The sequence below is a fragment of the Nicotiana tabacum genome, chromosome 18 (assembly GCF_000715075.1).
Source record: "Nicotiana tabacum cultivar K326 chromosome 18, ASM71507v2, whole genome shotgun sequence".
In the NCBI taxonomy this organism is placed as follows: Eukaryota; Viridiplantae; Streptophyta; class Magnoliopsida; order Solanales; family Solanaceae; genus Nicotiana; species Nicotiana tabacum.
Genome location: NC_134097.1, coordinates 99,910,370 through 99,982,458, shown reverse-complemented (window position 1 = coordinate 99,982,458; position 72,089 = coordinate 99,910,370). Strand labels below are relative to the sequence as shown.

Here is a 72,089-nt window from a genome sequence, read left to right as displayed (position 1 = left end):
GGGGTAACTCCCTACATGTTGGTTTATGGTACCGAGGCCGTCATCCCAGCCGAGGTAGAGATTCCTTCTTTAAGAGTCATGCGGGAAGCCGAACTCAGCGATGCAGAGCGGATAAGGAGCCGCTATGAGCAATTGGCCCTTATAGATGGAAAGAGGATGAACGCAGTGTGTCACAGCCAACTTTATCAGAACAGAATGTCTAGAGCTTTCAACAAAAAGGTCAAATCAAGGCAATTTACACCGGGTCAGTTGGTGCTGAAGAAGATCTTCCCACATCAAAATTAAGCTAAAGGAAAATTTTCTCCCAACTGGCAAGGTCCGTACATGGTTCACAGGGTGCTGACAAGGGGAGCACTCATACTTGCAGAAATGGATGGAGAAATCTGGCCAAAACCAATTAATTCAGACGCAGTCAAGAGATACTATGCTTAAATTATTTACATTTCCTCATATGATGTAATTGAATTACACTTGACCTGATTCCCATTTAAGAAGGGATACGTAGGCAGCCTTATGAGTTCGGTCATATCATAATAAAAATTTTATTTTCCCCAAGATCAGAAACTGGGGTAGAATTTTGAGGAGGGTCCTCAAAATTCCGAAGCAAGTCCAGCCTACGCCAACATGTGTCAGACGGTCAGTAATCAGTTAAGAAATCGGGGGATTCTCAAAATTCTGAAGAAGTTTCAGCAAGATCCATTATCCGCAAACAACCGAAGGATCATCTACTAAACTGGGGCAGAAGTTTGAGGATGGCCCTCAAAATTCCAACACAAGAGAGTTGCAATGCCTTTGAGACGTGTTACAGTCACCAGTTCATCTAAATGTATCAATAAATTTCTGAAATAACTCTATTTTATCAACAATTGCATATTTTTTGAAAACTCTATTTCCATAACAGTCAGGTGTTACCCAGGGGAACTCGAAAGGGTTTCCAGGATGGAGCAAAGCAAGGCCAGCGAACAAAAGCACGAACCAACCTCCTCCCACAAAACTTACAATTTTTCTTTGAAAGCAGGCACATTTAACGTAACGATAGCACTCATAAACATATATACACAAAGCAAATTCACTATCCATCGGCCATCAGACACTGAATGTATCTCTAGCTAAGACATACACTACTCTTATTTGCTACTCGCTCCTTGCATGAGGCTAATCCTTGCCTCCATACTTGCATGAGGCTAATCCTTGCCTCCCTACTTGCATGAGGCTAATCTCTGCCTCCATACTTGCATAAGGCTAATCCTTGCCTCCATATCTGCATGAGGCTAATCCTTGCTTCCATATTTGCATGAGGCTAATCCCGCACGAGGCTAATCCTTGCTCCATATTTGTATGACTTGCATGAGGCTAATCTCTGCCTCCATACTTGCATGAGGCTAATCCCTGCCTCCACACTTGCATGAGGCTAATCCTTGCCTCCATACCTGCATGAGGCTAATCCTTGCCTCCCTACCTGCATGCGGCTAATCCTTGCCTCCCTACCTGCATGAGGATAATCCATGCCACCATATTTGCATTAGGCTAATCCTTGCTTCCACATCTGCACGAGGCTAATCTTTGCCTCTATATTTGCATGAGGCTAATCCCTGCCTCCACACTTGCATGAGGCTAATCCTTTCCTCCATACTTGTATGAGGCTAATCCTTGCCTCCATACTTGCATGAGGCTAATCCTTGCCTCCCTACCTGCATGAGGCTAATCCTAACCTCCCTATCTGCATGAGGCTAATCCCTGCCTCCATACTTACATGAGGCTAATCCTTGCCTCCCTACTTGCATGAGGATAATCCCTACCTCCCTACTTGCATGAGGCTAATCATTGCCTCCATATTTGCATGAGGCTAATCCTTGCCTCCCCATATGCATGGGACTAAGCAATGTCCCTCTTTGCACAAATATTGCTCTATTTTAGTACTATTTATTTGCTTTTTAATCGGGCTAAGCTCTGCCCTCCATTTCACAAGACTAAGCCTTGTCTTGTTAACATCATGACTATTGCATATCATGGGCTGAAATATCGCTAATCTATCCAAAGGCGTCATAGTCTAAAATGCATCATCCTCATAGCCGGAAGACACTATGCCATGGCCTGAGGATCCCTCAGATTTGCATATCATTATTCAAAGGCGTCATGGTTCGGAGGCACCATTTGTCATGGCCCGAGAACGTCATTTCATGGCCTGCGAATCTCTCATCAAGAAATTCATGGCCCAGGACATCATGGTCAGAGGACGTCATCCCTAACCATCCGAAGACAATATTCATAGTCCAACGAGAACTTGCATCATGTTTAAATTTACGCACACTATACACTTGCATTACTTTTATTTGCAGGTAGCCCGGCGAGCGATGGCTATCCCAGGAGGAGAGATCCCGCTCTGGTTCTCCCAGTCATATCAAACCTAACCTCTTCTGTAAACCGTTCACTCATCCAGTCCTAGACATTGCATCCGTTATTGTAATGACTTCACCGGTATACTTTGTCGATGACTCTGGAACTACATATGGCCTGATTCCTGTAAAACTAGGGATATGTAAGCAGCTCAGAAACCAAGATGCGGCCTGAATCTCTCTAACCGTTTCGCTCGATCAAAATTGGCCATTATATCTTTACCCGACAAACTCTTTCATCCTTTCCGGGTAAAGAGGGGCAGCTGTTGATACCTAATTTTTCCTAAAATATTTTAAATTTGCATATATAGCTTCAAAATCATGCATTAGTATTAATTGATATTTTTCCATAATTTTCCTATATTTTTATTAATTTATCCATCATTTTATTTTCCAATAAATAATTACAAAATTGCATCACAAATGATTTCAAAAGTGTTTCTTGATTTAATTTATTACTTATGGTCCTATTAAGACCAAATTATTCCATAATTAGCCAAATTGGCATCTTTTGGCTATAATTGCAATAACTTTACAATTATAGTTCAAGCATATAATTTTGTACTATTTTTTACCAGAAATTAGTCATTTGTATTTTAAAATACTAAATAATTATTTAAACTATTTTCTATGCATGAGATTCATTTTTATAATTATTAGTTATTTTACAAACTATTTTAATTAATTTAAATTGGGTATTTAACAAATAACCCATCCTATTTTAATTTTAGCCTAATTAAACTAGCCCCAAACCTCAATTAAATCAGTCCAATACCCCAAAGCCCAATTCCTAAATCTACTCGGCCTAGACTTGATTTAATCTTGGTCGTTGATCAATTTTTATCAACGGCCCAGATTCACTCTTTCCTAAATTAACCTAAGACCATACCCCCCCCAAACCCTCATTCTCTCCTCACTCTCCCCGTCACACCCTCTCATTCTCTCTCAAACTCTCTTTGCTAAACCATGGCTCCTACTCGCCGACCGTTGGCTTGCCGGTATTAATAGTGGTTCTCTACCACCCCCTAGCCACTATGGCTCCTCCATGCCCGGATTCTTGCTATCTCTGAGGTCCTCAAGGGACCAGTGGTTGTTCTGTCCCCCCCCTCCCCCCCGGGCCTGTGCTCACCGTTTCTCAGGCTACCTTGGCCCGTCTAAGTAAGATCTTTCTATTTTCCGGCTGGATCTATGGCTTCTAAGCCGGAATATCTCTATATCTAGGTTATCTCTCTCTGAATCCCTAATTTCATATCTTGACTCTTTAGATCTGTAACAGATCGCAGAGTATTTTGAATTATTTTACTGTTTTCCATGAGAATCTTTTCGATTTTTTTTCAAAACGTCTCTTCATCTTCATAGCTAGGTTTTCTTAACCCTCTTCAAAATGATTTTTTCTCTGATTTTAAGTGTTATTCTACATTTTTACTGTGTTTAAACAATTTATTTAAGTTTTACCTTTTACATGACTAACTATGTTAAGAACCCTAATTTTTTGGTTTTAATCTTGGGTTCTAAGACTGTCTTTGCTTATTTGCTCGTCTGATTTGTGCATATGTCTGTTTCTCATGCATATGTTCTGAGTCTCTGTGATTTTTACCCCCTTTATGCTTATTAAGGTTTCTGATTTTGCTTCTCCCGCCTATATTATGTTTACTTTGTTTATTGACAGAAATTTGTGATAATTTCCCCTAATTAGTACTATTTCTAGTTGAATCCCTAATTTTCTGTGATTGATACCCTTTACTGATTTCCTATGGTAATATTCTTTATTAATTTCTGATCTTTAGTTTACTTTTTGCCTTATTACATGGCTGACTATACTGTTAATTGATCCTTATATTATTTCCTTAATTAGAACCTTATGAACCTAGCCCTAATTGTTTACTCTGTGCCTACTATGTTTGAATTATTTCCTTGTCTATTATGCTCCAGTTACATATTGATTTCTTTCCTTATTTGCTACATGTTTTTACCATTTGAATTGTTTCCCTTAATTAAGGGAGTACTTGTACTGATTTTGCTCTAATTGGTTCTGAGTTCCATAATTACTATACAATTGTGATTCTTACCTTATTTTACCTAGTTTCAAACTACTATATATATGCTCTCTCATTAACAGTTAACACAGACGAACACATTAGTTCAAACTCTCTCACACTCAAAACTTTTCTGCTCTCTTTCTTTGGTTACTTGCTATTATTCTGAGTTAGCAGGATAATTATTGTGCTATCCTATTCTTCACTTTGTGTTTGCTATCTCTTTACTGGTATGTTCTGATTTCAATTCAAGTCCCAAAACCAATATGTTTCTTTTACTGCTTCAGTTTATCATGTTTTTAATTTGTTTCTATCTATGGTTCTGATGTTCAACATGTAATTGACATGTTTACATTACTGCTTCATCTAGAGTGCTAGTCTAACCCTTTTATGGCATTTCAGAACATGTTCTACTCCCCTGGTAGTTTGTCTCAATGTGACTCTACCCTGTTTTGAATGCTTGTCTACTTGCTATCCAGTTTTGATATGCATTTACTTTGCAAACTAATCTGTTACTTTAAATGTTTGATTCTATGATTGGTTCTGAAATTCATACTGTGTCGGTACCACTAGCTATCCTCTATCCCATAAACCCCCACAAGAACTGCTATGATCCTGTATACTATGTGCTCTATGTGTCCCCAATACCCATCACCCCTGTGTGAATGACTGTTATTTGAGTGTTGTTGAATCTGTCTTGGCTATATGTTTGATTACACAACTCTTGTCAAAACTATTTTTACTGAAAAAATCTCCTGTTTTATAAAACTATTTCAACTGAGTCTTTTTCAAATACTGCTTTCCTATTAAAACCTTTTCAAAACTATGTCAAGCACTCTCACTCTACTCCTAGGTCCTTAAGTTCTGCCTCTCCAGTATGTGACTGCTTTGGGATTCCTGTGAGATCCCCCTGAACTCTGATGCACTGGAGCTGGCTCTTCCACACTGTACTTACTCAGTTCTGGTTATGAAATCTGGGTGGGAGCACTACCCCGGATCCTTGAGGTCCTTAGAGAACTCTGACGCACCAGGACATGAAAAGGCTATGAAACACTTGGGCATGTGAGGTTATGAAATCTTGGCCTGCTTCAGGCTCCCTATAGTGTAACTTCTTATTTTTCCTTATCTATTTATGTAATTTATTCAGTTGGTTTGTAATAATTATTGTAAACGAATATAGGGGTTGGCTAGTGAAAAGGGGAGGGTAGCTATACATGTTATCGAAGGGTAGAAAACATGCTTTAGGTTTATATTTTCTGTATGTGCATTAGAATTCATGTTTAGGACCAATACATGCAAAGCATATCATGCATTAGATACCGTGCTACTAGGTTTCATGTATACTGTTTTCAGCATCTCACTTTGACATTCTTGTTATCACTTAGAAATCCTGTTTCTAGGATAAACGACACTAAATAAACTGTTGCTCCTGCACACTTGAAATCATGCTCTACGATGTTGTAACCTTCTATGCATTTAGAAATCCTGTTTTAGGAAAGTTTGCAATCATGCTATGCATTTAGAAATCTTGCTTTAGGAATCCTACAGATAAATCACTTTGTGTGCATATTAGATACCCTGTTTTAGGATATCGTTCACACCTGCTCAGACTATACCCAGTTAAACTACTGATGCATGAAAAGGGATATAAACAGTCTCACCCTATTTTTAAACAAATTGGTAGTGATCCTGTATTTTGTGACACCTAGAACGTCATGATTAGGTAAAACAATTTATAACAGTTTTCTTTAATAATTCTGGTAACAACTGTGCACTGTCCCACGCCTAGGCAAGCCTTAGGTAACCAATTCTTATAAGTCTAAAAACTGCCTCTTAGTGTTCAATAGGCTTAAAATCAGTAGGCAAACTGATGGGGCCCCTGGTTCTGAGTTATAAACCAATCTGCATATATCTTATGTTCTGATACTCACCTAGACATCATATTTTAGGATCATGTCTAATAATGTTGCCCTTGTTTGTGTTTGAGTCGTGTTGTTTACATGCATTATCTGTGGAGGTGACCCTGAGCCTTTTATATGCTATTTCATGCTTTTATTTGTTGAAGTCCTATGTGTTCTTGCTTGTCGCCTTAATATTTTCTCCTTTAAACCTTAGGGGTCTGTCTAGAACTGCCATAGGTAGAGGTCCTAATCTCCCCCGGGACCATTAAGAAAGGACGGATAACAGCACGCAATAGAGATCACTAACCAACACTCGCTTTAATAATCACTAAGAGGTGGGAAAGGTAGCTATGGATATGATGACTACGCGCTAATGTCACGTGTATCCCCTCATTGAAGAGTGTTTACCGTAAATTGCGTGGGGTAATCCTATAGGCTAACCAACCTAGGACCCCTCCTTCCCAAAAAATTCCTTTGCTTAAAATTTTCCTATGTGTATACAATTTGTTTAAGCTTTTCCTTTGTCTCATTATTTGAGTCATGTAATGTCCAAACCTGCTCTTATTTGTAATTATGTGTTTTAAACTATTTATTTGTTAATGGACTAGTTCATAAGTATAAGATCCGCCGGGACCCACCTTTGTGGACCAAGAGGGGTGCCTAACACCTTCCCCTCAAGGTTATTTCGAGCCCTTACCCTAAATCTCTAGTAATGCAAACCAATCCAAGAGTTAATCGCTCTGGGTGCCCTAACGCACCATAATCCGTTAGGTGGCGACTCTTCAAAACCCAAATTCCCAAAAGGAAATGAGTTATTACCCCCATTATTGTCGAAACCGGAACTTTTCTCTGCGGAGGGAAAAAGGGGGGCGCGACAGCAGACATCCTATGAACTGTATTTGAAAGAAAAACTATTGTATGTAATATTAATGCAATACTAGACATTGATGAAAGCAATCAAGAGAGCTCGCCTATATAATGATGTGTGTGTGTGTGTGTATATATATATATATATATGTATACAATTAACCGAAAAAATAGAAGTCAAGGCTTAATGAAAATTTAAAATGGCAAAATAATATTTCGAGTTTAGGAATAAACAACTTGTAGTAGCAATGAGCATGTATATGGTCAGGTAAAAGTTTACCTACGAGGTAAGAATTTAATGAAGTCTTCGAGTGTCAGGTTCAAGCTTAAGATTTGGCTTTATGCCTAAGTGGGGGGAGGGGGGTTAGAACAAGAAAGTTACCTTAAAGGTGATGGTTGGAAAAAAGAAGAAGAAGAGGAATGTTAGGACCCCAATTTAACTCCGTAGGATGTCGTGATGACACGTAGTCTCTACGACTAGGTAAGCCTAATAGATAATAATAATTGGTAGCAATAATTATCAAAATACTAAGGCAAAGCTGAATAACTGATATAACCTTCCGAAAATAGAATCTCATCAATACACTCCCCCAAAACCCGTGGAACTTAGTCATAAGCTCTACAGAGTACAACTAGAGTGACTACTACATCACTGTTTGAAAGAAAATACAACAGTAAATTAAAATAAGAGAAGGGGACTCCGAGGCCTGTGGGCGCCCAACAAGTATGCCTTGAAGTCCCCATCGCAACTCGAGAACAGCTCACTAATGACCAGTACACTCGGAGGTACTTGGATTTGCACAAAAATATGCAGAAACATAGTATGAGTATGCCACAACGGTATCCAGTAAATATCAAGTCTAACCTCAGTAGAGTATTGGCGAGACCAGGTCAAGACACTTACTATGATATAAATAAATAGTATAAAAATGTTATAAAGATAAATAATGGAAAGCGGAGTAATAACGATATGAACCAAGATAATAGCATGAACTAATACCAGAATTTAAACATAGAAATAGCATAAAAGAAGCAACTAAATAGAACTACAATGATCGTATACGGACAACAACTGCTAGAACAATAAAGAATGAAACAACAAGAAATGTTCCCATCAAAACTCTTTGCAACATGAAATAAATAGCAAGAATCATAACGAGGTACCGCCTTGTGTATAGCAAAATCACAACCGAGGTACCGCCCCGTATAATCAAGAATTACAAGCGAGTTACCGCTTTGTATTCACATTACACAATCTCAATCACAATTTTTCCATATACCGCCACGCGAGCCTTATATTTTGAAATAGATTTTGAATATAGTTTTTTTCCGAAATAGATACATACACTTTAGCCCACCTTATGACACTGCATGGCTTCACGTAGTTCTCTTACAAGCAACACACATATAAGTTCCACCTTATACCGTCGCATGGACATCAATACCAAACCTTAAACCGCTGCATGCGCATCAATATCACATTACAATAATAACTCGCACCACAAGTGCCCATATATCACAATTTGCCAACAATCCACAATATCAATGTTCCACGACAATAGCCCACGGCTCCACCACAACGGGTACAAGAATATCAACAACAACAATAAATGTAAAATTCGCAAAAAGGAAGATGTTTCAACAATAACAATTCCGCCTCAACATGATAATGACTTTCATAACTTCTACACCAATAACCAACAGTGAGAGAAAATGTATAACCACGATGTTAAATAAGAATAACTCACAATGGAAGAGATAATGTGTAGCAATGACTTCAAATAATAAAAATCAATAATAAAAGAGATAACATGAACAACAACTTCAAATAATGGTAATCAACAATGAAAGAGGTAACATTAATAATAAATTTATTTAATGATAATCAACAATAAAAGAGATAAAATGTATAATGACTTCAAATAATGATAATCAACAATGAAGAGATATCATGTAACAATAAAAGAAGCAACAAGTTCAACTGAAGGATGAGAGCAATTTATCAATTAGGAGGTAGAACAAGTATTAACGAATCATCTAAGGCATGTAAGGATAGACTAACACAAGTAAGAATAGATTGACTAGGAGAACTTAGAACATGATATGGCATTTTAATTAAAGCATGAAAATAGTCTAAGTAGCCTAAATCGATCAAATGCCACGTACAACCCGTGTACCCACTCGTCACCTTGAGTACATAGATTTTACTTAGCACAAATGAATCAAATCAATACCAATCCTAAGGGGTAGTTCCCCCACACAAAGTTATGCAAGACACTTACCTCAACTAGGCCAATTCAACACTCGAAAATAGCTTTTTCCTTAAAATTCATCTCCACATGGCTCAAATCTAGCCAAAATCGACTTAATATCATCAAATAATTCTAGAAAAATCAATTGCAATGGATAAAGCTAAAAACTTTATATTTTTACCAAAAGTCAATAGAAGTTAACCTGAGGCTCGCCCGATCAATACCCGGGTCCAATAGTAGATTCCGTCTACCCATGACCCCACGCGTTCATATATGTGATTAGTTTCAAAATCCGAGTCCTAATCGACTCTCAAAACTCAATTTCTTATTTTTCAAAAACTTGACAAAGTTTCACAAATTTTCACTTTGATTCACATGATTTTGATGTTAGAATTTAAGATATGTTGATGGAATTTGATTAGAAATAGACTAGTATCACTTACCCAAAATTTGTAGGTGAAAATCTATAATGACCTGACCAGTCGTTTTGAGCATTTGCACTTCACTCGGTAGTTTGAGGACACAAGTAGCTCCGTATGATGCATTATTACTTGTGTGAATCATCGGTTTTGGTTTTCAGGTTATTCGAAATGGATTTGGAAGAATGAACTTCATGATTGAAGCTTTAAGTTGGAAGAGTTGACCAAGTTTGACTTTTTAGTATTTGACCTCGGATTAGAATTTTGATGGTTCCGTTAGGTCCAGATGGTGATTTTGGACTCAGGCGTATGCCCAGATTTGCATTTGGATGTTTCTAGAAGGTTTCTGCTCAAATTGGCGAAAATTAAAAATTTGAAGGTTTGGAAAGTTCATAAGTTTGACCGAGAGTTGACTTTAAGAATATTGGGTTCGGATTGTGATTCCAAAAATTGGGACAACTTCGTTATGTCATTTGAGACTTGTGTGCAAAATTTGAGTTCATTCCTTGTTGATTTGATATGTTTCGGCGTGAGTTGTGGAAGTTAAAAGTTCAAAGTTCATTTAAGTTCAAATTGAGGCGTGATTCGTCGTTTCGATGCTGTTATGTGTTATTTGAGGCCTTGATTAGGTCTGTGTTATATTATGAGACTTGTTGGTATATTTAGATGGGGTCTCGAGTGGCCTGGGTGAGTTACGGACATGTCTCGAACCATTTTCCATTCATATGTTGTGGCTGGCAGCTGCTAGTTCTCATGTTGCACACATGCGATGGATTTTGTGCAGGTGAGACGGCCACAGAAGCAGAGATGTGATCTCACTTGTGGTAAGGGTCTGAGTTTGGAGTCATCGCAGATACGGAGCTTGAGGCGCATCTGCAGTCACGCAGAAGCAGGATTTTGAAGCACACCTACGAGTGCGTAGAAGCAGGTGAAGTCCCGCAGGTGCGGAAGGCTGGTCTTCAGAGAGGCTTCACAAAAGCGAAATTTTTTTCGCAGAAGCGGAGGTCGAAGATGCGACAATGTGATCGCATATGCGGAATTTGCTGGGCAGAAGCTATAAAATCGAGGCTATTGGTTCTTTTATCATATTTGGAGCTATGGAACTCGAATTGAAGCGAGTTTTGAGGTGATTTTAACCACGCGGATTGGGGTAAGTGTTCTCTACTCGATTTTGATTATATTTCATGAATCTATCCATATTCTTTGGCAATTGGTTGATGATTCCAAAAGAGAAAATTGGGTTTTTTTTGACTAAAACTTCATAGAGCGAATTCTTGAGTTTTGAACATCGATTCGAAGTTGCATTTGATTACTACTTTCAACCTAAGGCTAAGTTTGTTACTTATTGAGTATATGGGGTCGGTTGTACTCATAGTACACTTCTACACCTTGAGCGCAAATGCTGGATGCTGATATAGCTGCGTACGGGGGGAGCTGGACCTGAAGATGTACCTGCGTTCTATTCATAACTGCCACTTGATCTTGGTAGCTTTAGTATCTCAGATCTGTTCATGTATATTTCAAACATATGGTGTATTTTATTTCGAACTAGCTTTGTAAACTCTATATCTTAGAAGCTCATGATTTGTATTACCAGTTTTTGGGGAGTTGTATAAAAATCCAGCCATCTCTCTTGACTCACATCAGTACTATTATATTATGTTATAGTTGTTAATTGGCTTACCTAGCGGGTTGGGTTAGGTGCTATCATGACTAGTTGAATTTTGTGTTCTGACAAGTTGGTATTAGAGCTCTAGGTTCATAGGTTCTACAAGTCATGAGCAAGTGTCTAGTAGAGTCTTGCAGATTGGTAAGATGACGTCCATACCTATCTTCGAGAGGCTATAGGACATTTAGGATAAACTTCCCATCTTTTTTTCCTTATCGTGCGATATTGATTCAGCTTGAAGTGTAACTTTTTGAATTCCTTCCACGCATTCATATGCGCATGTGAGTGCTCGGTATCAGCTGTGTATCGACGGTTTGTGATTCCATGGATGATGTGCGAGATGTGATTTCTGTGTGCTGATGATGGGCCAGTCTAGAGGACTTGAGGCTGGGTTTTTACTATAGCTTGAGTACGGGGATTTCAGTTGTGTGAGCACGTGCTTTGGACTATAAGTGCGGTAGTATCCTTATTAGCAGAATTTATGGCTCGATGAGTAGTCGAATGGCTATATGATGAGTATGAATTGACTAGGGGATGTGTCAGATGGATTGAATGTGACGAGAAAGGTTTGCTTGAGATGTAAAAAGGACTATTGGGTGCTTGATTTCTGTCTTGATGTGACGTATAGTCTCGATTTATGAGTGTATTGGAGGATCTTTCATGTTATTTAACTGTTGAACGAATTAGGTTTTCATGCCTTGTTGGTGAGTTCAGACTCAGGAAGATTAAGTAGGTGCATAGTAGTTGTGGCTGTGAAAAGGTATAAAGAGATTTTAGTTTGGAGCTAAGTAGGTGGGCTATAACTTACGAGGCAATCTGCAGATATGTGATTTTTCTGATGTTGTATGGAGGCTTTATTTTCTAGCAGTGGGTTATATCTATGCGATTTGAGTTTGGATCGATTGTAATAGTTGACCTGACTGTCACGAGGAGTAATGTGAGCTTAAGTGAATGATTTGAAGTATTATGTGGTTTATGTGACATGATTTTATGAAGGAGTTGGTTGAATCTCACTGCAGTATTATGGCTATAATAAAATATGGGCATTGTGTGTTACAGAGTGTTTTGATCTATGGCCTTGAGCCAAGTGGGGGAGTCTGCGACTGACGATTTGATTGCGTGATTATAGGGTATTGTTTTTTGTTGTGAAACAACTGGGTATGCTTTATTCATATGTACATCAATCTGAACAACATCCGAAACGAGAAAAAAAGGTAAAGAAAGTGAAATTGAAGGCAACATCAAGTTAGACAAATTCGATAGTCCTCTAGCGACATTTCCTCATTCAATTTGTCATCATCCCAGTTTGTTGGTCCATGCAATAAAGAACACTCATCCGCTACATTGTCAAGCTGATCCAACAACAAACATCCAATACTCAAATGGATGCCAAATTTTTATACAATTTTTATACAATATGTCTTTTGTATATTTTAATTTGTATCTGATTTATAAATAGTAAAAATAAATTTCATACAACTAATTATATATTATACAACTTATCTGCAACTTTCATACATTATTTCTATCTAGTTATATACAACTACAATATCATACAACTTATTTATCCTATTGAATCATAGCCACACAAATGAGACATGGAGTAATAAACTGCAAGATTGAGATAGGAAGACCATCATAATCCAATCAAAAGAAGAAATTTTTCTGAAAAAAATAGAAATGAAATGCATATAAAGATGAAAGAAAGAACCTGTGGGTGAAGAGCATTCCAACACCGAAGCAGCCAATACAGAGAAAGATGGCCAAATTTCGAGAAGCAACGCCTTTTAAAGCTGATTCTGCTCTTTTGCTTTTCCAATTCATTGTACTCTTCATTGCTTAACCAACTCAATAGAGCTAATTCAATGAGCAATATCCATTTAGACTCTCAACTCAACCCAATTAGTACAGGTTTTCTCTTACAAAACAAGATGTAAGAAGAGAACTGACTAACAAATTTTTTTATGGATCCTTGAATTGTCTCTTTTGCCAGTTTTATTGGAAAGATTTCTGTACTATTAACTGAGAATGGGCAGTAGAGGTGAATTAGAAGAATAAGGTATTTATAGTTTTGTGGAATTTGAGGAATACAAGACCCACATAAGCGTTCCCGACTTCTTCCATACCCACTTCCTTTTTTCTTTTCATTTTTATCATTTATTTATGTTTCTCTTTTCTTTTGTCCTTGACCGTAGTATGTCCTTCGTATGCCTTTGTCGGTGGGAGGGACGATGAACGTTACTAATACAAAAGCCAGCTTCAACTTGGTGCCTTGGTGGCCAATTGGATGATTGAAAAAACTTGCACAATAACAGTGGCTACTAACTAATAGTAAGAGTTAAATGTGAAAAACACATTCGATATATTTATTGATATGATACTAATATTATGTACATAAGATTTTTCTCACTACTCAATTTTTTTCGCTTTGAGTGTGTTGGTATTATTTATAATGCAAAGTCAAAAATTCTTTTTGAACATCCATTTACAACCAATAGCCATGAGTCTTTTTATTTTTCAATCTATTTCCAGGTGACTTCTTGCATGAAGCCTTAAAGCCAAGTGTTGAATGACTTTGACAAATGGCTATACAAATCTACCATGTGGCTTCATGCATGGAAAACTAGGTACACTTGTCAAATGGACTAATATATTTGGACAAGTGTTAAAAGACTCTCCACACTTGTCATACATGCAACTTCCCTAATTGCCTATAAATAAGATGATCATTAGCCATCATATTCACTCAATTCTTAACCAATAATTCATCTTGCTAATCATCACTTTCTTCCTACAACATTTTAATTTCTGTAACAACTACAGAAAAACCTTCATCTTCTCTTCTTTCTGGGCAACTATTTTGTGCAAATTCTAAACTTCCAGCCACGAGTGCACGTGTTTGGAGGTGCTATGGAACCTTGGGGAGCGATCGATCTTAACGATTTGTACCCAGTCGGGTGAAAATCGCTTTCAAGGTAGTGGCTTGCCATGACACATTATTTTTGATAAGTTGTTCTTCTTTCCTTCTTGTTCTTAGTCAATATTATCTACTCATTTTCCTTACAGAGTGAACTTCCATCATCAATTGAGATAGTCTATTCCATTGATAGTTTTATTGCACCTCCTTGTCATATTTGATTTGGTGGGTGCTTAATTTAAATGTACCCATCTATTTATATATAATAGGAGAGGTAAAGAAATATTATGATGACAAGTGGCATAGCATTAAACTGACACATCATATTCATCACGTAGCCATCCAGCCACCACTTCCACTAATAAGGACACTGCCGAACATATAAATTCAAAAGCACGCGCTCACACAATCAACACCTTAATGCTCAAGCTACATGCAAAGTCCGGCCCTAAGTCCTCCAGACTGACCCAACATCAACACACAGAAATCACATCTTGCCTCTCGTTCAGGGAATAACAAGCTGTCGATGCACAACTGATACCGAGCGCTCATGCGCGCATACGAACGCATGGAAGGAATTTTAAGAGTTACATTTCAAGCTGAATCAATGTCGCACGATAAGAATTCAAGAATGTGGGATTTTCTAAAGGTTCTGCAGCCTCTCGAAGATAAGTACAGATGTCTCCGTACCGATCCGTAAAACTCTACTAAATCTGCTCATGACTCGTGAGACCTATGTAACCTAGGCTTTGATACCAACTTGTTATGACCTAAAACTAACTCTGTCATGATGTCACCAAACGTGGTACTAGGCAAGCCAACACACTACCAAAACCAATAAGGTCCAAGCGCTATAACAAGCCACCTCATGACATAAATCAATCAGGTCCTCGGCCTCATAACAAGCCATCTCGTGGCATAAATCAATCAGGCCCGCAACCTCACAAAAATCATAAATCAATAGCAACATTCTGCGGCGTGTAACCCAATCCCATAATATCCTCACAACACAGCCCATCGGCCTCACTCAGTCAGAAATCTCTCAAGCCACTCGGGCTATCAGTAAAACAGGGTGTTCAGCCCAAAATATTATTTTATGCATCAAATCGGAGTAATAAAGACTAAGTTATGAAATCAGTAAACACACCATGACTGAACATAGATCTTAAATCAAAACAGTGAGAGGAGAATAAGAAAAAGGCCCTAAGGGTCCAAACAGCTCTGACACAAGGCCCAAATATGGCATTCAACCCAATTTATAGGAATTTTTTTCTAAAACACATAAGTATCATATAATTTAAGTCAAATACGCAACTTTATAGTTGCTACGAGATGGACCAAGTCACAATCCCCAACGGTGCACGCCCACACGCCCGTCACCTAGCATGTGCGTCACGTCAAAATAGTAAAGCAATGTGAAATTCGGGGTTTCATACCCTCAGGACTAGATTTACAATTATTACTTACCTCAAACAAGCCAATTCCAATACCGAGCAAGCCAAACGATGCTCCAAAAATGCCATCTCGCGTGTTCAGACCTCTGAATGGCTTGAAACTAACCAAAAATAACTCAAATACATCAAACAATGCCAAAACAACCAATCCCAATTGAAAAAGGCCGAATCTTTAATCAAAAGCCCAAAATCGACCAAAAAGCCCAACTCAGGCCCGCATCTCGGAACCCGATAAAACTTATAAAATCCAACAACCCATTAAATTATGAGTCCAACCATACTAGTTTCGTCCAATTCCAACTCTGAATCGATGTTCAAAGCTTAAAAATTCACTTTATGAAACTTTAGGCAAAACCCCCCAAATTTCACTTTGAAATTATTAATCAAATGCCAAAAATGAAGATGGATTCATGAAATCTAACCAAAACCGAGTAGAGAACACTTACCCCAATAAATATGGTGAAAACTGCCTCCAAAATCACGCAAATCCGAGCTTCCCAACTCAAAAATATGACCAAATGAACAAACTCTTATTTTATACATTTTTCTGCCAGCTATTCTGTCTCAATTCTTGTGCCAAATGATCTCGAAACTCGATTTTAATGCCTCCAATGGATTCTTTGTGAAATTTTAGTCAAGTTAGTCTCTAAAATCACTCCATTTGACCTTACATTAAAGGAGATATATTGGTTTCAATATTTGAAAATAGTGCAGATTTTTAAATACGAATTCAGTGGCAATTTCGTAATTAATCTGAAAAATTTGGTAACCCAATTCTTAGTAAAATGATCATAAAATCCTCATACGATGTACAAATTCGATGATTCTTTTTGCTATATCTCCTTAATTACGATACGGATCTAATGCTTCAATAATAACAGAAATCGGAGCTCATTTTCTTAGTGTAGTACCATTTATGCTTGAAAAACGACGTCGAAACATCAAAAACGAGCGCAACACAATCCAAACCTGTCCGAAACTCACCCGAGCCCTTCGGGACCCTGTTCGAACATACCAACAAGTCTCATATCATAACACAGACATACTTAATATCTCAAAATACACATAACAACATCGAAACGACGAATTACACCTCAATTCAAAATCAATGAACTTGAAATTTCAAACTTCCACAACCGATGCTGAAACCTATCAAATCTTGTCCGATTGACCTCAAATTTTGCACGCAAGTCACATTTGACATTATGGACCTGCTCCAACTTCCGGAATCGAAATCCGACCCTGATATCAAAAAGTCCACTTCCGGTCAAACTTTCCAAAATTCCAACTTCCGCTATTTCAAGCCAAATTCTACTACGGACCTCCAAATCACAATCTGAACTAGCTCCTAAGTCTAAAATCACCCAACGGAGCTAACAGAACCATCAGAAATCCAATCCGAGGTCAAATTCTAAATAGTCAAAACTTGGTCAAAACTTTCAAATTTTAAGCTTCTAGCTGAGAATCATTCTTCCAGATCAATTCCGAATAACCTGAAATCCAAAACTGACGATTCACATAAGTCATAATACTTCCTACGGAGATACTCATGCTCTCAAACAACCGAGCGAAGTGCAATTGCTCAAATAACCGGCCGGGTCGTTACAAACAGATGGATCATATTTTGATAGCACACGAGGCTTAGGTTATTATCTTTTTATTTCCCATCTTTGGTGCATTAATAAAACACATTAATAAAAATTAAGTAAAGGGAATGGGAGAAGAACTATAACGTTTAGAGAATTTAATGTAAAAGGCTTTTTAATATAAACTAAACTAATAAAATAGAGGGAAAAAAATAAAAAAAACCAGGAAAAAAGATAAATATGAAAGCTGTCCAAATAGGGCTGCCCCTTAGTGTTTATATTTTTCATTAATGTGGTTGTTATACTTTCCTGAGCCGAAGGTCTATTGGAAACAACATCTCTATCTTCACAAGATAAGGGTAAGGTCTGCATACACACTATCTTCCCTAGACCCAACATTGTGGAATAATATTGGGTATGTTGTTGTTGTATATATATGTATAGATGGTGCCCAAACACACTCGTGATGGCGTGAATCAATGATGTTGAAGGAGAACAAGAATATGAAAGACAAGTAGCCAACCTTTGGAGTCATGAGAAAACAAAAGGCCACAAGGTCATTCATGTAAAAAGACAAATTGGATCTTACATTTCCTTCAATTTGACCCAATTTAAAGAACCTTATCATTTTAATTTTTAGCCCTTAATTAAAGAATCCTGAAAGCCACTTATCTATAAAAGAAAATCTGATTTTTTGTCTCCATCCCATCCATTTCCATCATCGCCTTCTCATACAGCATATCAATTATCAGCCAATCAGTTGGAACTGAAATTAAAAAATATATCATGTGGGAGAACATCACCGAGGGTTGTGGACCTTGTAATGAATATAAATAATTTTCCAGTCTTAAGTTCGAGCTATGTAAACCAAAATTCTAATAGGAAGTATTTTCTTCTTTAATGGACCTTATGCGGTACATAATCGAGTGGGTTTCTTATACGAGTATATTCAATATTCTTTTAGAGGATTTTGGCTACATTATCGAAGATCGAAAGTAGAAGTTGCATTTCTTTTGAAAAAAAAAATACAAGCCAACACAGTGCTTTCTATACCGTGACGACCCGACAAATTTTGTGGCCTAAAGCCAAACTTTATGAGGGGCCTTAACTTTTTAATTTTTTTTAATTATTTATTTGAAGTCTTTTTTTTTTAGTTTTTCTTAGATACAGAATTATTAATAATTTTCTTATAATCAATAACTCCTAATATGTATTTCTCAATTGACAATATAATTAATCCATTTAACCTTTCTTGTGACATTTTTGTTCTAAAGGTAAAATTTTATCAATTTTAATTTTGAAAACTTCTTTCCTTTGAAGCAACAGTAACATGAGTTATTAACATTATTCCATAAGCAATTTAGGCATTTGAGAAAGAATTATATATTTTTATTTGATTAGGTGTATCATTAAAATGTTATCTTCTAATTGTACTATTTTTCTTAATACTTTTAATTCAGAAAGTAAATCTGAACCATCAATATCGAATTGATTATTATGCTTTAAGGAACATTCAAGATTAAGGTAATATTTTTTCAAATTTTCAACATCTAGTGATCTTAGTTTTTACAGCCAAATAGAAAACCAAAAATATTTTTATATGCTTCGAATTGTTCAAATCTATTTTGAACTAAAAAAATAGTCTTGTCTATTATGTATAAAAGTAACCAACTCTAAAGGACTCTTCGAAAGATTTTGAGATTTCATTATCAACATTCGCATCAAATTGTTACTTCCTATATATCACACGTTTCTTACGAAATTCGGGTTCAATATTCATTTCAAGTGCAATTTTCTTGGTAGAATCATAACAACTGCAAATCCTTCTTCTCTATGTTTGTTAAAGAAAGAAATCAAACCTTTTCACTTTACAGAACTCTTTTTTAAACATATACATAATCTATTAGGTATAACAAAAAATCGATCCTTCACAAATATGAAGCTTAAAACGGTTGCTTTACTTGCTTTAAGGAAGGCCACTCCTGTTTCTATGTAACGAATGTAATAATATGAATATATACATGTAAGATAAGGACTATCTTACAATCTTTAAAGAATCTAATACCCACCTCCCATTGGTACCCACTTTACAGGGCAATATAGTCAACTATTTTATCAGTTGGATGAAATTTCCTGGATGGCTCGACTGTAATATCGTAAGATTACGGGGGCAAATATGTCAGTGCATCTTGTATAAATACCCCCATCGTTTCCTCTTTCTTCCTACTCCCTCTCACGAGAATCCTGTGAAATCTTCTCGTCTCACGCGAATTTGGTTCTTGCGCCACAGTTTTCTAGGGTTTCTCTCTTTTTCTGATTTAACAATCATATATTCTCTGTAAGTATTCTCAAAAGATTATCTTCTCTAATATCTGTTGTGTAATTATTTTTTGTTGAGTTTGTTTTCTGATTCGTTTGTTTCGTTGATGTAGGATTATTGGAGGTTGATATTAATTTATTCGGTGATAGACAGATTTAAACCAATTCAAAAAGTTTGATATCGTAAGTATTCTATTTATTCTTATTTAATCATTTCTCTTGTTTCTCAATTGTAAGCAATCTGTTATTTTCATTCTTTTTCTTTGTCTTTTATTTACCATAGCGATTTTTCTGGAACGATAGGCTATAATGTTGTATTTGTTAGGCCCTGCGTGTGTATTTTTAGATAGAATGGATGATTTAAATAATTTGAGATCTGCAACATTTATTTGATCCTTTTGCTGTTATAGATTTTAATATTCATGTAGAGAATATGCATATAATTGATTAAAAGAAATTGTTGGGTGGGGGTGTGTATATATGGTTTGAGTATATACTCTTAACTGGATTATTTTTTCACTTCTACATAATGAATGACTATATTTTTGATTGATACAACAGTTTTTGGTTTTTAAGGATCAACAACTGGTTCCCTTTATGGCTTGAATTTCCTTCATTTCTAATGTTTTGAAATTCCAAGTGACGCTATTATGTACTCTCTCCATTCCAGTTTATGTTGCATTTCTTTTTTAAACTGAAGACAGTTTAGGGAAGTACTTTTAAATGTTATGGCATGTTTTAAAGTCTTCTTTTCTTTTTTAAACTCCATGGCTAGTCAAACTATGCCACATAAATTGAAATGGAAGGAGTAGTGCTTTTGATAGAGGCTGTAAAAAACTAGAGATCACGATGTACATATTGCTTAAATAACTTCAATATTTCCAAGTAGACTTTCTAAAAGCTTTTGCTGAAAAAATAATATAGAGTTGGAATAAGAAATGATAATGGGCTACATAATAAGGAATGGAGTGTAGATATCAAGTTATTGATCTAACATATTAGGATTTTACTGTAGTTTTCATTCCCTCTACCCTAAGTGTCTTGTTGTGCTTGTATCAGTTCTCAATATAACTTTCCTCGTATTTCCCAAAAATCAAAATTCTGTTTTGTATTTTTTTGATTAAAAATTCTCAAACCAAGATTGATTTATTCAGGAAATATAGGGAAAGTAAAATGAAATAGAAGCCGTTACATTGTAGAAATACAGAAGGAATCAATAATTACTTATTGAAAAAATAAGTTTTCCTCTTCAGTTAAATAGATTTTGAGTAAGATTTTCTATTCAAATAGTTTTTTTGAACAAGCTGTGTTGTTTCTTTTGGCCGATGCATGGAAAACTATAAGTAAAATTCTTTCTACTTGCATTATTGGAATTATTGTGTCTATGTCATAATGAAAATAAGACGTGTGCCATGTATAAGGATGTTTATAGATTACCAAGTTTGTTAAATTTTTACTGAAGTATCAGTGGTTGCTACGAGTACTATTTGCAGCCTTTGCTGATCAGTGTCCTAATCTCAATGCGTGGTTTCTGGTTGAAGTACATGGTACACAGTGATAGGAGTTTTGCTTAACCTTGAGCTTAATTGGCAATTTTTCTCATTTATAAGTTTGCATGTCTTAGGACTTGAAAGAAAAATGTATGTAGGGTGTCATAGAAATATGTGCATACTTGCTCTCTTTTGATCCCCTCTAGTAAGTAGTTGTAAGCTGATGCAATTTCTGTAAATCCTATCTTGGCCAACTATCTCGCTCAGCAATTTTGTTCAGCTTTAAGTGCTGCTAAGCTCCAAATTATTGCTTCTTTTTCCTGTTTCTTCATCTATTATTATTGTTATTACTGTTATTAACTAGTGAACCATTTGTCATACTACTCTGCAGTTCATTGTTCATGGGGATCTATGGTTGTATTGTTGTTGACATGAAGTATCTGTCCACTTAATACGTATTGCTCCAGTAATATCATTAACGTTATCAGGTCTTAGAATTCCTTTTAGGATAGTTAATCACAAATGCTGGTTAAACTGTCCATTTAATATTGGTTGTATTGTTGTTGACATTAAGTATATGTCCGCTTAATACGTATTGCTCCAGTAATATCATTAACGTTATCTTAGAATTCCTTTTAGGATAGTTGATCACAAATGCTAGTTAAACTGTCCATTTATAAGTACATTTTGAGCCTTTAAGTTATTATCTACGTTTTTACTTTTTAATCTTGGTTAGTATTTCGTTTTGGTTTCTGATAATATTTACTCTTCTTTTCGTTTAAGCTCTTGGATATCACCAGTCTAGAATCCACTTTATCTCTAGTTCCATTTGGCATCTGACTGTATGATGTCATAAACTACAGATGAAAATCCTACTTACAGATATGCCATTTGCTTTTGTGATGTTTGGAATGCATTTGATTTTAGGTCATCTGACCCTTTCTGTCATTTTGGACTCCTTTTGTTACTTCTGTTGTTGTTTGCACTTTGCCATTGTGATTGTTTAAGTTGCTCTTATTATGTTACTTTGTTTCAATGCTATCTTAAGTTTTAGTTATCTTATTGGCAAATCCAGGTGAATGATCTAATGGAGTCGAAAGGTGGTAAAAACTCTAGTAGTAAATCCTTACCCTACGAAGCACCCCTCGGCTACAGTATTGAAGACGTTCGGCCAAACGGTGGAATCAAGAAGTTCAGATCAGCTGCTTACTCCAACGTAAGTATCTGGATTTCATTTGTTTTGGATATGAACCTTAGAAAATGAGCTTTAAGAATTCTGATCACTTGCAACTTTCTTATTTTTGTATATGTGCAGTGCGCTCGCAAACCATCCTGACATTCCTTAAGCTTCTCTCCTGCACGTGTCTCCTGACACAAAAAAGAAAAAATCCCCAAAAAAAGTTCCTTCTGTCAATTGTTTTTGTTGTTAAACCCTCACTCCTTTTCCTCAATTTCTTCCTTCTGCTGCTTTCTGCTCTTGCTCTCCTTGGCTGTGAACAATTTTCTTTAAAAGATCATTTGTTGCTGTGAACATATTTTCATCATGGAAGTGGCATTACCAGTTTCTGCCATAGGCTTTGAAGGTTATGAGAAGAGGCTTGAAATTTCTTTTTTTGAACCTGGCCTTTTCGCTGATCCTGAAGGAAAAGGACTTCGATCTCTGTCAAAAGCACAATTGGATGAGATTCTAGGACCTGCTGAGTGCACCATAGTTGATTCTCTTTCTAATGAGTGTGTTGACTCCTATGTCCTCTCTGAGTCGAGCCTTTTCATTTATTCTTACAAGATAATCATCAAGACCTGTGGTACCACAAAGTTGCTTCTCTCAATTCCTGCCATCCTGAAGTTGGCTGATACCCTTTCACTCGAAGTACAAGCTGTGAAGTATACCCGTGGGAGTTTCATTTTCCCTGGTGCTCAGTCGTTTCCTCATCGTCACTTCTCTGAAGAAGTTGCTGTTCTTGATAGCTACTTTGGAAAGCTTACTTCAGGCAGCAAAGCTGTGATTTTGGGCAGTCCTGACAAACTTCAAAAATGGCATGTTTACTCTGCCTCGGCTGGACCTACTCAGTCTATGAACCCTGTGTACACTCTTGAGATGTGCATGACTAGTTTGGATAGAGAGAAAGCTTCTATATTTTACAAGACTGAATCTAGCTTGGCAGCTCAAATGACTATTAGATCCGGCATTAGGAAGATCCTTCCCAACTCTGATATATGCGATTTCGAGTTTGATCCTTGTGGTTACTCCATGAATTCTATTGAAGGAGCTGCACTTTCTACTATTCATGTTACACCTGAAGATGGTTTTAGTTATGCTAGCTTTGAAGCAGTTGGATATGATTTTAAATTCTTGAGTCTGGGGGCACTGGTTAAGAGGGTACTGGCATGTTTCCAGCCTGATGAATTTTCTATTGCTTTGCATGCTGATGTTGATCTTGAGCTACTCGAGAATACATGCTCTCTCGATGTTAAGGGCTACTCTCTTGCTGAGTGGAGCCCAGAAGAACTTGGTAAGGGTGATTCTATTGTCTACCAGAAGTTTGCTAGGAGTTCCTTCTGTGGGTCTCCAAAATCTGTTCTGCAGGACTGCTGGAAAGAGGAAGAGAAAGAAGAAAAGGAGTGGTGTTGAGGGTCGTTTAGTTCAAGTGTTGTTTCTGGATGTTTCTGGTGTCTAGTTGTGGTGTTGCTCCTTGTTTCTCCGAATAATGGACTTCATGTCCTGGTTTTCTGTTTTTTTTTGAATCCGTGATGAAAATTGTGCTAAGTTTGGCTCTTTGGTTCTCTACTAGAAGCCCCATTGCTTGTATTTTGGATTAATACAGCATTTGATTGTTCTCAGTCCACCAACTTTAAAATTTGATTTTTTCTCTTACGTTGTCATTTTTTCTTCCTGGATTTGCAACCTACCCTGTTTTACCTTTTTTTTCTAGTGCTGGCCATTAGCTACCACAGATTTGCTGTATAAAAGAGATGTCAAGTAGTGCCTAAAGCAACTACACGCAAAGAAAAGATGTATTAAGTTGTACAACATCTAGCTTCATCCCAACACCAATACAACTGCTTAAGACCCCGATACATTTTCATGGAACTTGGATGTACTGTACACCAAGAACAGTGCACTCCTTGAATGGTTTTCTTCAGGTCATCTATGTCTAGCACACAAAGGTGATGGTTAAAGCTGCAACATACCATTATTGTGAAAGTCTGTTATTTCCCTCTATAACCTCTTTGTAAAGCTCGCATAAAATCTGTCTTTGCATGGCTAGCCTTGATACACTCCTACAAGTAAGACTAAGATCACCCAAGCTAACAGCTTTCCTATTTCCTCAACGTGTAAGTCGCACCCCACTACCTCCTAGACTTAGAACTTATATAGCAAATGCCCTCCTGGTAAGACGTAAGAGAAAGATGAGCTAGACTGCTTAATTTTTCAGCTGAACACATCTGCCGCCACTTTGGCTTTGCCTTGATGACAAAGAATGGACCCCTCCATGAAACATCTTTGGATACCTGGCTAAACCCAAGAAACTGTGTATTTCTATAGCAGTCGTGGGTCTAAGCTATTTCTAACTGCCTCGATGTATAAATTCCACCCCTTGATTAGTTTCGTATAAATAGACACAACGCAAACATTTTCTTTAATAATGTGACTTGTATTATATGACATTTACCTTCATGAGCCGGGGATCTATCAAAAATAGCCTCTCTACCTTCAAAGGTAGGGGTAAGGTCTGCGTAAATGCTATCTGATACCCTACTTTGTGGGATTACACTTACAATGGGTTTGTTGTTGTTACCTTCATGAATGTGGTTTTACTCTAAACTCAGTAAATTTAACATATCTTAGATGCTAAATATATAATTCCTCTTTTACGCACGTTTAACCATTTACTATATTCTTTTTATTCATCAGTAGCACTAAGCTTAACGCTTTAAAGGCAAATATAAAACCGATTTCAACATCCCACAATTGACCCTAAACATCCCTTCAAGCAGTCCAATTCAATATTTATATTAGTGTATAGGAATCATTTATAATGCTTATTAACCAGTGCAATTTCCCCCTTGATTACTTCCTTTAAATACACAATTTCACAAACACATACAAAGCCTCTCATATTTTTAGTTCAAACTATAGGAAAATAAGCCAGTGAGAGCAATTTGCACTTTAGATTCGCCTAATCCATTGAATAAATCAGGGACCAGAGAGTTAGATATTTGGTGCAGCCACCATCTCAATATTGTAAAAGGACAGCAAACTCGAGAATGCAAATACTCCCATAGCCACTGCTATTGAAAATACAGCCAGCTTTCGACAATACAAGGCTGCTTTGGGCTGTTTTTCTCGCATAGATTCCGACATCATAGACCCTGTGAATGCAAATATCAGTGACAACATAAATGCATGAAAGATAGCAGGCTTTCTGGTGAATATTATAGTTGGTACTAGGTTTCCATCTATTCTCTCCGATGGAAGTTGTAGAAGTGCAATAAGAGTCAGATAAGCAATTCTGAATATGGCATCTTTTGTGGCTGTGGAAAATTCATCTTTGCCACTAAATGGTCGCTTTCTCGAATCATGATCACTTGTTACGTTCATAACAACTTACTGTGAACAAGTTTTGTTAGGAATTGGTGTATTATGACTTATGCTGCCTGTTGCACTTTCATTGAGGGGAAAACTGCATTGATCTTATATATTGGGAAATCAAGAACGAAAAGTGAAAAACGCGTAAATAGGCCAGGGAGGCCCCGAGAAAAGAATGGGGTGTTTCTCGGTAATTTCTCTGTCACATCTTAAAAGTGATAACTTAATTCAACGCTTGGAAATTTCAGGGAAATTTTCCATCAAAATAGGTGTGAGCATCGGTCTGTTCGGTTCGGTTATGAATATTATTGGTTTAACATATTGGTTATCGGTTTATAAATTTGATACACCGATAAGATATCGGTTATCAGGTATTGGTTAATCTGTTATTGATCATTATCGGTTTGGTTATCGGTTTACCCGATAAGATAACTCAATTTAGAGTTAAGCAAAAAAGAAAAGACAATTCACCGGAGTTAAGCAAAAAAGAGAAGAATTCACATAAAGCATACTAAAAACTTATGCTAGGAGTAACTAGTAAAGTCTATCAAGAATGAAGATGAAGCAACTGAAGAGTGGGGTTGAGAAAGAATATGAGAGAATGCACTGAAGCCCTAGCATTTGTATATACTTAAGGATAAAGTCGTAATTTTATTAATTTTTATTGGGTTATCGGTTAACCCATTAACAAAATTGGCAAACTGAAGTCCGAACCGATAACCCAATAGTAAAAAAATTCTAAATCGTTATCGAACCGTTAACCCAATATCGATAACCCAATAAAAAATTAACGGTTCGGGTTATTGGTTTTACCCGGTATATGCCCAACCCTAAGTCAAAAGAAGTAGTACATAGTTCTATTATTGTTTGTCTTCCTATAATTATTTTGGTATCCAGAATTCACTATCCCCACCAATTATTTCAATTCCCAGTCTATCAATGGGAATAGCGGTCCATACCAACTTTTTTTTCTCTTCTCATTTCTCAAGGCTTGAACTATGATCTCTGATTAAAAATGGAGTCCATCCATCAACCCTTGGTGATAGTTCTATCCATAAACCCCTTTATTATATGACGTAGTAATTGACTTCACAAAATGTTTAAGTTTTAGTTAAAATTTTGCGCTTGGGGGTTGGGACAATATTTTCTTATAGTAGTTGAAAAACAAGTATTTGATAGTAGGAAAATATTAAAATAATTGTTAACACGTTTATTTGACGTAGAATTAAATATCACGTTAAACTTTAAAATTGAAGAACATGATGAACTTGAATTGTTCAAACTGTAAAAGTTATACTGAAATAAAATAGTGTCTTATATTATAAAATGTCTAAAGAAGAAAAAAATTACAAATAAATTGGGACGTAAGAAATACAACATTTGAAATTTACGCATTCTGAATTTATAGTTTTACAGGTAGACATGAGATATTTATTTTATAGTTTTGCGCTTAGAAGTCGCATATAAAACAACTAGTTTATGTCGATTTTTGTGCAACATTTGTGACATTTTTATAAGGAGTGTTGTTAATTGAACAAAATTAAAAACATTTTTTTTTCTTTTGTAAAAACTAGTTTTTACGCTCTAAATCTCATGAAAAAATTAAATTTGTTACAACACCACAACTTCTCATTTAGTGTATTTCCATTTCAGTTTGAATATTATGTTGATACAGTTGTTTGTGAGGTCTGGAATAAACTCGAAGGGTTCAAATGAGTTTGGTACAATTTGGAGATAAGAAAAAGGCCGAATCCACCAAATGAGCAAAAACCTCTTTCAATTAGCATTGGCTAAATGAATAAATTTATTTAAATCATTCTCTTCTCTCAAATAAGAAATGAAGTAAAAAAAACATACTCCGCTTCGCTTGTATGACACACTTTTCTTATTAGTTCGTTAAAAAAAACGACGCAGTTTTATAATTAAAAATAATTCAACTTTAAACTCTTCATTTTATCCATTTTATTCTTAATGAGAAATTTTTATAATCACATAAATATTAATGCTCCCATAAATTTTTTACCCCTAAGTTTTTAATACCATAAATTTTAAAAATATTTTTTTTCTTAAATTCCATGGCGAGTTAAATTAATTTACCTAAATTAAAACGGAGTGAGTATTAATTCTGGTAAAACTTTCCCTTCCTAATATCGTACATATCATGTCCAAAAAGTGAAAATTGGATTAATTTGATCTAAAAATTAAACCAAATTGAAAAAACGCTGACATTACTCCGACAGGGTCTCGTCAAAACTTTAAGGTTGCTCCGTTGTAAGCTAATTTCTCAACAATGGCAAAGCAGAAGGAAACTTCCGCCATTGAAATTGACGATGAGAACAGTAACCCTAATATCTCCGTCAATGGTACTCTCTCTATCTCTCTCCATTAGCTTATGCTTGAAACTTATTCAGTCTTTTCTCCAATTGCAATGAAAACTTTGGAATCGTCTTATCTTTTTAGGTCATTGAATTTTAGGTACTTTTACATGATTTTGTAGTGTTACAGCCTTTAAAATCTGCTCAAGTGCAGCATGTATTGCTATTTGGTGATTACGATAAAATGACATCTTATGCACATACTTTTTTCTCTTTGTTAAAAAGTTCGAACTCCATTGAATTTTCCTTTCTTGCAAGAAATGTTAAAAATATGTGAGAATTGAAAGTAATATTCTTGAAAGTTTATTAAAATCTTATTTTTTGAATTAGGAAAATACATGAATATTATATTCGTCAGGGTGGTCGAGCCCGGTAATGACAAGCTTTTGGGATCAAACCTAGTATGGGACACAGTGAACAAGGTCCAATTTACTTATTCAAGATTAAAAGCAAGCCAATGCAGTTCGAAATCCTGTGCGGAAGGTAGACAGTAATGACTATAGTACACCAACAAGTAAGGAAACATCATTCCAAGGAGATAGCTTCGGTTAAATTAGTACTACGGCATAATCACTCCAGTGAAGAAGCAACGTTTGAAGCTGACGATGATATGAAATTGAGAAATCCTCACCTTTTCAATCTTACATGTAGGTTGAGTTTTAATTTGTGTTCACTTTTTAATGAGATGCAGAAATTTTTATTTTGTATGTCTTGCTAAAAAACTGCAGCTTTAATGAGACTAACCAATGGTCATAATTTTACTTGGGAAAGATTCAGACAAAAGGTATAAGAAGAAAGCCATCGTACTCTAAATTGCTTTCCCGTACTTCCAGAAAGCATTATAACAGTATCTCAGTGTAGTGAAGTAAATTAGTGAGAAAAGAGAGAGTTATATGGGTACGTACCTTTGATGATCGAATCAAAAACCAAAAGGAATGTTCATTGTTGGTGATCAGAGCGAAAACCAACTTGTGACATTCATTATTGGTGATAAAGTGAAAACCAACCTAGTTATGTTTGTGATGAACACGGAAAAATCATCCCAGTTGTACTAGAAAAAATATCATCAAAGTGCTCACAATATATGTAAACGAAGGGGACTGAACTAGGCACATGATCCAAACCAGAATAAAGGTTTCTATCTCTTTACTTTTCTGCATATTCACATTCATTCTTGTTTTATCTGAAAACTAACAGTTTGTATTCTGCGGTGTTGATATATGTGAGCGTCCCATGATTAGATGGGAAGTATGGCTATACTTTTTGAATTTATGATGTCATGAGGAATCTCTCTCTCACACACAGATCAAAATTGACAAGAGCTCTACTGAATTAAATAAGAAACAGAAAAGTGCAAATACAATATATGCTGTTGAGATACAGAAGTTGCTTAAGATATTTCCAGAGAGTTGCTTAAGATATTTTCTGCCAGCTTCAACTTTTATGCATCTAGTGATTTGGCTTATCAACACATTATCTTCTGTACATTTGTTTCATTGTTTCCTCTATATAGTATAAGAGTTCATTCTCAAAAGATATACAAGCGATCACTCTCTCGCAGAGCAGCCAAATCCTCCATTTGTGAACCATCTGCCATGACAATAGTGGTTCCTCTTTTCCCAAACTTTCTTTCTGCATCCACCAAATAATATAGTTAGACAGGATTCTGAATATCGTCATAATTCCTTTCTGGTAATCTTTTGTTGATTCAAAAGGATCGTAAATCTCATATGAGCGGATGAGTAGAAATAAAATTGTTGAAGGGACTTGCTGAATTCAAAAAGTACGAGAAGATTTACGATCTTTCAAAATTTGCTCACCTGCTATACTTAGAAGATGTTCAACTGAATCAGGTAGATGGATTAGTTTTCCTCTTTCATTTGATGTACCATCCGGATGATATCCATGAATTATCACCCTTGTAGGAAGCGTCTTTGACAGGGCAGGAGCTGTGGGTATTACTGCATCCAAAATGAGGGCTTAGAATCCGTCAAGTTAATTGAATCAATGAGAATACCATAGGAACATCTGAAGCAAATTTTTGTCATATGCATGGATACAGAAAAATAAAGTTAAAAGTAGTAGTCACACCCATTCATGGTTGAAATGGAACAGAAAGAAAGGAACATTGAGAAAGGGTATAGCAGATAATAATCAACATATAATTTATCTATTGATGATTTAGCCTGTTCAGAACCAGCCCTTTTCTCATTTATGTCCATCACTTCTGATTATTCTCTATGATCCAGAATTTTGAGTCAGTGGGTTCAGAGTTCTCCTAATGTTCACATTAACCTTAAGTCAACAACAAGATAAAAGAACATAACTTGGCTTTCAGTTAAATGGTTATAAGTATCAAGATTACATCAAGTTCTGCAGAACTGATAATAGTATCTTAACCAGATAGAACTGGTATGCACATTCCACCTCTCTATGTCTTGTATCTCCAGAAGTACAAAGGATAGTATAAGAGCACTTGAGCTCCAAACCTAGCTGCTGTTTCATGATAAAGATGCAGCTAGCATAAAATAACTCCTTCTGTTTCCACATTTTATTATTTTCACATGAGTATAGAAGGCCTGAGACAAAATGGGTTCGACTAAACTCTCTGAGAATGAGCTACATTCGTACGGTCTCTTATTGGGCTGAGTTTCCTTATCAAAGAAATAGGTTATATGATATATATTTTATCTTTGGTAAATTTTGATATGAACTGCATACTTTTCTATCATCAGCGTTGATTCAAAGTGAAGGGAAAGCTTACTGTTTTCTTGTTGAACTTGTCCGGCATGATCTTCTGTTCCAGCCTCAATCACTGTGGCTTCCTGCAAGAGATCAATGAAACAACATAAAATTTATTCTTAGTGAAAAGGTTGGAAGTTTCCATTTGTCGGACTCTGCTTCTTACTTCTGCATTTGTTGCACTTTTAAATTTTGCTCATTCTGCATGTCAACTAAGAGATCATTGCAGTTGTCATTTGGAGTACGTTTTGTTTCTGTCAATGGAAAATGTCTAAGAGTGCTTAGAAACTTACCAATTGTACCTTTTTTTTTGTTCTTTCCAATTTCTTGGGGAAGTTGGGGATATTGTTTGAGTTTGCTACTTAGCATGAGATAGTTTCTTGTAAATATTTTTCCATGCTCATCATTATTAGGTCCATAACTCCGGTAAGTTTGCAAAAGAAAGCAGGTGTATTAAATTTGTCGGTAATGTTCAACAGTAATGAAAAACAAGTCAGACTTAAGTTCGTATTCAATTTAATGCATTAGGTTTTGCAAGTTAATGACAAAAAATTACCTCACTGTTTAAGTCATCTAGAAATTCTGATATGACCGGCATCTCTGCTAGCTCCTCCTTTTTCAATCCCTTCAGATGCTGATAATATAGTGCCACAAATTAAGATCAGCAATAAGGGTGACATAATTAAGTATAAAACAGAGATATAACCCAGGGAAGAGCTGAATGTTGATCTAATGGGAATGTAGTATTTTCTGATGTCTGATAGTCTAACAAGGATAGAGTGAGGTACAGGGAAAATGGATAACTCACTTTTTACTGGGAATATTATGATATTCAAGAATATTAGTAGCAACTAAATAGAAGGTACCAGAGCATGCACCTGAAGAAAATTGGAGAGAATTATCTGTCCGTCTTCTTTAAGGGGCTGAACCAGTTGCTTGAAATGATGATGACTAATACGGACAACTTGAGAAAGCCTCTTACTTCTCACTGTGAAAGGTTGAGGGATATTAAACATCACACCTATTTCCCCAAACATTTCTTGAGACCCCAACTTCGAAAGAAACTGTCAGCAGCAACATTTGAACTTTTTATCAGAAGAATTAATAGTCATATATATCCCAATTAAAAGTTGTTTGCATAGAGAATTTTATGTCGAATCATTGTAGCTCTATACTGTTAATATCTTCATAAGAGAAAAGTGAAATACGTTCGGACCTGTTCCGTTCCGTTCTTGTATGTTACAACATCCTGCAGCGGTCAGTTAATCAGTAAATTGGTAACTGTCTGGGAATACCAAGAGAGCTAATTAAAACTTGAGTAGTTGAGTGAAATGGCACATACCATGGCACCAGATACAATAATGTAGAAATCTGTTGGTATCTCATTTTGAATAATGATATCCACGTTTGGTGGAAAATACTCTGCCTTTATCTCTGAGACCTGTAGTATTAAAAGTGAAACGACATATATAGCTTAGATCTGTGGATTGCTAAAGCGCACAGTTTAAAACAAGAACAACATGATCTCTGGAAGGTAGCTAGCTTATTGAAGAATATTGATTTGAGCTTGAAGGTAGATTGCTTATTAAAGAAAAACAAAAGGGGGTGGCTTGTTGTAGTTTTGATGATTACAAAACAAGCCCTCTTCCCTGTTAATAACAGATTAAATAAATTAGCTGCACTAGGGATGAAAAAATTACCAACTGGACTATAAAATCTTCGGGGACTCCTTTGAAAAGGTAGGTATTTTGTAAGGTTGTACGAAAGAGCTGCTGTGAAATGCTAGATCTTATAGCCTTTGGCAAGTCTTCTAAAACTTGTTCTTGCTGTAGTTCTGTTGTCTTGAATTTCAGTGTCAAATGTGCTAGCATTTGCTCTTTTAGTCCTTCTGGAAGTCTATTCTTGCTCGCATATCTCAAAATCTGATTGATGGCATCCCTCTGCATACATTCACAAGTAATTTGGTTTATGGAACTATGAATGATCTTGAAAAAAATCGAGAAAATTAATGCAGGAAAATGATCGGTCCACCATGGCAAATGTTCGAACAGCATGATGAACAATAAGGTTAGTCATGTTGCCAATGAAGTAGGCAGTAAGGCCAATGTTGAGAAGCATGTAAAAGATGGTGAAAATCTTCTCTTCAGTATTCACAGCATAGAGATCACCATATCCGACTGTTGTGAGGGTTGTAATAGACCAATACATGGAGTACGTGTATCCTTGCCAGATGCTTTTTGTTTTGAAATCAGGAATATTTTTCCCAATCCAGGTATCCTCTGAATTATGATAACGTGTTGCCAGCCAGAAATAGAAACACCCTGCTGAATGTACTGAAAATAATGTCACCTGTCATGTAATACAGTACTAAGAAAATCAAAGCCATTTCAAGTAGATATATATTCATGCCTATAATATATGATCAGGTAAAACAGATGTAATGTATAGCTAAGATGACAAGTATTTACACAAATAAGTTTACAGTATCTTGTCCAGAAGTAGCTGAATCGAGTGTCCTTCTCCAGCCTGGAAGGAATTAAGGGGAAGAGATCATACATAATAGAATTTCATGGTACATTTCAGAATTGACTCCATGTTTAAGCATTGTAAGTATACCTTGAGAAGAATTCACTAACACGGCGCAAACGCCAGAGTCTTAGCAAGTTGAGGAAGCCAAAGACTGGTCCTCGGTTCATTTTTCCAGTGACGATCCGATTTATGGTTTGAAATGGTAGAGTTGAAGCTACATCCATTGGAAACCATAGATGTGTGACGTACCTTTTCAAACAGAAGAAAATACTGAAATTGTAATCTTCATAGGCAAAACTGAGAGAAAAAAAATTAATTAAAAGAAACCTAAAAGATTTGTCCAGGGCCTAGGTCCATGGCACGTATTGTCCCCTTTAGGCTAACATGCCTCACAAATTTGTCTCTTGTGCTACACTATTATCGAGTCCAAAAGTGCGCATACAATGGGAACTTGTGCTATGTCTTATATATAAAGCTCTTTCACTTTTCTCACCCATTCTTATGTGGAATTTGCCTGAAGTATTATGTGCACCCTTCTTTGTCAACCTAAGTTTTCCGGTCCTTTTATTTTACATGTCCTTGTCGACCTGCCCTCTGTCATGGAACACATATACCCCTCCGAAGGGACTCGGTTCATCGTTGAGGTTTGCCCCCACCGTACTTGAGGAATAAGTTTACAACTCTACTGCCATATGCGGACACATGTGGTGGCAAGCGGGGTTCAATTGGACGCGCTTCATTAAAAAATAATAATGTGTATATGTATAAATTAAGATTAAAGCTGTATAAATTTTGTACAGATATTTTATTTGAACCCACTTGACAACTACTATTTTACGACTTAAGTTATTTACTTCTAAGATTGAACCCACTTGCACAAATTCCTGGGTCGGCCACTGATGACATGTATTTTCAGCCTCATGGATTTATAATGGCTACACCATTATTGAGCCCAAAAACGTGTAATACTATGTGAACCTATATTATGCCTTATAAAGGTCTCTCGCTTTCCTATCTAGCTATCTCATTTCGACGTGAGATTCCCTTGAGGTGTCATGTACGCACCTTCTCTTATATCAAGAAATACAAATATAAGAATTCTCTCTTTCTTTTCTTTTTAGTTTTCTTTTTTGCATCAATAGAAGTTTCTTCCAATACAACTACACTTCTCTACTCAAGTCCCTTCAAACTTTTGCTGCACAAACAATAAGTGCCTTCTCTTAAAGCTTTCTCTGCATTGTTACCTACTAGTTTTTATTTCACGTGACATCACAAGAGTACCATTTATCAAGGCTTATCGCGATACAATCTCGTCAACATGAAGTTATTAATTAAAATGCATGTACAAAAAAATATTTCCATTTAACCCCTTGACAGCAAGTAACCACTCAGAAATGCCCCAGCCTGAAACAAAATGAACGTATATAAGGGGGTACCTGAAAGCTATTTTCTTATGTTCTTCAACGAGCAAGTAAGTGGATTTGTCCAAATATGCAACGAAGAAAGTGAGAATAATGTCAATAGCAAAGAAGGCGTCCACCACTAAATCAACTGGCAAAAGTCCTCCAGTTGCTGCCTTTTTGAATGCCAGCTCAAAGGGAGATGCCCAAGCTGAGTACACCACCAGTACCACCAGAAATGTTTGCCACAATCTGCATTTGCCGTTAGGTTATTTTTATTAAAAAGAAGAGTGAAAAATTCTCCTTTATATTTCAGGCTGAATAGTTATGATAAGATGCATGTATAGGTTTGCTTCTTTTTAATTTCCTGAGTTTTGTAGAGTGTTGTGGAATATTCTTTCTGTCACAATTTATATATTCCCTCCGCTTTAATTTATGTGACATACTCGTTTTATCAGTTCGTTCTAAAAAAAAATAATTTATATTTAAAAGCATTTTAACTTTAAACTCGCAATCTTGATATATGTCTTAAGAGTATATATAATGGTCCTCTATTTTCTTTTGTTGGTTTTCTATTCCCCTGTTCAAGTCTCTATTCTCATTGAGTCCTTGCATGTCAAGTCTTTCCCCCTATGTATTAGTGATAGAATTTAGCAATTCTTTCCTTTGTGAAACCAACATCGTCTTTTCCAATTGTGATATATCAAGTAAAATGAGGTAGTTCCGACATCTTCATTTTTCAGGGGCCTGGACATGATAAAAAGAATCCCTTTAATTTATTTTCGTTTTCCATACTTTGCTACGTCTAAGGGGCTGACAATAAACACTTTTATACCAAATTTGGCACAATAATTTTTTAATGCAGTCCATGGAATTCAAAACTTCCAAATATGTATCAAGAAGTATAGAATATCCTACACTTTATAGTAATATTTTTTCTTGATAATTTCCACCAATAGACAAAATTACACAATAATGCACTCCATAAGTTGACCTTGCACTATTTTAGCTCAGTTATAAGTTTGTAAATATGTAGCCAAATATCAATAAGATCTTTCCTTTCCCCATTCCCTCTAATTATAACAACCACATTTATTTTTTCGGCACCTACTTACCCCTATTGTAGTTCTCTTCTCATTTTTCAGCCATAAATATTTAATTTAATTAATAAAAAAGAAACAAAAATGAAAACAAAAATCATGAGTTCCCCTTTTTTAGTATAACCATTGATCGAGACACTCAATCAACACTCATTCGTGCCTTCTTCCATAACCAATACTTCTCCGAATTGTGTTTTTTTTTATTTTGTATATCTTCAGGTTTATACATACCTATCACAACTACAAAACGCAAAAACAGACGCGAGAAACCTAAAATCTCATCTTCTTAAATGCTAATCTTGTTAAATTTCGATTATGATTTTGTGAGAACAATACTCATTCCAAACAACTAACAAATCGGAAAACTCAATTTCTGAAATTGAATCTTTGAACCACCTTTAATGGTGACTTTTATTTTTCAAATCCTTTGTTAATCATTAGAACCCGGAAAGTAATTGAAGGAGAATACCAATAGTAGAGAAATTTTGGGTGCAAAGACTGACACGGGAAGAAGAAGAAGAACGAAGAAAAAAAGGGTGGGCTAACGGGTGAAAAGTAAATTTCAGGTTATGTACAACCTGAGTTACACTGGGTAAGGACTTCAAATAGGGGCCATTTTCTAATGGTTGTTGGGCCAAGTGATACGAGATATAATTCTCCCTTTCCAATATGATACTTTGTTCGCCACCCAACATTTTTTCCTTCAAACCAAGTAACACATGACGCATATCACCAAATTCATGGGCTTATTTGGAGAAAATTGTATGCCACCCATGCCATCAAAATAATAATGTTTTATCTATACTGCAGGGAAAGACAATAATCAACTCGTTCTAAACCATCACTGCAACTAGAAAGTTACTCTCCTCATACTTGCTTGTCAAACCACAACTATGGTACGAGTTTGTTAAGCTAACCTAGCCCAAAAATATTCTTTAACACGATTGATAGTGTCTGCTTTGGATCAAGTTTGCACAATTTTCTGAAAATACCGCACACGATTAAGAGTATGCGTACATCACTTTTCTCATCCTTCTTTTGATGATCTCTACTTGTGAACCGTGGCGGAGCCACCTTGTAGCAAGATTTTTTTATATGCATATATATATATATTATATGTTGACTCTCCTAGATTTTTTCATATGTTTACTTTTATATATTTTGACATCCCTTAAATAAAAATTCTGGCGTCGCTACTCGTTGTGAAAATGGAAACTTCAACAAGAGAAGTAAGTTTTGTCTCTTCAAGCAAGAAGTGGTAAAAGACTATAAGATCCATTGAAAACGGTCTTTAATCAACATGTGTAATAAAGTCAAAGTACTCAGCCTTTCATGACAAAAGGTGTTGAAGGAAAAGGGACATACCTGTATCTACGGTCATAAGGAGCAATAACAAATCTTTTAAGCTTAACAGAGCCTTCACCCATCACAGTTCCAAAAGCTGGCAATATGCTGCTCGAAACTGAGGCTATGTTACGTATTTCCCTGCTTGAATGCCGCCGGAACAACAACGGCGTCGGAGATCTAGTCTCCGTTAATGGCGCCGGCGACCTCGTCGGTGTCTCTGGCAACGGCATTTTGTTGGCTGAGGTTAGACAGGAAAATTTGAGAGGTGGATTGGGTGAAGCGTTGCTGGAGACTTAGTTCTTTTTATTCCTTTTCTTTTCTAAGGGAGGGTATAGTCATCTTAAGCATTATCATATCAATAAGTCAAACTCTAGGGAGTATTATTTTAGATGGAAATAATTCAGTTTTATTTATAGTATAAGGTCGAGGAGACAAAGAGAGATATACAATGGTTGAACTTTAATATCAAGTTGGTCATAACAAGCCATGCGATTAAGGATCAAATGAAGATGCTAAGATTAAGATTAAATGATCGAAAAGACTGAAAAATATATCATTCTTTTATGAACAAATAAAAGAAAGTATATTACAATGATATTGAATTAAAGAGTACCAATTAAACTTTGAAAAGTCGAAAAGCCATATAGACTTATATTATATTATATTATTAAAAACTTTGGAAATTTGAGAAATCCAACAAAAAAAAGTAGTACAATTATATATTAGGAAAATAGAATAGCGAAGTCCTCGTACCAAAGCGAAACTTGTTAAGTACTTTATACAATTAAACTTTGAAAAGATGAGCACGTAGTAAGGAAAACGTAGAATTCTACATAAAAAAATTAGAAAGTGAAATCCTCGTACTAAGGCGTAACTTTAAAAACAGAGTACTCTCATATCGAAGAGTAGTTCGCTATGCCTCCGAATTCTTTAATCAAAGATTAGGGCAGAGTCGTTGAATTCACGTGGAATCATGTGGTGAGAAATTAATGCACCCTTTAAGACTTATATTTTTAACTGGATGTCCCCTAAGCTTCCCTTTAGACTAGGGGTATCAAACAGATGGATCCGGTCGGATATGGACGGTAGAAAATCGATAATATACAGAACAAATAAATTATCCGGCTCATACTTAATACAGATAAAAAATGGATTAATCAGTGGATATATGAATACCCATATTATCCATGACTTCTTGAATATGATCAGGAGAATTCTTAGTATTTCAAACTTGAGGAACCCCTAATTTGAGGCTTTACAAATGTAAAGGTTAAACTCATTAATTATTCATTGGTTATCCATTTTCTATGTGGATAATATGATTCTTATCGATATTTGACTCGTTTTAAAAAATTCATTATCCAACCAGTTTTTTAATAAATAATATGGATGGATAGCTGTTTTCTTTCAACCATTTTGTCATATGGACTTCAGACTATTTGACCGCTGCCCATGTCAAATGATGTCCACTTGATCTTGCAGATAATTAACAAAGGGCGGGCGAATAATTAATAAGGACACAGGTGTCATGAGTTAATAAGGTCTTATGGAGCTACTTAGAGGATAAAGGGGTCCCGGTTGACTATATTAGGGTGATTAAAGACATGTATTCTGGAGCTAAGACTCGGGTTAGGACAGTAGGAGGCGACTTTGAATAATTTCCAGTTATTACGGGGTTGCACCAAGGGTCTGCGCTCAGCCCATTCCTATTTGCCCTGGTGATGGATGCACTGACTCATCATATTTAAGGGGAGGTGCCATGGTGCATGCTATTTGCTGATGACATTATTCTAATTGATGAGACACGAGGCGGCGTCAATGAGAGGCTAGAGATTTGGAGACATGCTCTTGAGTCTAAAGGTTTCAAGTTGAGCAGGACGAAGACGGAATACCTCTAGTGCAAATTTGGGGTTGAGCCGACGGAAGCGGGAGTTAAAGTAAGGCTTGACTCTCAAGTCATTCCTAAGAGGGGTAGTTCAAGTACCTTGGATCGGTTATTCAGGGGATCGAGGAGATTGACGAGGATGTCACACACCGTATAGGGGTAGGGTGGATGAAGTGGAGGTTAGCGTCGGGAGTCTTGTGTGACAAGAAAGTGTCACCGTTACTAAAAGGTAAGTTTTATAGAGCAGTGGTTAGGCCTGCCATGTTATATGGAACTAAATGTTGGCCGGTAAAGAACTCACACATCCAGAAGATGAAAGTAGCAGAGATGAGGATGTTGAGGTGGATGTGCGGGCATACAAGGATGGATAAGATTAGGAATGAAGATATTCGAGAGAAGGTGGGTGTGGCCCCCATGGAGGACAAGATGCAGGAAGTAAGACTCAGATGGTTCGGGCACATTCAGAGGAGGAGTACTGATGCACCGGTGAGGAGGTGTGAGCGACTGGCTGTAGTGGGCACGCGGAGAGGTAGAGGGCAACCTAAGAAGTATTGGGGAGAGGTGATCAGACAGGACATGGCGCGACTTAGGATTACTGAAGACATGACCCTTGATAGGGAATTATGGAGGTCGAGCATTAAAGTTGTAGGTTAGGAAAAAATTGTGAATATTTCTACAGCACAACAGAGTGAGACTAGCCAGTTAGGAGTTAGACTAAGAATGCCATTGGTCGTCTATTGATGCAGGGCTTTACCTGCTAGTTTTTAATATACCAGCCATCTATTTCGTATTTCGTATTTTGTATTCTGTATTTCATATCTCTTATATTGTTGTTATTTTATTATGCATTTTTATGGTACTAATATATCGTCTCCTGTTGCTTTTTTGAGCCGAGGTTCTCCTGGAAACAGCCTCTCTACCCTTCGGGGTAGGGGTAAGGTTTGCATACATATTACCCTCCCCAGACCCCACTTGTGGGATTATACTGGGTCGTTGTTGTTGTTGTTGTTATTGCAGGCGTCATGAGTTGACAAGATTTTAAGTTGATTAGCTTCTAAAGAGGGTTTAATTATGTGACACTTTAAGTGAATTTCACATCAGTGTGGGGAAAGTCTCGAGCCATGGTAATAACCATTTATATAATGAGCAGTGTCTTAGAATTTCAATCCTTAATGGAAAGAACTCACGGGATTTGGGGCAATTTGGATGAGAAGGCTCCTAGATGCATCTTGAGTTAAATACTTGATTATATAAAGAATCTAGCGCAACATGAGCATCATTTGGCGACTAATAGCCTGTTTGGCCAAGCTTCTTTTTGGTCAAAAGTGTTTTTTTTGGGCCAAAAACATTTTTGGCCAAAAATTATTGAGGTGTTTGGCCAAGCTTTTGGAAGGAAAAAAAGTGCTTTTGAGGAGAAACATAAGCAGTTTTGGAGAAGCAGAAAAAAGTAGCTTCTCTCCAAAAGTACTTTTTGGAAAAACACTTTTGAGAAAAATACACTTAGAAGCAATTTTTTAAAGCTTTGCCAAATACTAATTGCTGCTCAGAAATGCTTTTCAAACTAACTAGCCAAACACAAACTTCTTCTCACTAAAAGTACTTTTGAGAAAAGCATTTTTGAAAAAAGCACTTCTCAAAATAAGCTGATTTTTGCAACTTGGCCAAACGGGCTATAAGATATTATCTTGAGGATATTTATCGCCTCCTACACAAAGCCAAACATTTTTCAAAGATGAAATGAATTACAACCTTCTAAAGATTATGCGAAACAAGAGACATTGTGGAACAAGTGTGTAATCTCGTCTTCAGATCTCTGTGTATATATATAAGAGAGTATTTACACAAGGTAATAAAAGAAAATATTATGTACAATTAGACCCCTAATATATATTTATATTCTCTATATTTAACACTCCCCATCAAGCTGAAGAATATATGTCGTGTATACTCAACTTGCTACAAATATAATCTACCTGAGGACTTCGAAGAGCTTTAGTGAAAATATCTGCTAGTTGATCGTTTGAGCTAACAAATGCAGTCACAATATCTTGAGTCTACACCTTTTTTCGAACAAAGTGACAACCTACCTTAATATGCTTAGTTCTTTCATGAAAAACTGAATTTGACGCAATACGTAGAGCTGCCTGATTATCACAATATAGCTTCATTGTTAGAGATTGTGATACTCCTAACTCCTCAAGTAATTGTTTCAACCACAACAATTCACAAGTAGCCAAGGCCATGGCCCTATACTCCGCTTCCGCACTTGATCGAGCAACAACATTTTGTTTCTTATTTTTTCAAGAAATCACATTTCCCCCTAACAACACACAGTACCGTGTAGTGGATTTTCTATCTGATATCGAACCAGCCCAATCAGCATCAGTATATCCAACTACTTCTGTATGGCCTCTATCTTGATATAGTAGCCCCCTCCCAGGAGCTCGTTTACGATATTTTACAATTCGAATCACTGCGTTCCATTCAGTCTCAATTGGTGAATCTAGAAACTGACTTATAACACTCACAAGGAAAGATATATCTGGCCTGATAACTGTAAGATAGTTCAGCTTACAACCACATAAGTTTACTTTATATTTTTAGGAAAATGTTATGAATCTAAGACGGGATGGTAGTTTCAGTTGCTTAACAACTATGATCGCATGATTATGAATTTATGATGTTATGTTCATAATCTTGGACATACGTGTATTTTATGCACATAGCATGAGCATATTAGCTGCATTACATGATGCATCACGTGGCGATGACAAGGGTCCAAGATTGTGCCCTGTGCAATGTGATTGATGATGTATGATAACCGGATTTCATATGCATCGCATTATGATTGATATGATGATGACGTGAGAGAGTATCTAACACCTTGCGATAGTAAGACATGTGGTTCGAGTCTTTACATAATGCTTGTTAGACATCGTGGTTATGAGTGTTCATTACACTTGCAATGAGATTAATTGGGCACTACATGTGCTTATATATACATCGGGAGAAGTTTTATTGCATGTGAGGCTCCTTTTTCTCTCACAGATTTGTGAATTCCAATCTTATATTTTTGGGTTCACAAAATCTAGGTCTACAAAACTATGAGACAAAAAAGATACCTCATATAACTAGTGTCAGTTGTATTAGACACAAAATAAAAGTTTTCATATATTTGGTACTGATATGAGACGTGTATATATTCATGTTTAATGTATGTGATATTTACATGCATTTGCATTTTGTAGCATACAGTCGCGGGGGATGGGCCGATAATACTTGCTTGAGTCCTTATGGCTTACCACTTACTACTCTATACAGATATTACAACTAGCACCACCGCATAGTCCTGAACTTAATGATTCATCTCGTTCTGTACAAGGTTAGTCGTCTACTCTATCCTTGAAGGAACTATGTTTAATTTAATCCTTGGAGGAAGCACATTTAACTTTGTATACGGGTAAAACAGGATCATGTTACCCCTGATTCCCCAATAGAGGAACAAGCAGGAAGCATGATCTGGCGCAACCTCGAGCGAAGTCGAAGGGTCCCTCGTTCCTGAGCTCGGGGGATGAACGGTGCATCTGGGATAGGGCACGGCTAAACAATAGATTCAGACCAAGTGAAGTTTCGAGACAAAAAAAAAGAGAAACTGTTGGGAACGACGAGCGGGGAGCCATAATACCCGCCCTTAACAGGATACTACGGTGCAATTCCGTCCAATATCAACTGTGGATCGACAATTATTGAAAAAAGAAGATTTTTACCTTATTTAGACTTGTACCAGGATTGAAATTCCTCTATTATATAAATGAGAGAATTTATTCATTAGAGACCACTATTGACACACATATCAAAGCAATAAAAGTTTATTTTTGTATTCTAGATATTATTAGAAGTGTTCTTCAGTTATTCTGTTCTTTAATTGCTGCAGAGCTCACATTGAGGGCTTGATCGAGGCCATTTTTTAGTGTTCAACTTAAAACCAGGCTTGATTATTCCATCACGTTTGGTGTGATAGTTCATTCTATATTTAATTTAATTATTTGATGTTCCTAGATCATTCGTATTAAATTAGATCACGTATCCTTTATACCGCGTACAAATTTAATTGTTACTCATTTTTAAGAGTAGACAGTTTGGCGTCCATCGTAGGTCCAAGGATAATAGTGGTAATTTGATACGAATCTCCATAACACACCCTATTTTACATTTGTTCTTTGAAGTTCGATTTCAGGTTAACCTAAGGATGCTCACTTGAATGTTGACGCTGAGTTAGGCCACCACGGTGAAAACAATAACGTAGTACTTAGCAATGACGTGCCCCCTGCTGATCCCAATAGTGTCCCAGTTGCCGACCCCTTCGATGCTAAATCACAGTTTGCCATAAACATCAATCTGCCAACTGATGCCGAAAACAGCATTCTCGGGACACCTCGGCCATCGGCTCGAGAAGCGCCCGAAAGTGAAGATGATGGGGTTAGCTTGCGGTTGATTTTCGAAATGTTGCAAGCTCAGCAAGTGGCAATAGCGCAGTTGCAGACCCAAAGCCACGCCCCTAACAGGATTGATCCCGAGTGGATCAGGGAAAATACTCGAAGGGATGACCAAGTTGCCGTGGAACCGGATGAATTCGGTCTCGGAAAACTTACGAGATGATGAAGATGCTCGAAGCATTGACAAAGCGGGTGGAGTCTGGCGAGAAAAAGATAGAGGCTAACGACAAGAAGGTGTAAACTTATAATTCCAGGGTCGATCATATATCGGGAGCACCTCCAATATTGAAGGGGCCGGATTCCAAAAATTCATTCAGAAGCCTTTCCCCCCAAGCGCGAAACCGAAGCCGATCCCGAAGAGGTTTCGAATGCCCGACATTCCCAAGTGTAATGGGACCATAGTTACAAACGAGCATGTAACCTCTTATACATGCGCAATCAAGGGGAATGACCTGGAAGACGACGAGATCGAGTCGGTGTTGTTGAAGAAATTTGGGGAAACCTTGTCTAAAGGAGCGATGATATGGTATCACAACTTGCCTCTAAATTCCATTGATTCGTTTGCTATGCTTGCAAATTCTTTCATAAAGGCCCATGCCGGTGCCATCAAGGTCGAGACGAGGAAGTCGGACCTTTTCAAAGTCAAGCAAAGGGATAACGAGATGCTTAGGGACTTCGTATCGAGGTTCCAGATGGAACGAATAGACCTCTCCCGGTCGCGGATGATTGGGTTGTTCAGGCATTTACTCAAGGGCTCAACCCTCGAAGTTCCGTGGCTTCTCAAGAATTGAATAAAAAGTACCGGGTGGTCACCTGGGCCGACGTCCATAACATGTATCCATTGAAGATCAGAGTTGAGGACGACTAACTAGGGGCCCCTCAGGTTTTGTTTACCCTAAGAGAATGAATGACAGGTCTAAGAGGAATCATCGACCAGGAAACAAGGCTGGTCTGAGATCGATACCAGCCGTACGACTCGGATGGATGGGAAACAGATCCGAGCACCACCATACTAGGAACAATAAGAGAAATGATCAAGGACCGAGAAACCGAGGCCTGAAGAGCAAAAACGATTTTGACAGGTTGCTAGGAGGTAGGGAAGCGCTGACATTATCAGAATACGATTTCAATGTGGATGCTACAAGTGTAGTGTCGGCTATAGGGTGTATCAAAGAGACCAAGTGGCCTAGTCCACTGAAGTCCGATACCGCCCAGAGGGATTAGATCTTGGTGTGTCAGTACCACGGTACTCACAGTCACATGGCCAAAGATTGTTGATAGCTAAGGGAAGAAGTGGCCCGATTATTCAATAATGGGCACCTTCGAGAATTCAGCGAACAAACAGGTCGAACAAGAGAAGCCCCAACACGTAATCAACATGATCATTGGGGGAGTGGATTTCCCCCAAGGGCAAATGATAAAACGCACCAAAGTTTCTTTTACAAGGGAAAAATTCACCTGGTACTATGTCCCAAAAGGGGCCATCTCATTCAGCGACGAAGACGACAAGGGAATCATCCAGCGTCACAACGATGCACTAGTAATATCCGTACTTATCAATAAATCTCAAGTTAAACATATATTGATTGATCCGGGTATCTCGGCCAACATCATCTAATGGATGGTCGTAGAACAACTAAGATTGCTGTACCAAATCATACCTATAGTTCGGGTGTTGAACAGATTCAACATGGCTTGCGAGACAACGAAGGGTGAGATAACTTTACCGGTAAACACTACCGGGACCACCCATGAAACAAAGTTCTACATGATCGAGGAGGGTTTGAGGTACAATGCATTGTTCGGAAGGCCATGGGTTCACAACATGAGAGTGATGCCTTCAATGTTATATTAGGCGTTGAAATTTCTTACTGCGGATGAGTCAAAACAGTCTACGGGGAACAACCGGCCACAAAGGAAATGTTCGTTGTCGATGAAGTAATACCAGTGCCCGTGGTTTTGGGACGAAAAAGGAGGAAACAGATCGAAGAAAAGGAAACCAAATAGCAATCAACAATCTTGGCCTCAACCGGGTCGAAAAAATAGGAGGAGCACGTAGCGGGCGAAGAGGATGATTATAGTGTCCCGAGATTTTTCATAGCACTCGATGACATTGATGCCACTAAATCAAAATCGAGGAATTGGAGCAAGTTATATTGATCGAGCATATACTGGATCGAAGGGTATACTCGGGCACGAGACTAACTCAAGAGCTCAAGAAAAAACTTATTTTCTTAAAGCTAATGCCGATTGTTTTGCCTGGTCCCATTTAGATATGTCAGGGATCCTTCCGGAGGTAACAACCCACAAATTGAGCATGGACCCAAAGTTCTATCTAGTCAAACAAAAGAGAAGGCCCTAGTTCGAGATCAAAAACACGTTCATCAAAGACGAGGTATCTAAACTTTTGAAAATAGGTCCCATCCGGGAATTTAAGTACCCCGATTTTTTAGCTAACGTAGTAGTCGTACCTAAAATAGGAAACAAACTTAGAATGTGTGTAGATTATAAGGATCTAAACAAGACGTGTCTGAAAGATTCATTTCCTTTTCCTAACATCGATAGAATGATCAACGCGACAGCCAAACACGAGAAACTGAGTTTTCTCGACACTTATTTTGGGTACACCAAATTCAGATGGATCCGGGCGATCAAGAAAAGATTTCTTTATAACCAAATTTGACACCTACTGTTATTACGTGATGCCGTTTGGGCTAAAGAACGCTGGTGCCACGTACTAACACCTAGTTAATCAGATGTTCGAAGAACAAATAGAGAAATCAATGGAGGTCTAGATTGGCGATATGTTGGTTAAGTCCCTGCGAGTAGAGGACCATTTGAAACATTTGCAGGAAACCGTTGACATATTGAGGAAGTACAACATGAAGCTAAACTAGGAGAAGTGTGCATTCGGGGTCAGCTTGGGCAAGTTCCTCGGGTTTATGGTATCTAACGGGGGAATAGAGATAAACCCGAATAAAATAAAAGCTATAGAAGATATTATCGTAGTTAACAGCGTTAAGGTAGTGTAAAGACTGACCGGGCGAATAGCCGTGTTGGGTGGGTTTATTTCGAGATCATTAGATAAGAGCCACTGATTTTTCTCATTATTGAGAAAGAAGAACGACTTCTCTTGGACCCCAAAGTGCCAGCGAGTTTTAGAAGAACTCGAGTGATACCTATCGAGCCCTCCATTGCTGGACACTCCGAAGGCGGACGAATAGCTATACCTCTACTTGGAAATTTTTGAGGTGGCGGTAAGTGGTGTCCTGGTCCAGGAAAAAGAAGGTATGCAATTTCCTATTTATTATGTTAGTAGGACCCTAGGCGATGGCGAAACAAGGTATTCACACTTAGAAAAATTAGCGCTTGCCTTATTAAGCGCTTCTAGGAAATTAAAATCGTACTTTCAATGCCACCCTATATGTGTCATGACCTCGTACCCGCTGAGGAATGTCATGCATAACTCGAGCTCTTGGGCCGGTTGGACAAATGGACCATAGAAATTAGCGGGTACAATATCGAGTACAAACCCTAGACCACCATAAATCTCAGATTTTAGCGGACTTTGTGGCCAACTTTCGGCTGGCCTTGATCCCGAAGGTTGAGAAGGAATTACTGCTCATTTCGGGGATTAGCTCGGGGATCTATATCCTATTCAAGACGACGCTTCCAATGCGAAGGAGTTAGGGCTGGGCATCGTATTAAAACCACCTAGGTGTAACATAATAAGGCAGTCTATTAGAACTGTAAAATTGACTAACAATGAAGCTGAATATGAGGTTATGATTGCAGGTCTAGAACTCGCTAAGAGCCTAGGGGCCGAAGTGATCGAGGCCAAATGTGACTCCCTCATTGTTGTGGACCAAGTCAACGGGACGTTTGAATTAAAAGAGGAGCGGATGCGGAGATACTTGGATAAGTTGCAGGTGACCTTACACTAATTCAAGGAATGGACTCTAAAATACGTACCTCGGGATCAAAACAACAAGACTGATGCACTGGCCAATTTGGAATCCTCGTTCGACTCCGAAGTAGTGGTACAGTTGATGAACTCGGTGGTAAATTAAGTTCATGCCGAGGTGAACTCGACAAGCTTGACTTGGGACTGGAGAAACAAATACATAGACTACCTGGAGAAAGGAAAATTACCATCGGATCCTAAGAAGTCAAGAACCCTACGTACTAAAGCTGGCAGGTTCAGCTTGGTCGAGGGAAAATTGTTCAGAAGATCCTTTTTTAGGCCACTAGCTAGGTGCTTGGGTCAGGGGGAGACCGACTACGCCATTAGAGAAGTACATGAGGGCACTTGTGGAAACCACTCAGGAGAAGAATCCCTGGTTCAGAAATTGATCAGAGCTGAATATTACTTGAAAGAGATGGAGAAGGATGCGAAAGATTTCATACAAAAAATGTAACAAGTGCCAAAGACACGCCCCGATGATTTATCAACCAGGGGAAATTCTTCACTCGATCCTATCATCATGGCCGTTTATGAAATAGGGGATGGACATCGTTGGTCCTTTGACATGGGCGCCCGGTAAAGCCTAATATATACTACGCATGACCGATTATTTCTCCATGTGGGACAAAGCTCAGAAATTCGAGAAGGTTCCAGATAAAGAGGTCATCGACTTCATCTGGGATCATATAATATGCCGATTCGGGATACCGGCCGAGATCGCTTGCTACAACGAAAAGTAGTTCGTCGACAGTAAGGTAGGTAAGTTTGTCGAAGACCACATAATTAAAAGATATTGTTAACACCTTACCACCCTTATGGGAATAGACAAGTGGAGTCAACAAGCAAAACTATATTCCAAAACTTGAAAAAGAGATTGACCGATTCGAAGGGAAAGTGGAAAGAGATCTTGCAAGAAGTCTTGTGAGCATACCGAATGACTTTGAAGTCAAGTACCGGTGCAACCCCATTCTCTTTAGTCTACGACACGACAGCTCTAACCCCTGTCGAGGTGGGGGAACCAAGCCTAAGGTTCTAGTATGATACTGAGATGTCAAACAGCAAGGCCATGGCCACGAGTTTGGACTTATCATACGGCGAGAAGACGCCCTGGTCCGATTAGTTGCCCAAAAACATCGAATGAGGAGGTACTAAAACCGAAGGGCTAACCTTCGACATTTCCAAGTCGGGGACTTCGTATTAAGAAAAGTTACGCTACACACCAAGAGCCCAAATGACGGGAAACTAGGCCGAACTGGAAAGGTCTGTATAGAGTTGCCGGAATAACCGAGAAAGGTTCATATAAGCTCAAGTCAGGGAACAATGTACAACTACCAAACAACAAGAATGTAGCACACTTAAAGCGGTACTACTGCTAAGATACGAACATAATTTCCTTTGAAATTTGTTATACTTTGGACTAAATTGTGCAGGTATTCGGTCGAGGATAAAGATGACAATTAGGTATGAAAGCACGTGTTGTACCCTTTTTCCCTTCGACCGATTTTTACTGAAGTGGGTTTTACGGCAAGATTTTTAACTAGGCAATAGTAAAACGTGCTACCTTAGTTTTGAAGACTAGCCCGAGGCTGAAACTGCTAACCTCCCGTACTGGACTAATAGTATTTGAGCCCTCACGCGCTCAGTCTCAAATACTGGGGGAGCCATTACACCCTAAGTTAGGATCCTTAGAAGGCATTTTTATTTGATATTAAAAGCCAAGGCTCTAGTATTAGAATTCATTGTAAGGGTCAAGTGGAGCGAACCGTACCCGTGTAGCTCACTCTTGCCATGGCAGAAAGCTTATGCGCCTCCGATTATGTACTCTACATACAAAGTAATGGAAGGAATTTGCCCTGTATATATTATCACTTCACATTTGCACCATGGATATATTCGTTCAGCCATTTAGAACAAATATCAGATCCTAAATCCTAGAGCCTATGGGCCTCCCCGAGTTAGGGACTATTGTCTGATAATAATACCGGATAGCTCGAGATATCGAATCTCTGAGGCACAAAGCCTGTTAGACAGGGCCCAAACATGTAAAGCTACGACCAACTCAAAACAGCTCGGAGACGTCCAAGTTTGTACTTAGAAAGTAAGGTCTTTACACATGATTAAAATCTATTTAAAAAGGTCACCATCAGCAAAACACTATCGTGTACGATTGAAACATTTAAGTATCTTAAAGTCTTCGTTTTTTATTGGGTATTTCGAAGCCTAAGAAACTCATAGTTGTTATTGAAACCAGGCCTCATTTGGGTATCGGAGGACGAGCACCTAGATTATGTCCATTTTTATGCTATGACATTACCGACATTTTTCAAATTAAGAGTTGCAAACGGATACTGAAAAGCAAAAAGACACAGCATAGCCAAAGGGAAAATTTTATATATATATTCAAAAAATATTTACAAAGGCACGGTAAAACGGCCTCAAAATAAACAAAAAAATGTGTACGAAGGAAAACGAAAAATAAACTAAGGCATCTCCGCCTAATCTTCCCCAGAGCCCAATTTATTGCCGGAACCCTCGGGCTCGTATATATCTTTAGCCTCGGCCTCGAGCCTCTTGGACTATTTATTCTCGGGCGATAGATCGAAACCCCGGGTGTGAATCTCCTCGAGGGTCTCCCTCCGGGATAGCCACTTTATATACTCGACCATTGTTATTAAGTGGGCCTCGACTATTTCCATGTCATTTTTGTATTGGGCCACCATCTCCTGGACCTCGGAGGAATTGGTCGAATCTACCTCTAACTTGGACTTCAAAGAAGTATACTCCCGGCCGAGGTCGTCCCGTTTCAAAACGGCCGAACCCAGTTGTGCTTAGAGCTCATCATTCAGCCGAGACCACTTGTCGGCCTTATCCTTCATCACCTTGAGTTGGTCCTTAACCGATGCCAACTACTCTTTGGTACCCTCCTTTTCCGAGGCAAGAAGTTCTATCCTGCTCCTCAACATCTCGGCCGAAGCTTTGAGCTCATTTATCTCGGCTTGGAGCTGGTAGATTAGGTCTATTTTCTCTTGGACCTGCAAGGTGGCGGCATTAGCTACTACACTTAACTTATCATTTTTAATCTCAAATATCATTGCCCTCTCGACCAGTACGACATGTTCCCATTTCACTGACGAGGCCTCTCTTTGAGCTTTTTCTAGCTCAACTTGAAGAATGGGGAGGTCCGTGAGAGCCTCATCTTTGCTTGCTGGGAGCCTTGTACATGTCCTTCTACTGGACCTACTCCTTGAGGTCGAAATTAAGCTGGTTGACTTCCATCCAAGACTGATGAAAGCTTTCATGATGAAGCACCAAGGCCTAAAAAACAAATTGATCATGAAGTTGCAATAAGGTTAAATGAGCTACACGTAGGATACCAAGAAAGAGAAACATACCCGGTTTAGTGCCTGTTGTGCCTCGTTGAAGAGGCTCAATTCACTCACCTCGTTCATCTTTGCCTGATCCTCTTCGGTCACTAAGCAGTGAAGATAGATGGCCACGCCAACAGGTCCGGACAACACCCCAGTATCCATCGGGATCATAACCACAACCGTTCATTTGCGGTCGAGATCCACGCTTGGTGCAGGGAACTACTACTTCACCAACTTCGGGCTCGAGCTCGACCCACCTGACTCCTATGTCGTATCTTTTTTCGGGATCTCCAGGTGACCAAACCCGGAGTAGTCCCCAATGCACTAATATTCACGCCCTCAAAGAACAGTTGAGGGCCTTGTCTTCAGCTCAATAAGTCTCATTTGGTTTCTCTTTGACGACTTGAGCCTCGTCAAATAGAGACTCTGTGTGAGACGGCGACTCCGTGATGTCAATGACTCCGGTGGCTTCTCTCGGGAGACCATGGCCATTGGCCTTCCTTCGGGCTCCCGAGCCAAAGAGGGTTCGACCTCTTGGTCACTTCCCTCTGATGCTGCATACTCTTCTTTATTAATGGCCAACCCATGGGTGAAGAATTCCAAGTCGTCATGCTCAGGGTATTCCCTAAGCCGGTGAAGGGAGTCGGGGTTTGATACCCTAACCCGAATGCTCTTCTTTTACTCTTTCAAACTCAGACTGCTACCCTTTTCTTTTTGTCCTCGGCGTCCGCGTTCGGAGAACCCAAAGACTTCCACTTTCTCCTCTCTTTCTCCTCCTTCTTCCCAGCGGCCTTAGGCTTTCCTGAAGCGAAGGGTTTATCGTGTGAGGACGAGGCCCCGTCCTTGTCCACTGCCCGAAGCTTAGTGATATTGGATAAAACTATGAATGGAAAAGAGGGACTTAGCAAAATTGGCAGTGGAATATAAAGGGAAATTTAATCGGGGAGAGAGCACTCACTCTGGGAATGGGCCTCCCACTTGCCTTTCGAGAGTTTTCACCATTCGCGCTCAAAGTATGACAGTTCTTTGCAAATGTCTTCGACCTACTCTTTGAGGTGGAGGACTATGTTGGGGACTTGGGAATCCGCTGCATAATGGTATAACCGGGCAATAATAAAGAAGAACTAAAGTCCAAAAGAAATTCTAAATACTAAAAGAGGAGAGGAACTTACGGGCTAGGTTCCACTTTCAAGGAACAACAAAAACTCTGGGGGAATGAGATCTTTGGTCTTCACCTGAACGAATCTCCCTTGCCAGCCCCGATCCCTATCTTCGTCAATGCTCGAGAAGGGAGATTTCTTTGCCCGGCGAGCAAGCTTGATTAATCCCCCTCGAAAGATTTGGGGATTGTAGAGATGAAGCAGATGGATCATGGTAAATCAGGGTGTCTCAGTGTTATTGACAAAATGGTGGAGGATTATCACGATCCTCCTAAAAGATGGGTGGATTTGCCTGAGGCAGACCTTGTACCTTTTGTAAAAGTCGACAATTATGGTATGCACCAGGCCAAGTGTGAAGGGGTATGTGTAAACACTTAGATACCCCTCCACGTGTGTTGTGATGTCCTAATTAGGACCAATGACGACTACTTCTTTGCCCTTCCACTTGCAGTCCTCCTGAACCATTGGGCGCGTGTCCTCGTAATAGAGCTTATGTACCTCCTCACCTCGATCCGCTTGTCTGGAAGCCTTTTGGAACTTGAAGTTGTTTTCTATGGAGTAGACTCCGGGCATGAAATTCTTTAGAGGAGGATCCAGGGCCACTTTCGGTTTGGCACCTCAGCATCCGTGGCCGAGTTAAAAGTTGAAGGGATGGTCTGCTGGGGCACGGTTTTCGAAGTCTTTGCCATCGAGTTCTAGGAAATATGGATGTATAAAGGCAGGTAAAAAGATTTGAAGATATGAGGATCAAGGTATGGTGATATGAAGAAGAATGTATGAAGATTTGAAGAGGGTTAAAGCAAGTAAAATAGTGAAAAAAGGAATGAAGCTTTTATAGAGAAAAAGTAATTAATGGGTGATGTTTCACATTCGAGGGCGGTCAATCGGTGGCTGACACGTGTTCGAAGTGAGAATGACGCGACTGATAGGACGTTTTAATGATCCATTGACCCAATTGTAGCGTATGGATGAAGGAACCGAGGTCAATTAATCACTTCTAGTCGCTTCGATAAATTTGCTCTCCGAAAAGTGAGGGGACTATCTGTGTATGGGTAAAATTAGGGATTGTGTTTTCTCTGATTCCTAAATAGAGGAACGAGAGGGAAACATGATCCGGTGCAACCTCTCTCGTTATGGAGCTTTGGGGGGGGGGGAACAATGCATATAGGATCGGGCATAGCTAAACATCAGATCCGGACCAAGTGAAGTTTCGAGACCAAGGAAAAAGAGAAATGGTTGGGCACGACGAGCAGGGAGATGTAATACTGTCACGACCCAAACTGATGGGCCGCGACGGACACCCGGTACCTTACTCAACTAAGTACTAACGTAACGTATCTTTCTTATTACATCATCATATACACGTGACATACGGGCCTAATAGGCCAACATGATCATTTATAATCTCAAAACATAGGGCGACAAGGCCGTGCAATCTTTCACGTACACGACATATGTGTACAAGCCTAGAAGAGTACATAAATATTATAAAAGTCGGGACAGAGTCTCGCCATACCAAACAATACACGTCTAAATTATACTATCCAAACAAGCCACTATGAAGCAAATGGAGCGCACCAACATCTTTCGCTAAGCTGATAGCCTACTTGGAGGGCTCTCGAACTGTCTATCGGGACCTACGGGCATGAAACGCAGTGTCCCCAGGCAAAAAGGGACGTCAGTACGAAAAATGTACCGAGTATGTAAGGTACATAAATAAGAACATAACAGACATGGAAGAAATATAGAGTACTTGACTCAACCAGTAAGTCTGAATAACTCTGTAAATCATGAAATAATTTTAGCGCCATGCATATGCGTATGAATGTCATGTCGTGCATAGGTACATGTTTCATAATATCATCAGCCTCTGAGGGCATCCCATCGTATCATATCGGCCACTATGGGAAAAATCATCAACGTATACCAGCTGATCAGGTGGTGGTACGTATATAACGCCATAGCCTTTCCTATATCCCATATATATATACATACATACATATATATGCGTATATAACACCATCTAGTCACGATCAATGTACATGAAAATTATGACACATGGAAATTCAAGAACATAGATATCTCTAATACTTCTATGAATAGAGTCATTTATGGAATTTGTGCATTTGCACGTTTCGTTCGTATCGTATGAATCATACCAAAATAAAGAAGGGATATCCTTAACATACCTAAGCCGATTCTCTTGACAATCCCTCGGGCTCTCTTAGAATTGCAAAATCTCGTTGTTATTATTCTAAGAAGTCTCGTAGTATAATCTTTGGATGAATTTTTGCTGAAGCCTACTTTCATTGTGTGTAAATTTTGATGCCCGAATTTCCAGTAACAAATGAAAATAGACAAAGAGATGACATGGTAATGTGGATTGCTCATTATTAAGCTCCTGGAAAGACTCTTCATTGGAAAAAACGTTCCTATATATGATCTAACTCCTTTAAATAGCAAGAACTCATAATGACTTTAGATAGGTCTTTTTAATCTCTTGGGTGTGGGCCCCACTGAGAATGACTAAGCCAAGGAATTTCACTAACTTTTTCCACCTGGCAATGTAATTTTAAGAGTCATTATATTGGGTATAATGTGCTGCCACGTGGAGCTTATCAAGGCTATCCAATAATTCTCCCATTTCCTTAATTAAGTTATTAATCCCTCATTAATCCAATAATTTATCAATTACCCACATAGTTAAAAATTATCTCAAATTACTTAAAATACTACTCACTTTTAACATACCTTATACACCTTACGATCATGGTCATTTGGTACGTTGTGTGACACTAGTCCATAAATACGGGGTATTATAGCTTGGATCGTATTTTATCCCAAATTGCCAAACTTGGACGAAAATTCATTTTCTTTGACTTGCTTCCCCTTTCACCTTTACGAATTTACTTATTACTTGTTTGAAATATCATAGTCCTTATAATCTCCAAATAATCTTTTCCTTGGACTGATGTCAGTTACCTTATGACAAATTCAATGTACAACATTATAGGGTGCAACATCGTCGTAATGTAGTACTGTGGGACGTGACATCTCACTTTCGGGCTCTCATTAATTTATTTATGGCGTATTTTCATGTACCAAAATATGGGGTGTAACATCATTCCCCCCTTTGGAACATTTGTCCTCGAACGTTGACTGATGCGCTTATCGTTCTCATATCCCATAGCTCTTGCGAATACTTTAGTAGTCCTTTTGCCATCTAGGCAACTGTTTTGTGAATAAATGCAAAGTCCAGGGCATTCCACCTTTTAGCCCTCTTTCACACTCTATGACTTGTGATCGAATTCCTTCCAATCTCGTAACTATTGCTACCTCCTACCATGCAACCTCTACGATACTGACCTTGTCAGTGTGCCTATGCAACTCTTTTCTACTTTTTCCTCCAGCTTTTAGACAATCTCTAGTCCTTATTTTGTAAACATATACAAGGCTTAATAGGATGCCTCTCGGGGCATCTATAGGTGTACTGAAGTTCTTCGCTCGATACTTTGCCGAACTTGCGAATATGGCTATATGTTATCTCATAGACCTAGTTATCCATTCGTATGACTTTACTATATCTACGTAGGTCATACTATACCATAGTTCTTACTTCGATTTATCGTTATTGAGGTCTGCGACCAAACTCCAGGTTACTTTCGTTGCTTATACTATATGTATAAGGCTAAATCCTTTAATGCTTCCTCATTATTGTTCATCTTAAGAATGACGACCTAATCTCAGCTCGTACTTTGTGACTTTTGTCCATCCATTATGATTCCCCTCAATATTTATCTACAGTATACCACTGATAACTTGAAACTTCTTACGTAATACCTTGCCACTAAGTCTTATGTTGCATCGAGAAATATTTGAAGTAATTTTCATAATCGTATTTCATAGTGTCTCAATGTGATTCACCTTATGGGGTATCCTAATCTCGTACCATCAGTGAAATCTTTTCTCCTTCTCTTCTTTTTTTTCTTTTTCAAATCATTATTCAAACAAAGGCCCAAACACCATCCTTTATCTTTCACAATTACACCCTTATCCTACTACCAGTGCAACATTCCATCTCTTCTAAATGCTATTAGTATTAGACTCCTTTGAGTTTATTCAGGCTATACTGAACTTTCTATAACTTAGAGAAACCATTAACTCTCTTGTTTTCGTGGGCTTAATCCCGAGGACTTATCCATTCTCGTTACCTTCTCACTCGCCTTTACTTATCCTTCTCATGTCTTCTTAAAACTTTGTCTCTCTACCATACTTTAGCTTGCGACCTATACATATCCATTTATACTACTCGCAACCTTCCTTCAACTTGCTTGCACCATAGATTTTCTTATGTTATTCTGGAATGTCAAGTGAGACATCACATCATCTCTAAATATTCTCTACTCTCTTACTAGACTTCTCAGTACTTAGAAACCATAGGCTGGAAGACGTGCCGCTGATGATACCGCTATCATTCCTAGATATTGAATCCCCGCGCTTCTAGACTTCTATCCGAAGTTGGACTATTCACAACCTTCTGCATTTGAGTATCTCGTACGTTGTTCACCTTTACCTTACTTACTTAAAATCTCGCATTATATCTTATTTATCTTTCATAACCTCCCTTCCACATAGGTATGATTCACACCACAACTTGAAGCTCTATTATAATACTACAATCCGGTGGGAGCTTTTTATGAGGTTGTTACTTTTTTAACTGGCTTTATCGTAAAGCCGTTATAGACTATGGTTGTTGTACTATCTCTCTTCTACTCTGATTTTAAGGGAGATCCTGCAATGTTCTTGATCAAGATGTTTCTATTTTATAGGTCCAATAATCAGACTCCTAATTACTTGGTTGATGTAACTCTTCAGTTTCCTTTTTCCTCTGATCAACCTTTATATAGACTTAAGCTATCTTCCGATCTGTAGTTCATGGTATTAGTTATCCTGTTTAGCCTTTCATGGGCACTGAGGAACATACATGATACAATCTTTTAATAATTTAATCTTTCGTTTATGACCTGGGCTCAATTCTTTCTTTTAACGTATACCAGCATCTTCTACAGTTGTATATGCTGCATGTATAAAACTCTAAACCCTTAAGTGCGTTCATAATGTAACCAACTTTGGATCATTGATCGAATAATTTCTTTCGTTCCATTTTAGCTTTCTTTCAACGTAATCTATTACTTTTCCTTATCCTTCTGCCCCCTTGTTGCATCCATACTTAGCTCATCTTAGTGCACATACATGCCAGAGTTTTCGTGAAACTCATATGATCTCGAATATTACTTTTAATTTTTACTTCCCGTTCATTAACCACGGTATGTACCACTTTCCTTCGGAGTACTTACAATGTTGTTGTGAGACTATTGTTACAAGACCATTTCCTCTTTAGGTCACTGTGTTTAGGTTGAAGCCTTATTCCTTATTTCCTCGGCTAGTCTTTCAGTGTAGAACTTAGGGAAGACCCTCTGACTTTTGTAAAGCTGCGAGCTTATTACATCGTATTCCCGATAGAATTTTTGATGTTCGTGCTCACTTGTAATTATCCTTACTTACTTACCCCCATGCCCTTGTGCTCGTCGGGTTGCTTCTGAACTTAAATTTTAACTGTTTCCTAGTGACATTCTCTTTTATTTCCATAACACTCATACAATACCTTTAACTATCCCAACTCCTATCTAAATATTTCTCAAGGATCACGATATCATTATCTGCGAGATTGGATTCACTATGTTGGGGTTCACTATGTTTATCTTGCACAATCTGTTTATTTGTCTGTACCTTCTTGTCTAGCCATAACTAGGCTCTTCCTAAATCAACTGCTAACTACTCGTTCGTCCATTCTCATATTAATATTTCAAGTTATTTTTCTTGGGGTTATTTCCCTTGCCTTAACTTATGTCTCGCACTGGCTCCTTATTTATCAATAACATCTCGAGCATGAACCCTTACTTCCTTTCCTTGACGTCGTGTTTGCATAATGTTTTGGAATTACAGCATACCTATAGGATTTGGATAGGGGTAATCTTATCCCTTTCTCAGTCTTATCATATTTTTCCTTTATTATTTCATAGTTACTACAACCACTGAATTCCTACTTAATGCCACATCACTCCATATTCCCCCCTTTAGGGAAGTACTTAAGATTTAGCTCTATGATGATCTACATATAGATGCTTTATCTCTTTGGCATCTTTTCACATCATCGATGACTCATACCCGCCTTGCGGTAATCCTTCTGCACTAAGGATAACAAAATTCCTGACTCACGAGGGTGACACTTAGTATAACTGGCACACTTAGTCCTTTAAGCTTAACTTTACTTACATTGCTTGCTTTAGGAAAGTGTCTTCCTGAATGAAATTTAAGGGTTATTCTTCTATCGTTCATTCTTTTATTGCTAGAACGCAATCTGAAATTCTCATTATGCCGACTATTATCAAATCACTCAGTCCCTAATTCATGTTTAGTTTATCTTGTTCACCAGTCCATACTGATTTGTATTACTCTGGGATATAACTTTTCCTTTTGGTAATCACGTTAGAGTCACAAACTTATTTCTTGAAATGAGGATATGACTTTATGGCCTATACTCTTTTGTTGTCTCAAGGCCTGTCACCTCTCGTCTTTTCCTTCAATTGACTATAGACTCTGTAATACTGTCATCATTTTCATTTTTCTTTTTCTACCGTTGTCATCCAGGTATCACATCTTACTTATAATGCATTACTAACTCTTTTCTTATTTCCTGCTAACATCTATGTCTATCACTTTATTTGAAAAACTCAAACAAGACCTTCCTTTGCTTTTACCTCCCCTTGCTCATCCATTGGCTTTTCGAATTGCCTAACATTTTTTCCTCTACTAGGGACGAGAGTCATACTAAGATAATATTTATCCCTTCAAGGCTTCTAGTGCCTATATTTGTAGTACTCATACCTAGCTGTACTATTTTAGAGTGCACTAACTAGGTGTCTTACAAGGAGATCTATAGCATATTTACAATATCCTTCGGAAATATCAACTAAAACAAATAATCCATTCACCATTTTGAGTTAACCTAACCCTAGCCGGATCCTGATATCTCGTCCTTCTCTTAAACCATATTTTTAGCACCCATAAGGCATAACTGAGATCAGTGTGGCCGATGGTACGTATATCTGTCACTGTTGAAGGTAACTCAAAATGCTTATATCTCCCTTCCTGAATGGTAAGTAGGGATAATCTTCAATAATTGGGTACCTCGTACCCTCTTTCACCTTGCTTCTTTTACTTGTTCAAACTTGTAGTTATCTTCTGAATCTCTCATTGTCTTTTACCATAAAGGTGGATAGATATTCATTCCTTAAGGCTCCTTATCAAGAGGCTTACACGTCTTAGTACACACATGATCTGCTAAAGACCTCACATTTACTTATCGTAGGCATCATACAAAAATCGAATTTCTCTGACTCAGCTCTTCCATAGCTATCTCTCTTTCCAACCGTCTTTCCAGATGTAGGTATCGATGTATTACGAATAAGATAGAGTTTTGGAATTTGAATTCTTACAACTGAGCTCTACCACACGATCTAGAGTAAGAAGAAAGAGCGGCAATCCTAAATGTCCTGTAGCCTCCTTCTTATAAGTGTGGTGCATGACACACCCATAAACAAGACTCTATTAGACACGGCTTGTAGACTCCCTAGGACAGAACTTCTCTGATACCACTTTTGTCATGACCCAAACCGATGGGCCGTGATGGACACCCGGTACCTTACTCAACCGAGTACCAACGTAACGTATCTTTCTTATTACATCATCATATACACGTGACATACGGGCCTAATATGCCAACATGATCATTTATAAACTCATAACATAGGCCGACAAGGCCGTACAATCTTTCACGTACACAACATATGTCTACAAGCCTCTAAGAGTACATAAATGTCATAAAGGTCGGGACAGAGTCCCGCCATACCAAACAATACACGTCTAAATCATACTAGCCAAACAAGCAACTCCGAAGCAAATGGAGCACACCAACATCTTCCCCTGAGCTGATAGCCTACTTGGAGGGCTCTCGACTTGTCTATCGGGACCTGTGGGCATGAAACGTAGCGTCCCCAGGCAAAAAAGATCGTCAGTACAAAAAAAGTACCGAGTATGTCAGGCACATAAATAAGTACATAACAGACATGGAAGAAATATAGAGTAATTGACTCAACCTATAAGTTTGGAAAACTTTGTAAATCATAAAATACTTATAGTGCCATGAATATGCATATGAATGTCATGTCGTGCATAGGTACATGTTTCATAACATCATCAGCCTCTGAAGGCATCCCATCATATCATCTCGGCCACTGTGGGCAAAATCACCAACGTATACCATCTGATCAGATGGTGGTGCGTATATAACGCCATAACCTTTCCCATATCCCATATACATATATATACATATATATATATATGCGTATATAATGCCATCTGATCACGATCAATGTACATGAATGCAATGCATGAAAAGTACGTTAATAAATCTTTCGAAATGTCATAAGACCATTTTGCCTTTGAGTAATATCATAAAGTAAACTCTTTCAACTTTCGTATTTTTCTGAGACCCATGAACAAATGATAAAATATTATGACACATGCAGATTCATGAACATAGATATCTCTAATACTTCTATGAATAGAGTTAATTATGGAATTTGTGCATTTGTACGTTTCGTTCGTATCGTATGGATCATGCCAAAAGAAAGAAGCGATAGCCTTAACATACCTGAGCCGATTCTATTGACAATCCCTCGTGCTATCTTCGAATTGCAAAATCTCGTTGTTATTATTCTAAGAAGTCTCGTAGTATAATCTTTGGATGAATTTTTACTGAAGCCTACTTTCATTGTGTGTAAATTTTGATGCCCGAATTTTCAGTAACAAATGAAAATAGACAAAGAGATGACATGATAATTTGGATTGCTCATTATTAAGCTCCTGGAAAGACTCTTCATTGGAAAAAGCGTTCCTACATATGATCTAACCCCATTTAATAGCAAGAACTTCATAATAACTTTATATAGGTCTTTTTAATTTCTTGGGTGTGGGCCCTACTAAGAATGACTAAGCCAAAGAATTTCACTAACTTTTGCCACCTAGCAATGTAATTTTTAGAGTCATTATATTGGGTATAATGTGCTGCCACGTGGAGCTTATCAAGGTTATTCTATAATTCTCCCATTTCCTTAATTAAGTTATTAATCCCTCATTAATCCAATAATTTATCAATTACCCACATAATTAAAAATTATCTCAAATTACTTAAAATAATACTCACTTTTAACACACCTTATACACCTTACGATCATTGTCATTTGGTACGTTGTGCGACACTAGTCCATAAATACGGGGTATTATAGCTTGGACCGTATTTTATCCCAAATTGCTAAACTTGGACGAAAATTCATTTATTTTGACTTGCTTCCCCTTTCACCTTCACAAATTTACTTATTACTTGTTTGAAATAGCATAGTCCGTATAATCTCCAAATAATCTTTTTCTTTGACTGATGTCAGTTACCTTATGACAAATTCAACGTACAACATCACAGGGTGCAACATCGTCATAATGTAGTATTGCGGGACGTGACATCTCACGTCTGGGCTCTCATTAATTTATTTATGGCGTATTTTCATGTACGAAAATATGGGGTGTAATAAATACCCACCCTCAAGCGGATGTTACGACACAAATTCCATCCGATATCAACTGTGGATCGACATTTACCGAAAAAGAAGATTTTTATCTTGTTCATTAGAGACCACTATTGACACGCATATTAAAGCAATAAAAGTTTATTTTTGTATTCTAGCTATTGCAGAAATGTTCTTCAGTCATTCTCCTCTTTAATTGCTACTGAGCTCACATCGAGAGCTTGATCAGGGCCAGTTTTTAGTGTTCAACTTAAATCAGGCTTGATTATTCCATCACGATTGGTTTGATCGTTCATTCTCTATTTAATTTAATTATTTGTTGTTCTTAGATCATTCATTTTAAATTAGATCACATATCTTTTAAACCGTGTAAAAAATTAATTGTTACTTATTTTTAAAGGTAAACAAACTTTTTTTGTTTATGTTTTTGGACTGCAATTTTAAACTACACTTATGGGATGTCACTGGGTTGTTGTTGTTGTTGAGTGCAATTCCATCTTACACTCAGGGGCAGAGGTAGAAGTTGAGCTACGGGTTCGACCACTCAGTAGTTTTTTCTCAAACAATATATTTTGTTAAATTTTTTATTAAATATATACAAATATTACATTTAGAACTCAATCATTAGCACCTGTTCTAAAATCTGGAATCCATAAGGTTGAAATCCTAGTTCTGCCTCTTCTTGCGTTAACTTTCGCTTGTATGTATGAATATGTGTTGCATATTCATATGTGATTTGCATATAATAAATTATATTGACAATGAAGCCGGTTCGTTTAGTGTGGTAGATACTCGATAAGTACCAATCACAAACTTTGAAGTTTGGGTTGTATTTGTCTTTCTGCTATATTAAGCTTTTATATTTTTTTAATTTATCTTAATTTCTTTTCCATTTGACTATGTGCTAAATTAAGCCAAACATTCTTATTTTGATAAATTATTTGATCATGGGTTAACTACCGACAGTTTGATCAGAGGATTAATTGAAAATGATTTTGTTATTTCTGATGAAGTAAGGGCACTTTGTCGGTATCCCTATTACTTTTCTTCATCTTAAAAGTACCCCTATCCTCTCCCAAATCGTTCCACATGGTTCTATTAATTTTTAGTGGGTGTTTGGAATAAGAATGGTAAATTTTTGGGAAAAAAAAAAATTTCAAGTGAAAATGGTATCTGAAAATGTAATGACTCGACCGGTCATTTTGAACTCTAGCACGCCGTTCAGCAGTTTGAGGCCATGATCAATTTCACTTCAGGTATTATGACTTGTACGCATGGTCGAAACTAAAATCCGGGAAGTTCAGAGTTGATTTAGAAAGAAAATTCTCATTTCGGAAGCTTTAAGTAGGAAGAATTGACTAAGATTGAATTATTGAGGAAACGACCTCGGATTCGGGATTCGAAGGTTCCAGCAGGTTCGTATGATGATTTCAGACTTGGGCGTATGTCTGTATCTGATTTTGGAAGACCCGGGAGCGTTTCGGCACCTAATATGGAAGTTAACATTTTTGGAAGAATTTCATAAATTTGGGTTGAAGTGCATTTCAGTGTTATCAATGTCTATTTGGGATTTCGAGTCTGGGAATAGCTCCGTATGGTGATTCTGGTGTTGGAAAAGCGATCGAAAGAGAATTCGGAGGTCCGTGGGGTTATTTTGGAGTCATTTGGCTAAAGATAGAAATTTGAAAGTTTTTTAGAAGTTTGACCAGAAGTGGACTTTTTGATATCGGGGTCGGAATCTGATTTCGGAAGTTGGGGTAGGTCCGTAATGTCAAATTTGACTTGTGCGCAATATTTGAGGTCAATCGGACGTGATTTGATAGGTTTCGCCATCGAATGTAGAAGTTTGAAATTCTAAAGTTCATTAAGCTTGAATTGGAGGGTGATTCATGATTTCAATGTTGCTTAATGTGATTTGTGGCCTCGAGCAGGTCCGTGTTATGTTATGGGACTGGTTGGTAGGTTTGGTTGAGGTCTCGGGGGCCTCGGGTGTGTTTCGGATGCACAACGAGCATTTTTAGCCTTGTGGGTGATTGCTGGTTTTCTGGTGTTAGTGCAGCAGATTTTTACTCTATGCGATCGCATGGAGAGGAGTGCGATCGAATAGTGCAAAATTTGGAGGCTGCTGTTTTGGCTTATGCGAACGCATGGAGAGAAGTGCGATCGCATAGTGCATTTTAGGGGTTGCTGGATTTTTGGCTTATGCGATCGCGGGGAAGAGTGTGCGATTACATAGTGCATTTTGGAGGCCGCTGGGATTTGGCTTATGCGATCATGGTCAGAGGAATGCGATCACATAGAAGGGTCGCCTGGGCAGTGAAGTGTTTTAAAATGGGTTTTGGCTCATTTTTATCTCACATCTTTCATGGGGGTCGATTTTTGGAGAGCTTCAAGTGGGGACTTTCGTGATCTATGTCAAGGTAAGTTGTTCCTACTCATTACAAGCTAAATACAAGGTTTGTATGTGGATTTGTAGAAATTTGCGATTTTGAGAAAGACCTAGAAATTTGATATTCTTGAATTTTGACCACGACTTTGGGCATGAAATTGAGAGTAAATTATATATTTGAGTTCGTGAGGTTATGTGTAAACGTTATCTTCAAAAAATTTCAGAATCCGGGCACGTGGGCTTGAGGATAATTTTGTCAACTTTTAGATCGGGGTTAGGAATTGTTATAAATTGGATTGTAATGAGTAATTGAATACATATTAATGGATTTGCATAATTATTGGCTAGTTTTGGGGCATTGTGCATCGATTCGAGTCTTTGGAAGGGCGTGGTATGCCGGTTATGGTTCTTCGGAGCAAGGTGTGTCTCCTTTCTAACCTTGTAAGAGGGATTGTTCCCATAGATGAATAAATTGGTTATGTTCTCCTATTTGTGAGGGCCACGTATACACGGGGTGACGAGAGTCCGTGCGTAGCTACTATTATATTTAAGTCCGGGTAGTCTAGGACCCAAAAACATGATATACTTGGAATATTTGTAATCTTATTGACAGTTGAATTACTTAAATCCTATCGAATTGGTAAATGAATTTCTAAAAGGATTAAACTTCATTTTTTTCTTAAATCATTAAAAAGAGAATTGACTTTTATTTGGATAAACGTTTCCCGATAAATTCTTAATCGGCTGTTTAAATGTGTGCATCTAGGTGTGCTCGCGTCGCAGGTATGATTCGTGAGCGGGGTGTTTATTTATTTATGTTGACCACGTCGAATGTATGATTCGTGAGCGGGGTAATAGATATATCTATGGTTCGCGCCGTTCGACCCTCGGCAGTGCACATTTTACATTTATGTTGGATCGGGTCGTATGACCTCAGCATGATATGCGCATGCTTGTATTGTTTGCTTGAGATTTATAAACATTGATATTTGCCTCTCCGGGCCGGAGATAAATTGATAAAAGATGATGAAAAATAAATCTTTGGAATCCATTATTATTTGAGAAGTTGTTTACCTGCTATCCGACTTTATGAGTTTATAGTTGCTTTATAAATTCCATGATCTCCTCCTATTTTTACAAATATTATTAGTGGACCACTAGTAAGTGTCGAAGTCGACCTCTCGTCTCTACTTCTTCGAGATTAGACGGGATACTCACTGGGTACACGTTGTTTTCGTACTCATACTACACTTGCTGTGCATTTTTGTTGCACAAGCACATGCATCTCTAGTGGCATAGTGGGCGTAGTAGCATGGTTGATACGGAGACTTAGATGAGCTGCACTTTTCGAGACGACCCGCAGCCACCAGAGTCTCTTTCTGATTACTGTATTTAATTCTGTTCACTTTGTATTTCGGACAGTTACTGTATTTTTTTCATTCCTAGTAAATGCTCATGCACTTGTGACACCCAGGTTCTGGGATGATTATTGGGTATCTCATATTTATTTTTAAATATTCTTTTATTTACCTGGTAAAGATTATCTTTTACTAGTAGAATTGAAGGAAAATCATAGCTTCCAAAAATTATTAAAATGCGAATTTACTTAAGTATTTTGGTTGGCTTGTGTGAAAGCAGTGTCCGGCACCATCATGACCCTGAGTGGAATTTGGGCCGTGACAATATGGTATCAGAGCACTAGGTTCCTTAGGTCTCACGAGTCATGGGCGAGTCTAGTAGAGTCTTGCGGATCGATACAGAGACGTCTGTACTTATCTTCGAGAGGATACATGGCTGTTAAAAGCACTTCCCTTCTTGATTCCTCATCGTGTGGTTTGATTCCTTTGAAGCTTATGCCTTTATTTCCTTCCTATTCGATCTTATGCGACACAAAGTGCTTATTACAAATCGAGAATTGAAGAATTTTAATGGTACTATGGATGTGGTGCGGGATGTTTCCCCTTGCATAGTTGACTGGGCTATTGTCGTTGCCTTGTGGAAGGTTCTCTTGTCATTTCAGATCAGTAGCTATACCTCTGAGAGCTGTGAGGCTATGCACAAGTTGCTTTGATGCTCATGAATGATTATCGCACAGTAGTGACGTGATGGTAGGATGCATGCCCATGTATCGGGGCAGTGAATGACTTGAAAGGAGGTTTACTCAGTGCGTGGTTCCGATATTCAGTACCTTATTTTCGGCGGAGGAAAAGCAATTGGCCTATGAATGTCCAGATTTGGGTGGAGGAAGTAACAAGACTTGGTATTTTCGAGCGCGGTGCAATTTTCATCTGCGATGTGGTGTCGTCGTCCTCAGTTGAATGTTTTAAGTTCGCCGGTGTTATGGTTTTCTGCGATTCGCCTTTGGGGCAAGACATTGTGAAATAATATTGGAGAAATGGCTGTCCGAGATCGCAGGGTGCGGTGGTTCAGGATTGAATCGGTGTTTCTAATGTTAACGGCTCGAGAAAGATGATCTCCAGAAAGGTTTAAAATTAGTAGTGATTTATGGGTTTAAGTGCTACGAAGAGAGATTTTATTTAGGGCAACAACTGAGCAGCAAATGATGAGGAAGGACATGTGGGGAGTGTCAGGCGGTGGTTAAAATTTCTAGAAGGCCAGGTATAAGAAGCAAAGGTCGAGTAGTTGATTAAAGGAGTGAGTTCCGCCAAAGTGGGAGAGTGGCATAGTTGCATATGGGTTTTGTGGTAGGATGACTACGCATCTTAAGGAGAGTTTGGAATGACTTGGGAATTTTAGTGATTGGTGATTGGGGTCTACGGACTTAATTTGAAGTATTGGCTATTATGCATTGGGAGATTGGATATAATGGAAGGGAGTTGCTTGGTATGAAGAAGGATACAACATGACTTAGGATGGAAGGATATGGTCACACATTTAATTGATGTCCATGAGGAGTGAATGGACTTGTGCAGCTGGTGAAGGAGCACGGGCTCAGGAGGGGTTATCAATGTCGTAGTGATTGTACCCCGTGCAGCGACGTTGGAAGATGTCGGAAAGTGATTTCCACTGGTGGGTTATTCCCTGTGAGTAGGTTTGCGGTCGCGTGGTTGGCGAAGCTTCTGCGAAGGATTTTACTGTCTATTCGGTAAAAGGTCGAATATGTGGATGTTGCTAGAGACTCAGAGTGTTCATGAAATGCTAATTGAAGGATTTCAAGGGATCTGGCAGTTTAATTGCGCAAGGTCATGTCAATAAGAAATAAAGAATCTTGGTGGATTTCAGAGTGTGTGATAGTGGCTTCAAGCTAAGTGGGAGAGTCCCACCGCCTACGGTTGTTAGCATATTGATGGGTTATGTCAGCTAAGGGAAAAGAACATAAGAGGTGATTTGACAAAGGAATTGTTAAAGGTGTGCTATGGTTGGCCTTATTGGCTCATGTTCAGACTTGGGGAAGGATTCAGGATTTATGCCTTGTATAGATGCGGGTTTCAAGGAAAGTGATTCGGCCGGGTGCCTCGTCGAGAGGGTATTCATGTACTAGAAGGTTCAGGGAGTTGATTATATTCGGGTCCAAGTCAAAGCGGGTGGCTCTCAACCGCGGTCCTAGTAAATTCAAAAGTTAAAGTGTGGTGCCTAATGATTTCGAGCCTATAAGTATGATTAAGAATCGAGCTTCTGTAGGAGATTATGATAAGAGGCTCTGAGTGTTCTATGATATTTTTGACTTGCAGTGTAGCATTTGGGAGAAAAATGAGAAAAGACTTCGGATTCGTAGAGGGATTATCAGAATGGGCATACCAGTTGAGGATGCGAATGTGTGCACAAGGGAGGTATGAAATGGTTCATGGGATTTGAGACAGCATGATCTCGTGATTCAAGGTCACTCGGGATAAGTGCAGATGGAGTATGTTATGTGTTGAATGGAGTTATTATTATTTCTAAGGCAATCAAGGATAAATTGGAAGAAGATAGATTGGTTGGCCATAGTTGAATTGGCATATTGATGGTAGTGATCAGTTCCTTCAGCGTGATCAAGTTATGAAAGTGATTTGTGATGGTACGTGTGAGGCTTGTCGGCCACCGTAATTAATGTTATTCAGAAGCATTCTACTGTTATGGCCTGTTATATGTAGGCGGATCCCAAAAGGGCTATGGTGGCTTAGATCACTACTTAGAGATTTGCATATTCTACGGTTATGAGAATTCACTTGTGTGTTGCTATGGTTCTCCTGAAGTGAGTTAAGTGAAAAGTTTTTATATGATGAAGTGTTAAGCTATTAATGGTTCCGGGGTTATGATGGAAATCGTGTTCTATCGTATATTGACATGTTAGATGCAGTGAGGGGTATGGAATTTGAAATAAGGATCAAGGTTGCAATTCAGTGTTGACCAGGATGTCACGAGCTCAGATGAGCAGGAAAGGAGTTTGGATGTTTAAAGAAAGTTGGTATTGTCACACCTCCTTTTTCTACCTACACCCCCGAGAAGAGAGTATAGAGGAGTTTTTCCACTTTAAGTGACAATCGAAACATGATTTATTTATTTAAAGATTCAGAGTCGTCACTTGGGAGATTTATGGTGTCCCAAGTCACTGGTTGAATCCTGAACCGAGGAAAATATGACTCTGTTTAACAGTCCGCGAACCAGAAATCTGGGTAAGGAATTCTGTTAACCCGGAAGAAGGTATTAGGCATTCCCAAGTTTCGTGGTTCTAGCACGGTCGCTCAACTATTATATTCGGCTTGATTATCCAATTTTAGACAATTATGAACCTATGTGCAATTTTTAACTTTCAACCGCTTTTATTCAATTTAAGGAAAGATTGAACGTCGTTTAAAACATGTCTTTGGATCGCGCCACATGAAATGCACCCCCAATCCGGAACACATTTTATTCAACGTTTTAGGATTTGGATTTGGGTCACATGAAGTGCGCACCCAAGTTTAAGAAGGTAAAATTATTAAATAATGTGCCTAAAAGCAACTAACACATTATTAACTTTGCGAGGGTTATGAAAATTTGCTAAATGGCACATCTCGATTTTCTAAAGGATTAAAATTAAGTAAGCGAAGGCCATAGATTATTCGTATTATCCAATATGTGTTCACCTCGATTCTAACTTCAAAAGATGTTCGAACTGCTTTTTGAGGCCATAAATTATAGCTCTTGTTGATACAACACACTCCAATCTAATTAATGGGTTTGATCAGTTAGAACTAAATCTGACTAAAGATTCTATGGATGCTGATTAGAGTAATGCATTGCATAAGAAAAAAAACTTGTGTCACCACAACAGCTTGGAGGCCCAGCAAATAAAAGATCCGTCTTAAGAGAGACCCTCAGGACTGGGCCTCAAAATGTCTCAAACATGGAGCCTTGCGGACATCACATCGACTCCTCACCACAACACTTTGAGATAACAAAAGAATTCTAAATAAGCCATGCACGAGACTAAAGCCCATGCGACCAAACTGAGGAGTTCGTTCTTAACTCACCATTAGCCAACCAAAAGACACTAAACAACGATTTGCACAGTTGTGAACTCAATTTAAAAAATTCAGTAGAGGCAATCGAATTTAGCAGCTTCAAACTCACCACAATTCGAATGGCCACCATATTCTGCCCAGAAATTATCCTATATACTAACTTCAATTCATTCAACACTTATTTAAGCAATTACCACCTGGAATTATAGAACTTCAGTACTGACCAAGTGAATATGATGTCCCAATTTCATGCAGGGAAAGGAGATATATGAACCTAGTTTGTTTGCACAGTGGAGGTTCTAAGCTTATATAACATTCAAACAAAATGGGGCCTCAGGTCCATTTCCTTACATCAGTTCATTTACACAAGTAGGATCCAAACACTATTATAATGTTAACACTTGAATATTTCAGCCAAATCACTTTGGGCTACTAGCCTTAACCAACAGTCCGACAGAGCAGAACTTTAAACTTATATAGAATAAACAGTTCGAGCACACATAGTTTTAAAAAGTAGCACAAATACACCAGTAATCAGTACTTAAACTTTAATTTAAATCCAAATTTTCATATAGCTTATTCAGAACTCCATTCCACTACAATTGAGGATATACCTGGAATTAAACGAAATAATAAAAAGGGAGAATCAGCAGTAATGACAGCAGGTTCCAGTAACAAAAGCAAACCAACAAAACATTTTCAAAACCCAGAAATGAAGTAATGCAGCCTAGAAATCAGTCTTAAACACACAATTAAACCAACTGACCTCAAGACCAACCTCAATGACTAAGTCTCAAACCATTTCTAAGTTCAAACGATCAGGAAATCGATTCAGGAAGAAGAGGATTTCATATTACAAAGCTAAAACTCAATGAAACAGTGTTTTCTGCAGAAGTTTCAGCCGTTTAGTTGTTTTCAGAATTTTCGTTCTCTTAAAATCTGACTTGAGCTCTAAGTAACAATGCCTTTATAGGCAAGCTACTAGGGCAACCTCAAAGAGTTCAAAATTTGCACTTAAAACCTTCTGAAATTTTCATTTTAGCTTAGAAATCTCTAGTGTAAACCTCAGAATTTCAAAATAGCCCCCACCCCAGCTTCTAGGAAGCTTCCTAGTTCAGTTATATAAGATTCCCCTACCTATATTCCCCAATTTACCCCTCAAATCATGGGTCAATTTAAAACATAGCTCCATCTAAACTATGGGCCTGAATACTATAGTCCAAGTTCACAAGCTTCAGGCCATTAATCACCAAGCACTAAGGCTCAAATGAACAAGGTTGTTCTGGGCTCAAAATAAAGAAAGGAAAAAGAAAAAAGGAAGGAAAAGGATCAAGTCCAAAGAACTCAAATGATTTAAGCAAAACAGAAAACAAACTTAATTAACCTAGCAACAATTTATGAACCAAACGAACAAACGACTTAACAGTATTGGCCCCAATTATTCCTATTGACCTAATCCAAACGAGTTCTGAAAAGAAAGAAAAATGACACAGAAGAAGAAAAATACATACTGACTAATCGGAGGCCGGCATCTCTCGAATAGAATTGCTGGTTTTGGGTCTTGCATGAGGACGATGGGCTTCGAAATGAATCCAAGTCCATGCCAGTCACTCATTCTCTAGGAGAAAAGTCGACATGGCATAAACTTCGAGCCATTATCGGCCCAGAAGCTTGAACTGGGCAAAGTGAGCGAGATTAAAGTTCTGGGACTGAGTCTTGGATCCGAGATTCGACGAACTGGGCTATGATTCGAGGGAAACCAATCAGGGATTTGGAACGAGGGGGGGTTAGCGGTCATGGGGTGTTATTTTGGTGGTGAATAGAGGTGGTGCCGCCATCGGAGGCTGGGGATTTAGGGGCGGCTCAGCTAGGGTTTTGGGGTGTTCTGGTGGGGGTGTTGAGTAGAAGGGTTCTGGGGGGGACAGATTTCGGACACTTAAATACTCCCAAGGCTTCAGTTCTGAGCCGTTCGATCAAGGGGAGATCAATGGCTCAGATCAATACTGATCGAAACAACATCGTTTCGTTTGGGGGGGGGAAGCCGGACCGGGTTAGGGTGGTTTGGGCCGGGTATTGGGTAGTTTCGTTTGGGCTGGGGAAATTTAGGTTGATTTTGGCCCAGATTTAGGTCTTCTCATTTCTTTCTTTTTCTTTTTCAATTTCAACATTCTTTTTTCTTTTTTCCAAAATTAAAATAAATCCTAACTTAATTAATAATAATTTTTAACTAAATTAACCTACCCAATTAGATTAATCACTCATCATGGTATTTACAATAATTAATTA

General features: G+C 38.0%; 2 protein-coding genes and 1 long non-coding RNA gene across 5 annotated transcripts; 2 read left to right on the top strand and 1 right to left on the bottom strand.

The window, feature by feature from the left end:
* The first annotated feature begins 22,627 nt into the window (after positions 1-22,627).
* Positions 22,628-24,152, top strand: LOC107812887 (S-adenosylmethionine decarboxylase proenzyme). The gene has a single exon (XM_016638064.2). It carries the CDS (start codon positions 22,850-22,852, stop codon positions 23,936-23,938), a length of 1,089 nt encoding a protein of 362 aa, XP_016493550.1. The 5' UTR covers positions 22,628-22,849; the 3' UTR covers positions 23,939-24,152.
* A 3,885-nt stretch (positions 24,153-28,037) lies between these two features.
* Positions 28,038-33,160, top strand: LOC142172948 (uncharacterized). 3 transcript variants are annotated; one of them, XR_012702207.1, is made up of 4 exons: positions 28,075-28,260; positions 28,603-28,919; positions 31,008-31,144; positions 33,029-33,160. It is a non-coding gene; the product is annotated as an uncharacterized LOC142172948 (long non-coding RNA). The 3 variants fall into 3 exon arrangements; XR_012702208.1 differs by lacking the exon at positions 31,008-31,144 and having other exon boundaries at positions 28,077-28,260; positions 33,029-33,147; XR_012702206.1 differs by lacking the exons at positions 31,008-31,144; positions 33,029-33,160 and having other exon boundaries at positions 28,038-28,260; positions 28,603-28,979.
* Positions 29,585-37,734, bottom strand: LOC107812890 (potassium channel KAT3-like). The gene is made up of 13 exons (XM_016638067.2): positions 37,409-37,734; positions 34,980-35,195; positions 33,631-33,792; positions 33,483-33,540; positions 33,046-33,363; positions 32,715-32,954; positions 32,357-32,455; positions 32,231-32,263; positions 31,893-32,078; positions 31,571-31,648; positions 31,037-31,097; positions 30,093-30,233; positions 29,585-29,904 (listed from the first exon to the last, which is right to left on the bottom strand). Exons 1-13 carry the CDS (start codon positions 37,618-37,620, stop codon positions 29,801-29,803), a joined length of 1,908 nt encoding a protein of 635 aa, XP_016493553.1. The 5' UTR covers positions 37,621-37,734; the 3' UTR covers positions 29,585-29,800.
* Between the last annotated feature and the right edge of the window lie 34,355 nt (positions 37,735-72,089).

Excerpts from the sequence above, each read along its gene's own strand:
- LOC107812887 (XM_016638064.2), top strand. The coding sequence starts at position 22,850 with ATGGAAGTGGCATTACCAGTTTCTGCCATAGGCTTTGAAGGTTATGAG.
- LOC107812890 (XM_016638067.2), bottom strand. The coding sequence starts at position 37,620 with ATGCCGTTGCCAGAGACACCGACGAGGTCGCCGGCGCCATTAACGGAG. Across the intron at positions 33,541-33,630 it reads GTTAGTGAATTCTTCTCAAG|GCTGGAGAAGGACACTCGAT; the intron begins GTATACTTACAA and ends AATTCCTTCCAG. Across the intron at positions 32,264-32,356 it reads TTATTGTATCTGGTGCCATG|GATGTTGTAACATACAAGAA; the intron begins GTATGTGCCATT and ends TGACCGCTGCAG.